Here is a 72,089-nt window from a genome sequence, read left to right on the forward strand (position 1 = left end):
ATTTCACATTCTTAAAATAAAGTGGTGATCCTAACTGACCTAAGACAGGGAGATATTTCTAGAATTAAATGTCACGAATTGTGGAAAAACTGAGTTAAATGTATTTGGCTAAGGTGTATGTAAACTTCCGACTTTAACTGTAGCTTCATTTGTTACATTGAGCCGATTTCATATTTTGCACATGCAAAATATTGTGGATATTGCTTCGGGTAAACTGTGCACATTTGGCCGCGTCTACTTAATTTGGCACTCGCATCCCTTGAACTGAATAAAGCTAGCTAGCTAGCTAAAACAACCTGACAAATGGACACAATTGCGCCAACAACAAAAAAACTCCAACACCTCAAACACCAAACTAATAGGCGGCGGAGACTACCAAATAAAAGTGCAGGATCGTGACGGATTCGGAAAAGCTTTGTCTAACTTAAGGAGGGTGAAGATGCCTCCCTCCCAGGGTTTCGCCGTAGGGACATATACAGTATAAGCGTGTCACAGTCTGACACAACATCAATAAGCTGTCATGTTAAAGCTGAAATAATTTCCAAGTTCCAATATACAAGCTGAAGTATTGAGTAGGCCCTGGGCTTCTGTGATCAATGAGTCATCCTGAGAGACACCTCCACGAATGGGCCCTGATTTCCTGAATCTAGACAAATCTGCTGTTGTTTTACAGTATACTGCAGTTCTGACTTTGTAGTATCCCTTATAAGCAAATCCCCTTTAATTTATGCAATTGTTATGGTGCAGTGCTGATGCAATAGTTTGGCAAATACTAATACATTTCAAACGTGCCTGAATGAAATATTTGGCACTGTCAGGAAGAATGAAGAATAGTGACTAATACCAATTACACCCTGCCTTCATTGGTGTGTCATCAACAGGATAATTTAAGAGCATTTTGGCCGTTTTACATAATCTCTTATGTGTCCAAGGAAGCTTAAATTACAAGTGCTTTCCCAAGTAAGGGGTGAAATTGGTTTGTGCATGCGTGCAAGTGTGCGAGTGTATATATTGGTAACAAGGGAGCAAGTGGACAGGGAGTATGGCCAGGCAGTCCTTTCACTGCTGCCCCGGCTAGTGAGACAGAGCATGAGGGGCGGGAAATTGAGGTGCATTGATCTGTCATATGCCGTTTCTCACCGAGCTCGTAAAATCATTAACCCTGCTGACATGGACACAGGAAGCAACAACAGAGTATCTTTCAGAGGTTAATTAAAAAATAAAACCACGAGGGGGTAGAGCAGGGACATCGCACACCAGGGACGAGCACACAGACTTCCAAATGAGCGCCAGCATTGGCCCATGCAGAGAGTTGCGTGCCTGTGGTTAGCATAGCACTACTCTTACCAAGAGGAGGATGCAACATAGGAGAGATGGAGGTGTCTACCAGATACCTTCATCCTCTGGTCAATTTAGGATGTTAACTAAGCCATAATACCAAAATGTTAATCCTGTTAATGTCTTCTTCCGCAAATGTGGAAGAAAAGTTAATTGAGTTATTCATACAAAGGTGATTTTCTGCTACTTCTAGGCTTAAAAATGTATTATTAACTATAGAAGATGAAGATATAGGATTTACAGCACATCTCTCTGTCATTTTATACCTAACCAATGCTTTGGATGTGGTCTATATTACACTATGACATAAACTCAGGAGAGTTTTTTTACGCAGTCAAAACGTCAATGTCAGTCTTTACGATTTAGATTCATGAGCCATCATCTGAATGATATCTAAAAGTCATCAAGCAATAAGAACAAATGTAATTTGCTCTGTGATGTAAAGGGATGAATCAAAGCGAATGGAACCTCCTGTAACCTTATCATTGGAGCTCTTTGCCATACCTCTTTGACGCATACATTTTTTATACATCCGTTATTGAAAATACTGATTGCGTCCTCTGAAAGACATTTAAAACCCCAACGTTTCTTAATAAGCAGTAATGTGTGCGACCGAGACATCATTTACGAAGGCACAGATTCGATTGCTTCAACTCACTAGCGTGAGTCATTTTATTAGTTTGCTACTGTTTGTACGGTGTAAACCGGTTACATGTTTGCAGTACTCTGAAAATGTGACATGGCTCTCCTTTATTGTCCTCTATTGAGTAGCTTTATTACTTTCTCTGGTCCTGCGTTACAGGGGAAATTATGCTCCCCTGTCAGCTTTCTGCAGTGCTGCACAGCCATCAACTAGCAGGCCTCACTGTAATTACCACTAGTCTGCTGACTCAGGCCACCCACACAGATACTCACACGAACGTGCATGCTCTTCCTCACACACAAACACACATCACACACATATGCACACGCAAACCCATACACACACACACACACACACATATACAGTAGGGTCCAAAATTATTGAAACCCTTGATAAAGATGAGCAAAAATTACTGTATAAAATAAATAATTTAAATAATGAGCTATATGTGACCGACCAGCTCAATTCGGTCTTATATAGCAAAATATGAAATTGTGTTTTTTACATTGGATAAAAGTACAGACTCAGACCTAGAAAATGGTATATCATACACTGCATTTAACTTGTAACCCCACTTTTGAGAATTTTGCCCTTGAATGTTTTGATACACCTACTGGAGAGCTCTTCTTCGTCTACACCCATTCAGCATTGTTCACACCCTCATAAGCCTTATCCCACCCATTTCTTTAAGGATTCACGTGAGGCCATGTGGTAAACACACGCTATACCAAATAAAATCTATGTTTATTTGTCACATGCACTGGATACAGAAGGTGTAAACAGTACAGTGAAGTGGTTACAATCTTAAAAACAGAAAGTGTTCAGATAAAAATGGTTTGTAAATGTTTTATCATTATTAGATGATGCTTACCCAACACTCTTGTCTAAATTGATGGGTCGTGTGAAGGAAATGCAGTAACCACCCTCCAGTCACATCTAGCTAAGTGGATAGGTCACTATTGTCTGGACATGTACACATATTCATGAAATACAATAGATGGCAGCCATCACCCCCAGACACACCTGGCTAATTTGAAGGGTCATGTAATAATCCAGGTGAAGTGGACTCTTAAGTAGATATGTAGCTAGCTAGCTAGGTAGCTAGCTAGCTAGCTAAACAATGAACCAGAATAATCCCAACTCATACTACTACCAATAGAAACACTTATAACTATCAATGCAAATGTATTTCTGATTCTAATAATATTACTACACAGATCATAAACACAAAGTTAGCTAGCGAGCCAGCAAGCTAACGTTCGCTAGCTAACTGACAGTAAGCTTTAACTTGCAATAAAAATGACTTTCTGACAAAATGTTTAAATTAGACTAAGATTCTAACTTGTAGCTAGACTCTTACCTGTATACATGGATGAACACTTCACGGCAGACTGGAATCATTTAACTTTGTTTTGTTTATATCTACATCTTGTTTGGCCAGCGTTGTGTCAAGTCACTCCGGTTCACACTGACCGGAGAATGTGCAGGTTTCACTTTTTCCAACTGATCTGTCGATAGCACCTGCTAAATTCAGGGCATCAATGTTGTTAAAAAAGTAGCAAAACTGTTGTAGTTCTCGATAGCTAATGTTATATCTTTCAAAAACGGCATGGTAAAAATACTGGCAACACATACTGAACAGCTCACGTTACAGACAGAAACAAAGTACATGACAGACCAACCCAAACTCATCTCCTGGCATGTCCAGCCCACCCATTATCTCAGCCAATCATGGTTAGCGGGAAGGTTCCTGGCTTTTTCCGTGGCTAAACCAACTAGGCTCGTAATTAACCATTTTATTCGTATTTATGGATGGAATACAAGTTTGTTATTAAGGCACATGAAAGTTCACATGCTCCAGGAGGCATTTTTGCCCCACCCCGAAAAAAACAACTTTTGACAAATACAGCTCCTGTGAGTTGTGCTACATATGCCTAGTTTCCTGAAATTAGTCACATATTGTATGTTAAAAAAAGAATGGGGGTCAAACATAATTTTATACTAATACAATTGCTCAGAGAAAGATTTTGTTAAGCAAGTAATATTGTTTTTCTCTCTAAAAGGTAAGGGTCAAAATGATTGACACCCCTGTTTTCAATACCTCGCCTTGCGAGGATAACGGCACTGAGTGTAACGGCTGTCGTGGGAAGAAGGTGAGGACCAAAGCGCAGCGTGGTAAGTGTTCATCTTATTTAATGAAAAAACTGAACACTGAATAACAAACAACAAAGTGCAGACACACAGACTGAAAATAACCACCCACAAAACACAATGGAAAACGGGCTACCTAAATATGGTTCTCAATCAGGGACAACGATTGACAGCTGCCTCTGATTGAGAACCATATCAGGCCAAACATAGAAATAGAAAATCATAGGCAAACTAACATAGACAACCCACCCAACTCACGCCCTGACCATACTAAAACAAAAGACAAAACAAAGGAACTAAGGACAGAACGTGACACTGAGACGTTTCTAAATAGTTTTGTGACAAAGGAGATCACATTGGGGAAGGATCTTAGATCATTCCTCCGTACAGAACCTTTTCAGATCCTTGATATCCTACGTCTTCACTAATGGTGAGCTCTATTTTCGTGTCAAATGACCATAGCACCGGTTGTAAGTGCCAATGCCGTTTATGAAACTCCAGGCGGTGCTACAGTCAGATGACATGAAAATAGAGCTCTTTGGTCATGCACACCAGTGGTGGGTTTGGTGTTGAAAAACAGAAGCATATGCAGAAAAGTATTCTATAGCAATAAGAGCAATGTCATTTGTTCTGTTATTTAAAGGGATGAATCAAAGCGAATGGAACTTTCTGGAACCTTATCATTGGGGCTCTTTGCCATACCATTTTTTTATACCTCTGTTACTGAAAATACTGATTACGTCCTCTTAGACATTTAAAACCACAAAGTTGTACCTCATACCTACTGTGAATATGGTAGTGCATGTTTGATGTTATGGGGATATTTTGCTTCCACTGGTCCTGTGGCCCTTGTTAAGGTTAACAGCATCATGAAATTTACAAAGTACCAGGACATTTTAGCCAAAAACCTGGTTGCCTCTGCCAGGAGGCTGAGACAAAGGCCATAAGTAGATCTTCCAGCAAGACAATAACCCCAAGCACACATTAAAACCCATAAAGAAATAGTTAGTTGACCACAAAATCAACATTTTGCAATGGCCATCTGTCTCCGGACCCCATTGAAAACCTGTGGTTTGAATTGAATAAGGCAGTTCATAAGTTCAGACGAAGGATATCAAGGATCTGGAGAGATTCTGTATGAATGAATGGTCTAAGATCCCTCCCAATGTGTTCTTCAATATCATAAAAGATTTTAGAAAAGGGCTCAGTGTCATTATCCTCGCAAGGATAGGGCGCTGGAGTACTGAAAACAGGGGTGTCAATCATTTTTACCCCATATTTTAAAGATTTTTTTTTTCAAACTTGTTCAACTAAATCTCTCTGAGCAATTGTATTAGTATAAAATGTCATATTTTTCCAATTATTTTAGCATGCAATTTATCTCAGTATTTGTATTATTTATTTTTTGCTCATCTTTATCAAGGGTGCCAATAATTCTGCACCCCATTGTATATACACAAATACAACCACACACACAAATCTCTGGTTAAACCCTTTGGATAATCTGTCCTCCAATACTTACACAGGAACAGAAATAATCCTACTAATTAGTTGTTTTAAGAAATGTAACTCCTGTAATATCCAAAGAATATATAAATCTCATACTGTATTGGTCGGTTAGATACCAGGTCAAATATAAGAGCTAAATGACTACTTTACTATAAGGTTTCACTCTGATGATCCCCCTAGGCTGAGTGCCTTGAGGAAATTGCCTTGTGCAAAGAGGAAAAACAAATCATTTGAATACATCCTCCGCTGCCCTAATGCCCATCTCAGAGTTGTCACTTAGGGCAGGGATAGATGGGGCGCATTGTGGCTCTGACAGGGCTGGCTTTTGTAGGTGATGAATGGGACCGTCAGACGCGTTGACAGCTCTGTGTTCAATACATGTGGATACAATACTGGCTGCATCCCTTGACAAGCTGATGGGCTTTTGTCCTGATAATCTACATTGCGTGTATTCTCTCAGCCTCCTTATGGTGAGTGTGGTCACTGACGGGTATATCACAGCCCTTGAGTACAGAGTGTCAAGATTTGGAAGTAAAAACGGGCTGTGCTGTGACAGTTTGTGATTTCTGTCCAGAACTCTAAATACTGTCTGACTTAGAAAAATAGGACAACACTGCCACAATGTTTTCACCTACCTTTACTTTTACAAGACAAACCCGATTGTATATAAATTGTTTGCAATTAAAAGTTGTTCTGCCTGCAGACTTGGATGCTGCTTTGGTTTCATTGGCACCCTGCATAACAAGTAAAAATCGAGTGGAAACAACTAGGCTTGGCTGCAGACCCAATCAAGGATAAGGACCCTTTTACACTGTCATGTTTGTAAAAAATGTGTTTCCTTATTTCAACTCAGGAGAATGAAACATTTAGGAAAAGACATATGCACAACTTATGTTGACTAGTGATGAGTTGGCTGGACGCTCACTAGTAATACTAGTTATGAGTGAGGATGAAAGATAATTTAGTATGACACAAGCTGAAAGAAACAAGGAGAATCATATACATGTTTGGCAGAGTAAGGATTCTAAATAAAGATTCCAGAGTTGCAAACTAAATAAACATCCATCTTTAAAACATTCAGGTAAAGTAATAATGTCAGTCTTGTGGTAAAAGTGTAGCCACTACACTTGTAGGTAGTCTATCTAGTGTACATTGGGGAGAAATCCATGACTAGTAATATTAATAAATATTCATATATTGTATAAATGCTACAAAAAACGTAAATACACAATAATCACGCTCCAAATAATCACATTTCCAAATACCACAATCCAGTCTAGCGGTTCATCATTAGCCATAGCTTTTACTGTGATCCCAAATATTTGAACAAGTATCCTCCTCATTGTTGATTGCTTAACTGCATGGGAATTTACAATTCTCTTGTGCACTGTCGTCTTTTTATATTTATCTTTTCTCTCCTCCAAAATAACTTACAGTGTCCAGGAAATTTGAACAAAACAGCGCAAGGAGAAAATACCACTGGGTTAGGGAGGGCTGTCAGCAAAACTAATTAGAAACCTAGACTTTCCACTAGAACATATTTCTATGTTTGTTACCTGGAACAGGGCAAAGCTTGGACTGAAGGCTATTTTGGGCCCAAGGACCGGTCTCTCGCCCGTGGGAAGACATGCACAGCGTCCTCTGGGGAATCGTTTCTTATGATTTGGACTGAGTGTGAGCTTATTTCTAATATTTATGATCCCCGGCAACAGAGTAAGTTATGAGGAGCTTGGGCCAAGACCTTCCTCAGTATTTTCACTCCCTTATTATTTATGTTGCCCAACATCTCTTTTCCCATCTCTTTCTTTCCTGGTCTTCCTTTCCATTTTAGATGGAGCAGGAGTAGAAGAAAAGACAAAAGGGGAGTTTGTTCATGTTCAAAAATGAGAAGCAAACATTGATGTGAAAGCCAGTTAGTCTTGGCTGTGATATACAGTGTAAGTAGGTTTATGCGGTGGCATTGTTAACATAACCTCATACACATGCCTTTTATTTTGAAAACTGGAATTATCAATCGGGCATTTTTACAGAATCCAAAACTATTCTACCTTGTGCTCCTGTTCTGGGGTTAAACCAGCGTTGTTATTAATAGGTCATTTCCAGTAATGAATTTGCACACATGGAGAAAACACCCCCATTGACTTCCCAGTGGCTCATAGCGCATTATCTCTTAGCTTTAAATGATGTTTAAAGGCTCTAGCAGGTTGTTTTTCACTTATGTTGATGCATCACTCTAGGTGGCATATTAGCCCTCTGGTGTCCTGTGTTACATTACGCCTGGCCAGGTAGGCTGCAGAGTAACCCTTTGTTTTGGATGAAGACACTTAGTAGGGCTCAGTCACATAAGGTAAAATGAAAGATGTTTCACTGTCCACGGAAGATGACTTCCCAGCATTGAATGTGTTTTTTTGTCATTCTTTCGGAGAGCTAGCCTTAAGCATCTCTCTCCACGGAAGATGACTTACTTCCCAGCTAGCCTAAACCGAAAGCCAGGAGGTATTACAGTTTTTCCTCACTCAAATTGCATTGGATGGGATACTTTGAGCAGCTGGACTAATGTCTTACATTGACCTTTGACCTCTTTCAGCATTGTCATCTTTAATGACTGATCTCATATGATCCATATGTTTATCAAGAGGAGTTTATTGACATCATTTCAAAGTCACAGTCTTGCTATAACAGGTTATAAATGGCACTGTATGCGTATGTGATAATAATGCTGGAGGAAGAGTATACCGTGCTTAATATTTGGACCACATCAGTGTGCGTGCACGTTCACATATGTACAAGTCTATGAGATAAGTCTTGGGAAAGTTCAAGTATCAACGCTGGATATGTACTTATCCTAAATATTGTTTGACCTTCCCAGCGCCTGGCCATTACTCTCCTCCGAGTCATTCTCGCAGATGGATTTTTCGTTGCATTAATCCCCCAGATCAGGTGGGTTTTGTCAAAGTGTTAAACTTAAATACTTTGGGTCATTTATCTTTACGGCCAAACCCGGGGTCTGTCAGCGGCCAGACGAGCTATTTCCTCATTTGGTTTGGGAGCAAAGTGGCGCAGGAGAAAGCCGGGAGACGGCAGGGGCTGCTCACGGCTTAATGAAATCCTGATGTGAGGAGGGGGGAGAGCTGCTTTAGGTCGTGGCGCCACACCATCTCAAGAAACTCTACCTCTCTGGAGAGGTGGCTTCAGTTATTCATTTTTTTCTCTCTCCCTTTTCGAGAACTACGACACTCTGCTCATAAAACATTGCACCGATGCGCCCTCATTACCTCAAAACGTGCATTGGGACCTGCTAGGTGTCCAAGTGGCCGTGGATAGAATTGCAAGTGATTCATTTGTTGACGACTCCCATGGTACTGTGTAGCCTACTCACGAAAGCATTCATCTTCATTCACAAAGATATGAACTGCGCCACTGATTATGAGTCCTAGTTCAGTCCAAATTCATTCTCATCGAACAAAAATAACAGATGTCACTGAAATGTACACACATTGTTGTTTGGTTTTGTCTAGTTAGTGTGTGTTAGTATAGTCATGGAACTACGGAAGATTTTCATGTGAGCTTTCATTCAAATGTTCGTATTGAGTGACTTTCTGGATTATTGTTTTAAGAGTGACTTTCTGGCTGTTTATTTGTATTCATAGTTCCATGGGTCATAAATCTCTAAGTAGTAATACTACACAGCATAAATCATTATCACAACTGGCTTCAACGTTTCCCTGTCCTTCTAGTTTTCTTTTCACATTTTTTTTTTTACATAATGACTTCTAACAGCTATGAATTTATATATATATATATATATATATATATATATATATAGTATGTGATGTTATTCTTTGTTCAATATTCCTTTGTCATGAATATTTGAGTCAGCCTAACCTTATCCTTTAACAACTTTGGGTTTTGGGCTCATAACCCAAACTTTAATCCTAACCATAAACCTTGAAATTCTTGAAAATGTAGATTTTTGCCAAAACAGTAAAACCTCAATATGTGGCTTTTTTTTTACTAAACATCATTATGTGACCCTTTGTCCATGAGCTCTGGTAGTCTTTATTTTAGCATGGGGTCAATTGACCAATCTGAACTCTTTGAGTTATGAGTCTGCTCCTGTGCTGAGGTTGTGAGCATTGCTCAGTGTATTCATAAAGCTTTCTAGTGTGAAATAGGCACATAACACACTACACAGTGGCACATCTGCTTCATCTTTAATATGTTTCCATTTTACATTTAAGTCCCTCTTATCCAGAGCAACTGACAATCAGGGCAGTCAACATGGGGTTAATAACATCCAATTTGTGAATGACATTGATACACAGCTTTAATCGCCAGTGAATATAATAACTAATGATGAACTCCAAAGATCCCTCTGTTATAAGAGTTTTTTCATTGAACCTAGTTCAGTATATCAATGTTTTTATTTATTGGCCAATTGGAAATGATCATTACGGACAACATGCAGAATTAGTTGTGTACATTATCCATACAGCATATACACCGTTGATATTGCTTTCCAAGAGCAATATTGTACATGAGAAAGCAAAACCTTGAAAATGGAATCAGACTATGGTTGTTCACCCCACATTTAACCAATAATAAAGGGGCTTTGGCTCAACCGCCGCATATTTTCTCATCAGTCGGCATCCGTTTGGGAGGGGGCGACAGTGTGGTTCCTCCCTTTGATCTGTCCCACTTCTCTTTGTCTGTATGGGTCTACTGATGCCATGTTCACAGGCAAACATCCATCGTGTGTGTGTCTGTATGTCTGTAATTGAAAAACAAAGTAATCTGTAATTGTGAGGACCATATGTTACAGTGTATAGTGAATAATGAAATGGGGTCAATGTCCATACTCCACATTAGATTTCAGTGATTCCACGTGTAGTTAATCGATACATAAATAAATTTAAAAAAATACTATTCGCAGGTGTCCGAAAACCAGGAAGGAAAGAACAACCATAGTATAAGCTATGGATGTATTCAACATAAAAAAATATTTAAAAAACATGTAATGTATTTACAATATAATTGTATAATAATAATAATAATAATAATAATAATAATAATAGACTAGGCCTATACTCAACTACTTACAAAATAATGGTTAATTCATTTAAAAGTGTTAGGGGTTAGTACATTTAGCTCACTCTTCTCTATCAGTCGTGTTTGACATTACAGTTCGTTTAAAAGGTGCTTACATTGTTTCTGATAATTACAGGCTAATGAAGCCTATTATTGCCCACGATGCAGAAACATGTGCTAGTGCGCTGTAATCCTCGTTTAGCCCTTCTGACCGGGCACTTGGCCGCCTCCGTCCCTCTTTATGATCTTAAAATGGACCCCAATGGAGCATTAGATGTCGAACAACACCGCTCCCGGGGGGGTTTCAAGCTCTGACCTGCAAGAGAAAATGAACTGTGCAGAGGTGACAGAGTGCGAAGCCGTTTGGCCCTGCGCGTTTGGGGCTCCGCGGTACCCTGTTGGGAATCTAAACATTTGTCAACCCAGTGGCGGACGGGAGAAAAAAAAAAACAGGTACTAAACACGGTGGAATATTACACTGTCTAATGCAATGCGGGATGTAAAAGCCTTAGCACTTTAAGGCCGACGTGTAGGCTAGGCTACGATTGCTGTTATGTTAGTGATGCTTGCGAGAGGGGATTGAACCCGGCGTTACTGGTCTTCTCTCCATCCCTATATGCCTCAAACCCACTCACTCAAACACGCTTACAGTGAGAATAGACGAAGAATGTCTTATCTCCAAGATTGCGCATGCACATAACCTGTCATGTACGCGCGCGCGCACAAGCCCCTTTCTCACTCCCAGTTTTCACAAACACGCACACCGCAGGGGATTATTTAAGTGCTCACTCACTTTCTCTCCTATTCAGAGGTGATGAAGTACGATTATGATGCGTTGTGTACTAGGCTTACCCTTGATTATTGTTAGAACACACGAGCAACTCAAAGCTTAGGCTACATTTACCCAGACGATTGACTGCATTGTTTTCTTGAAAAGGCAGTGGTGCTTGAAATGATCGCTTCGTTCAATAAAGCTTGTGTAACCTATTTCTGGCAGTGGAGAGAAAATAGGGGAAGTCAATAATGATAGATTACATTGCGTACTACCATTTTGAGGGAAATCGGCTACAGTTATGCAATTTCCTCTCTTCTCAGGTTTGTCAAGGAATGTCGTAATCGTGATTCCAGTAGTGACCGAACGTTGTGAATGACTGAACTATTAGTAGTAGGCCTACCATTATTTTTCATGTTGACAATAGTACATTAATATTATTTATTTACAGTTTACAATATTGGTAATTTATTGTTATGCTTATAAAATAATGATTGGATGGGGAGATGAAATCCCACAATATCCTGACCATTACAGGCAGTTAACCCACTGTTCCTAGGCCGTCATTGAAAATAAGAATTTGTTCTTAACCGACTTGCCTAGTTAAATAAATATTTCGTCTTTATTATTGCTTCATTGTTTTCTGATGCCAACTCAGCAAGCCATCTCTCTTTCCCTGTAAGCATGTATCACTCATACGTGTAACCTTCTATATTGCGCCCACGTTAAGTGTGTGTTCCTGTATCATGTTATATTTACGTTGTTAGTACAGCTGTTTTGTTTTGCAACAGGATTCAGTAAAGAACATGGAAAGAGTGACGAATAAATATAATACGCCTAGCTACCTGAATGACATCCAAATTTGTCACTCAACAGTTGTATTGCATTGGGCGACCCAAGTTTCACTATATTGTAAAGCCAAATGATATTGGTGATGAGATATACATCTCAAATAGTTTGTTTGAAAGCATGGACAGAGACTAACAGAGAGAAAAATGTAAATGGACAAATCAATTCACCTGCATAATTTATGCTTATTTTACGATTTGTTGGAACAAGGCCCGTGTTTCTCCAGTTTAAGTTTATTGAAGTACCAGGTCAGGGTACTTTATTTTCTCGAACATCTGCAAAGCATCACAAAAAAAAACTACAGTGGAGCCTAACGAATCAGAAAATCAACATTCAAAACCAACTGTTTATGTCCGCAGTTATTCCAAAGACCAGTTGGCGATGATATTTTGATAGTCTGAATACGGCTTTCCAATAGCCAGCCCCAACAAATCTTCACTGTAGGCCCTACAAGGAAAATTGAGTGGCCATGAGCAGCAATATGTGACGTATAGGGGACCGGCTCCGGGGAAGGGGAGTGACGAGATCGAGCTATGCCTAATATAAAACGCAACTCCCCTAAGATTCGATGATTTATGATGTCAGGTGTTCTGTTTCTAATTAACGGTTAAATTAAGTCAAAGAAAACCTTTCGAATTAGCACTGCTCCGGTAAAGACCGTAAAGACCATCGGAAACAAGTTTGGAAAAGAGATATCGGTGGACTTCTCTTTAGAACTATTAAAGCTTGCTGCATTTGAGGGAAATATAACACCCCATTCTTTCCGTCCTTCCATGGCTCGTTGGCCCTCCGCTGTGTTCTTGCTGGGCATAGAGTGCAACTATCTCTTTTTGAAAGAAGCCTGATATTAACACAGCAACGTTACATTATGTATTTTTCCTGCATAGGCGTACACCCTGAATTGTCTGTTAGTACAAAATTAACTATTTAAAATCGAGACGACATAGCCTAATAGTTGACACATCGGTAAGCATGGTTGGGTTGGTTCGTCTCCATTTCCAAGTTATCCTGTAAATGTAAGCATATCTAAGGTTATACTGCAATTGTAAAAAAAAAAAAATGTTTTAAAGATTTTCCACTTCGACATAAAATATCATAGCATGTGAAGACGAACTCGATATCGCTGCAACCAAATAGAAACGTTTAAAAATGTTAAATTGTTGATCAGTGACAAGATATTGCTTTATAGTTATCAGGCTGTAATTGTTTTGTTATTAAAGAAATTCGATGGGTGGCCTAAGCCTAGGTCTATGTAGGCTTAACTGAGAATGATTTGAGCTCGGCTATATCCTTCAAATAAGGAGATGAAGCAACACATTGTTAGTGTGATAGGCCTACTGATTATGTGTTTTTGAACGAGGAAAATTAACGAAGGCCTAAATTAACGCAGGTGGGGGGGGTGACTCTCTACCTCATGATATTTGCAGCTAAAACCACTCTGTAATTGTATAATGTTGGTTGGATTCAATTGAGCTCTTCAAGTGAAGTATCCCTTGTTTAACAAGAACACATCCCTAACAATATTGCTGAATGACACGCAAGACGGCGGGTTTCCACCTAAGCTAATAGAATCTCGTGCAGTTGTATAACTCGAATGTTATTTGGCCTGGTTTCGTCCCCACACGAATGTCACCATATGGTGATAGCACGAACAGTACGATGTTTCTGCAAAGGCTCGATTCACTGTTAATGGTTCATGTAAGAAATGCATTTACCATTTCAATCGATTATTTATAAAACTACTAAATAACAGCGACATTGGCTATTATCAATATACTTCGGGTTTGAAATAGATATTAATTGATTTTGTTGACACGCGCCGTGAGGGATGTGGGAATAAGTTCAGAATTGCCACCTCTGGTTTGTAAATCTGTCTATCACGCTGCAGAGAGCACGGTGTTAATGTGCTGAATAAAATACCATAACAATAAAAATAATTCTCCAACAGTTTGTAAACATGCCAGTGGAATTTATTTTTATTAGAAAAAATAATTGGGAAAAGCAATGTATATGTATGGGGATGTATATATGGGGATATTGTCCTTTCATGCAAAATGTGTCCCTTTTTGGAATTAATAGGCTAAAATGCTACATTTTTGGATAGTCTGTGTGCGCCATAAATAATGAAAGTTTACATAAAAATATAATACACATTTTCTCAATATATTTTAATAAAGGAAAATACAAATAACATTTCGCTATAGGCCTAAGCATAAAGACACAATTCCTGTTAAACACATTACTTATTTGTAATTGCAATAGGCTATTATTGAAACCATTAGCATACAACATCATACTTCAGATGAATAGTATAGGCTATAGGCTGCATAAAACAATTTTCGAAGATTATCGTTAAACCTATGAAAAATATTTAACGAACTATTAACGCATGCATATTCTAGGTCTGCCATACTTGTTAGTGTAAAATTCTGAAGTCATTCTGCTCAATGGATAAACAACACACAACCTACCTGCTCCTCGTTGCTGTCGAACTTACCCCTTTTCATTCTATGATCTACCCTCTTACATGGTATAGTCCTTGCATCATCAGAATTTTTATTCACATCATTAACGAAGGAGAGAGAATGAGAGCGTGACAACTCTTGTGTCCCGTCTCTTTACCTGCGAGCTCAACAGATCAAAGTATTGTCACGCGTCATATTTATCAGCATGGTATTCTATGACATTTTATGGCGCATTATAGTGTAATTCGACACTGTCCTAAAATTCACTATTTATCTCCTAATCATCCACAGGTTGTCTCATTAGACTCCTATACGGCTAGAATAGATAATAGTATAACTACTTAAACATAATAATCACCGATAACTGATGGGCAAAAAAAGGTTAAAGGTTAAGGTTTTTCTTGAAGCCGTTCCTCTCCCAAAAGATCCAAAACGTATAAAGCCTATAACCTCACGACAGGAAGGATAACACGTCTATGCTTTGTGCTTGAAACTTAATGAGCATGCTAACATGGAATGTTAATTATGCTGCTTACTTTTGTACAATTCTAGATAACAGTTTGTTAATCAGACAATGCACTCAAAACATAATAATAACACATTAGTAGCCGAATAATAATGCACATTTGTCACATCACAAAATGGCATATTATTTGGGTTAGGCCTACCTACTATATTGCTTGATTTTCTGCAGGGGGGTCTAAATTAGGCTAATTATGCAGTGAGCAGAGTTTAATGTACCCTGGTCAATCTTGTGGTTACTTGCACTTATACACCTAACCCTTTTGTCTCCGGATCATAAGTGCTTTCAAATCTCGTATAATTTTTTATGATTAAGCTACAAATGGTTGCAATACTTAAACTTTTTTTAAATGGTCAATTAGACGTGCTGTGTACTATAAAAATAAACTATTATTCACAAGAATGCTTGTGGCATTGTTTAATGAGCATCAACTCCCATCCCAGAGAAATACACTGGGAACATGTTGCCTGTGGGAAGGGGGAGGGGGAGCGGCAGATGCATAAACATTTCAAGCCATCACCCTCTCCTCAAACATCCCCAACGCTGGGGCGACACTCCTCCTATTCCCGCGTCCAATTAGTTATTTTGGTCTGGCCCTTTAAGACGCAGCAGCGGGTCAGCAAGTAGTGTAGTGTTTCTCTAATTGAACTTCGCCCAATCAACAATAACTAGTTAGCAGTTGCTTTCTTTTTCTTGTTCCTTGAGACAGCTTATTCCTCGCAGGAATCGCCCCCAGCCACTACCCGTTATACTTTCTAAAGATCTTAATGGAACTTCGCAGAGGAACTTTCTCTCTCTGGAAGGGAATACAATTCGGTTGCCTGTGAAACTGCAGCCTACGCCCGAAGCATGGTTATTTTGGAGAAAACATTTCAGACAAGTGAAGTTGCAAGATTCGACTGAAAGTGATTAAAAAAAAGTGGGTTGTGAAGAAGCTTCGAATCGAAGGAAACACTCGTGGACGTTTAAACTAGCATTTGAATGAAATAACCAGCCTTTGTCAGCAGTAATTCCATTGGACTGCCGATGACCTCCAGTAAAGACATGAAGGCAGGCTCCGTGTTGCAGTCCAGCAGCGAGGAGAGGAGACGGGGTCCTTTGGACCAGCTTCCACCCCCGGCCAACTCCAACAAGCCACTGACGCCGTTCAGTATCGAGGATATTCTAAACAAACCCTCGGTGAAGAAATCAGTTGCTAATCTCTGTCCACCGAGAGTTATTGAAAAAGTGTCCGGCTCAAACGCAGCAAGGAACGGTATTACCACTCCTTCTTCGCCGTTATGCGCTCTGGAGGAACTAGCCAGCAAAACATTTAAAGGTCTGGAAGTCAGCGTTATACAAGCAGCTGAAGGTAAGGATTTCAATAGACATGACGTTTTAATATTTACATGTACAGATTAAGTTAGTGATTTTATTAATCAAATATGCATAATCTCTAATAGCTATTGTTGATAGCCTATTGGTTGTGTGAACTGTTGTCAAACTTGCGTTTTTTAAAAGGCATTGCAATAGACTGTCTCAAGCCATTGCTAAGCCTAAATTCCCCAAACAATCATGCCTGTGCGATGTAATCTATCCTTGGCTATTATTTCACCATTTGAGTTTATTTGTTAGATACTAAACACCAGTATAAGGAAACCTGCGATTTATTTGGGTGGCAAAGCAGGCCTCTAAACCGACATTTGCTATTGTGCTTCCTGGTGTATCATTAAATTAAGTTGCAACATTTTATAGGCTGTTTGATTTAGTATAATTATTTTTTATTTAGATCCTGATATTGACAGCCATGTTAATCCTAATGATGCATGGGCAATGTAAAACATAAATGTCATTAATTTCATATGGCTCTATGGAATGCTGCCCACAAGTTATTACCAAACCATACCCATCACCACAATTGGCCATTCACAAAAATAGTTTGCATCTGTAACCCTTTAAAAAAAAGCCTCAATAACAAAGCTGCTAATCATGGCACACTTGAGGACGTTTGTAGACATGTTGTTCTGATATTGTTTTGGAGAGTGACTGTATTTTGGTTCCCTAAAGGTCGTGAGCATGTGAACGCCTTTGGACAGAGGCAGACCTCAAAAAAGAGGAGAAAGTCCCGGACAGCTTTCACCAACCATCAGATATATGAACTCGAGAAGCGCTTTTTGTACCAGAAATACCTGTCCCCGGCCGACCGAGACCAGATAGCTCAGCAACTGGGGCTAACCAACGCTCAGGTCATCACCTGGTTTCAGAACAGACGGGCCAAGCTCAAGAGAGACTTGGAAGAGATGAAAGCGGACGTGGAGTCGCTCAAGAAAATACCACCACAAACCCTGCAAAAGCTAGTCACCATGGAAGAAGACATTGACGACCAGCAAGGAAGCATCTCCCCGTCGTCACAAGGACACCGAGCATTTCCACAGTCCCCCTCTTCATCCAGAGATCAAACCACGGACGAATTCTCAGAGGAGGACGAAGAGATTGAGGTGGACGATTGACAGTAGGCCCATGTTTTAAGAAAGGGCATTTTTAACTTTTGCACGGATATTGACGGCGGGAGAAGTGAAACTAAAAAAAAGGAAAGTTTACTTTCTCCTCTTCTCCATTTTAATTTATTAATAGGACTGTAAAGTCTTCTGTTTCAATTTCACCAAATTATTTGAGGAATAGCCTACATCTTTATTTTAATTGGATATGAAAAATACTCAGTGTTTTGGTACAGGATCATGACTGCAAAATGTGTATGTACATTTAACGCTGGGGGTGGGGGGGGGGGGGGGGCAATTATTTAACTTTTCATCCACATTCAGCTGCTAAAGGACATATCAACCAAAAACTCGAATGTGCCCAAGGTTAGGCCCACGTCTTCTACAAAATGCCCAGAACTGGAAAAAAAAACTAAATGGGCTAGATTAAAATGGGTGTCTAGGATATGTATCGATCTTGATGTAGGCTATATTTCATTTAAAAAATAAATGCCAATAGCAGTCATGTAAAAATCCATTATCATTATCCAGTTGCAGACATATCGCCAAATTTTTTACATGCATAAATTAGGCTGTATATAAATTCAATAACTAAACATCATATGCCTAATTTTATTGTACCATTCTATTTAACCAGCATTATGTAAATAAAGGGTATGGTATTTCATGTTATCTGTGTCTCGATGTGGATCGGTTTAACCTACAATTTGTGATATAATACAATAAGGCAACAGTATCATGAACATTTATCTAGAACGCAATATTGTTTTACTTCTGGTAATATCAAAGTATTGGTTAGGCCTAGTACACCGGATTTGGATCTATGAATATCTTTCTGTTGACAGAAGGCCTACTCTACTGGTCGTTGGGCGTGAAGTGGCTCAATTAGCGGCAGTTAAACAAGTTCTTCATTTTTACTCCCTTAGCAGTTGTCACAAGATGGTAAGGACCAGGGGCTGCGTAAAAAAAGGTTGCGAGCACTCCACTGCCATATGGTTTCTGAATCGTCTAACACAAACTAGTCAACATGATTGATTAGGTTAACCCGTCTCACCGTACATAAAGTTTTCACTGAGCCGGCAGCAATAATGGGACGCATCTGCGCCTCTGAATAGCAATTTAGAAAAACGTCCATGAATAGCAATTGATTAGCATGGGGGTCCTAATGAATACATCTCAATAGGAGGCAGTGGAAATAGGAGGGTTGTTGTCTTTCTCCCCTGCATCCTTGTTGTTCCAACTGCAGTCTGCTTGAATAACTTTCGGTCCATATGTAACACTTGTAACCAGATGAAGGGGGCTTCTTCAGACAGGGAGAAGACGGAACGCCAGTGCGCACAATTGGTGTAATCGCTTGGAATCATTGGGGTTAAAGTCAACTCGATTTTTATAGGTGCATTGTGGAGCGGCTCTGCCAGAACTGGACAGATAGGCCAATAGTTTTTTTCTCGGCTTGGGTAAAGAAGTGTGACCCACAACGATGTAAGGCATCTGATCCACTGCTTGCCTCAAATGTTTACTCTTTTTTTGAAGGGAAAAGTATTTTGCGGTCTACATAAAAAATGTTGGATAAGCTTTAATACAAATCCATAAGTTTACATACGTGTGTATGTGGCCAATAAAACCAAGTATTCGTTTAGAAAATTATGAATATAGAGCATGTTATCACAACATTAGATTTGTCTACCCACGTTAAAAATCAACGACTTTCATTTGACGTTTTTCATACACAAAAATAGTACCACGAGCGGGCCGCTGGGAATTCTGCAATGCAATATTCTCTCAAACGAAATGGTATAAGGTTATGCAGTGTTTCTTGAGATAAAATATGTTACAAATGCTCAGGTGTGATATTTCATTAATCCTTTTATTTAATCAAACCTGTGTCTGTATCAAGCTTTTCAATAATACTAATATTAAATAACCATAGCAATACTTATTACTAGTATCGATGAACAGGCTATTTTGTGCTCAACTGGTCAAGGGCACTTTACATTGTGCCTCTAATACCTATGTATTAACATAGTTGTTACATTGGGAGGTACACTGTTAAAGTACTTAAGCTTACAACTGTTTTACCTGGTTGTGGCATGCACAATTTCAAGGATTTGCAAATAAACACTAATGGAGAGTAACAAATGAGTGATCTAAAATTGTAATTAAACAGAGGTGGTTTAGCCACATGAGTTTTTTTAGGCTTTAAAATCCAATGCAAGTAAGGGAGATTACCATCCCACGGCCCATGATGACTTTGGCACCAACACCACTGCGCTTGATGGTTAAAATTGATTCACAGATGCACAATTTATGTAGTAGGCTATGTATTTGTTGATATTGGTAGAGGTGGTGCTTTGTTATTTACGTGGAGATTGCTAACACTATATTTTTTACTTAAATTACTTTTAACTTTAAGAATTCGACACAAGTGGTAACTGTGATACCAAATACCAAATGCTTTGGTGAATCCAAAAAACAAACATTGTATCATTAGCATTTTCCCCCCATAATTTAAGTAAATAACTGGTCATTTCTTTAGCATACTGTACTAGTGGATATGTATTTCTTGACATGCAGTCTTAGTTATTACATGAAAATATGCCCTTTGTTATAATGCAGATACCCATCAGTTGGTTTAAAGCCCAAATATACTGTGCTACAAAAGATGACATGGAATATGGTGTCAACACAGGGCATGACTGAATAACATTGAGACTCTCAATGGCACATATCTCCCTGTATGATTGTTGAGTCAGACGGCAAAAGGTAAATCATTCAAAATTATTCTGTAGTCAAGCAACACCATAGCTCCACTAATAATGTCCCTCAAAGATTGCCTGTCAACCTAAAAGTAATGAATGAATCAAGTCTGCCACCTAGTGTTGCTTAGTGGGATGATATCACTTGCAATAGAGCACAACAGCTTGTCCTAAAAACTGGAAAGGAGTTACCTCTGGTTTGTTCAGCCATTCCTATGGGGGAAATTAAATGGGGAAATAATGGGGTTTTGGGATAAACGCCAAAAATAAGGTCTGAGGTTAACGCAGGCTTAGGAGATCTTGTGTTTTGTTCCATGAGATATCAGTCAGTTAAACATGACCTTTATGAATTATGAAGCCTTTTGTCTTTTAGCTTGTTTTGAGTACATAAATGTTTGAAAATTTCAAATTGACTTTAGATGAAGATTCTCAGAGCAAAACAAGATCTAAGCTTGTGTTTACTACAGACCACATTTTCACTGTTCACCCCCCCCAAAAAAAAAAACAATGTCCCCATAGGCTTTGACCAACGAGCCAGGCCGGTCAAAGGCCGGTTAGTGCCTACAAAAAGACACCATTACTATTGCTCTCTATGAAGGAAGAACATCAGGCATAAAAGTCTCACTGACAATCATTAAAACAAAAAGCTATCTAATAGGAGATTTGGTTATAGCTTTGAGTACAGTGCATTACTGATTTAACTCAGATGGGCTGAGTTAGGACTGATACCCAATGCTGGCATGGCTATTACAGATTTTGTTCATTAACTGTTCCTATCCAAACAAAACTTGTCAGCAAAAACTGTGAAGGGCCTAAAAAAAATAGCATCAAGAGGTATGTACAGCTAGGCCATCAAAGTATCACACTGCATGAAGGAGTACGGTATAGGTGCTTCCAAGAACACGATTTACAAGAATTTAGAGTTCTTCAGTGTTAGTTTTGCAATACACCCATTTGATCATTCCAGACTTGGCCCACTGAACTCAATTAAACTTACAGTTGAAGTCGGAAGTTTACACAAACTTAGGTTGGAGTCATTAAGAGTTGTTATTCAACCACTTCACAAATTTCTTGTTAAACTATAGTTTAGGCAAGTCGGTTAGGACATCTACTTTATGCATGACAAGTAAATTTTGCAACAATTGTTTAGAGATTATTTCACTTATAATTCACTGTATCACAATTCCAGTGGGTCAGAAGTTTACATACACTAAGTTCACTGTGCCTTTAAACAGCTTGGAAAACTCCAGAAAATTATGTCATGGCTTTAGAAGCTTATGACAGGCTAATTGACATAATTTGAGTCAATCGGAGGTGTACCTGTGGATGTATTTCAAGACCTACCTTCAAACTCAATGCCTCTTTGCTTGACATCATGGGGAAATCAAAAGAAATCAGCCAAGTCCTCAGAAAAACAATCGTAGACGTCCAAGTCTGGTTCATCCTTGGGAGCAATTTCCAAAGGCCTGAAGGTACCACGTTCATCTGTACAAACAATAGTACGCAAATCAATCCCAGAACAACAGCAAAGGACCTTGTGAAGATGCTGGAGGATAAAGGTAAAAAAGTATCTATATCCACAGTAAAGCAAGTCCTGTATCGACATAACCCGAAAGGCCCCTCAGCAAGGAAGACGCCACTGCTCATAAACCGCCATTAAAAAAAGCCAGACTACGGTTTGCAAATGCACATGGGGAAAAAGATCGTACTATTTAGAGAAATGTCCTCTGGTCTGATGAAACAAAAATAGAACTATTTGGCCATAATGACCATCGTTATGTTTGGAGGAAAAAGGGGGAGACATGCAATGCGAAAAATCACCATCCCAACCGTGAAGCACGGGGGTGGAGCATCATGTTGTGGGGGTGCTTTGCAGCAGGGGGGACTGGTGCACTTCACAATATAGATGACATCATGAGGGAGGAAAATGATGTGGATATATTGAAGCAACATCTCAAGACATCAGTCAGGAAGTTAGTTTCTTCGCAAATGGGTCTTCCAAATGGACAATGACCCCAAGCATACTTCCAAAGTTGTGGCAAAATGGCTTAAGGAGAACAAAATCAAGGTATTGGAGTGACCATCACAAAGCCCTGACCTCAATCCTATAGAAAATGTGTGGGCAGAACTGAAAAAGCATGTGCGAGCAAGGAGGCCTACAAACCTGACTCAGTTACACCAGCTCTGTCAGGTGGAATGGGCCAAAATTCACCCAACTTATTGTGGTAAGCTTGTGGAAGGCTACCCGAAACGTTTGACCCAGGTAAAACAATTTAAAGGCAATGCTACCGAATACTAATTGAGTGTTCTGACCCACTGGGAATGTGATGAAATAAATAAAAGCTGAAATAAATCCTTCTCTACTATTATTTCACATTCTTAAAATAAAGTGGTGATCCTAACTGACCTAAGACAGGGAATTTTTACTCGGATTAAATGTCAGGAATTGTGAAACTGAGTTTAAATGTATTTGGCTTAGGTGTATGTTAACTTCAACAGTATTTGTTATCAACTTATACAGTGCATTCGGGAAGTATTCAAAACCCTTGACTTTTTCCACATTTTGTTACGTTAACGGCTTATTCTAATTGCTTAAAATCACCCTCACACAACAATACCACATAATGACAAAGCAAAAACAGGTTTTTAGAAATATTTCCAAATTGAAATACATTTCCTGAATACTAATTTAAATACATTAGTATTCAGACTCTTTACTTAGCACTTTGAAGCACCTTTGGCAGCGATTACAGCCTCAAGTTTTCCTGGGTATGACACTACAAGCTTGGCACACCTGTATTTGTGGAGTTTCTCCCATTCTTCTCTGCAGATCCTCTCAAGCTCTGTCAGGTTGGAAGGGGAGCGTCGCTGCACAACTATTTCCAGGTCTGTAAGTCTGGCTCTGACTGGGCTACTCAAGGACATTCAGAAACTTGTTCCGAAACCACTCGTGCATTGTCTTGGCTGTGTGCTTGGGTTGTTGTCCTGTTGGAAGGTGAACCTTCGCCCCAGTCTGAGGTCCTGAGCAAGTTTTCATCAAGGATCCCTCTGTACTTGGCTCCGTTCATCTTTACCTCCATCCTGACTAGTCACCCAGTCCCTGCCGCTGAAAAACATCCCCACAGCATGATGCTGCCACAACCATACTTCATCATAGGGATGGTGCCAGGTTTCCTCCAGACGTGACGCTTCAACTTCAGGCCAGAGTTGGTTTCATCAGACCAGAGAATCTTGTTTGTCATGGTCTGAGAGTCTTTTAGTTACCTTTTTGGCAAGCTTCAAGTGGGCTATCATGTACCTTTTACTGAAGAGTGGTTTCTATGCCTTGCCACTCTACCATAAAGGCCTTATTGGTGGAGTGCTAGAGATAGGAGAACCTTCTAGAAGGACAACTATCTCCACAGAGGAACTCTAGAGCTCTGTCAGAGTGACCATCAGGTTCTTGGTCGCCTCCCTGACCAAGGCCCTTCTCAGCTGATTGCTCAGCTCTAGGAAGAGTCTTGGTGGTTCCAAACTTCCAATGAAGAATGATGGAGGCCACTGTGTTCTTGGGGACCTTGAATGCTGCAGACATGTTTTGGTACCCTTCCCCAGATCTGTGCCTCGACGCAATCCTGTCTCGGAGCTCCTCAGACAATTCCTTCGACCTCATGGCTTGGTTTTTGCACTGACATGCACTGTCAACTGTTGGGCCTTATATAGAGAGGTGTGTGCCTTTCCAAGTCATGTCCAATCAATTGAATTTACCACAAGTGGAGTCCAAGTTGTAGAAACATATCAAGGATGATCAATGGAAACAGGATGCACCGGAACTCAATTGTGTCTCAAAGCAACATGTCTGAATAGTTATGTAAATAAAGGTTATTTTGAATATATTTGCAAAAATGTCTAAACCTGTTTTTGCTTTGTCATTATGGGGTTGTGTGTAGATTGATGAGGGGGAAAAAAATATTGAATACATTTTAGAATAAGGCTGTAATGTAACAGTATGTGGAAAAAGTCAAGGGGCCTGAATACTTTCCAAATGCACTGTAGATTACAATTTTTGTACAGTTAATCTTCTGGCCTATAAAGCACTGTGTACATACTTCTGCTCCTCAAATTATATTCATTACTAAAGCATCAATGCTATTATGCTATGTTTTATCTTACATAACTACCAAGATTAGTAGCTTTTCAAAATGAATTGAGATATTACTGCTTGGTTCATTGATGGTTGCATCCATTCTTTCATTCCATTTTGATGTTGGCTTGATGGTTTCCCATAATTGAATACAGCTTCTGTTGTAAGTGCAGTGCAAATATCCAGAAATTATCATAAAGAACTCTGCACATTTGTCCACTATTTTCCACTATTTATTTTTAAGAAAATACAAAGAGGAAAATACACATATGTACACAAACACTATTAAAATATACTATATATTAAACAAAATATATACAGCTGCTGAGGTCATTAGAAAGGGGGGGGAAAAATCCTATCTTGTCCTTTTGTCCTTGATCGTGTAGTGAAGGACCAACGGCTGAGCCTGGAATAAAAATACCCAATTAATTACGACTAAATTGATCGCACATAAACATTAAATCAAACTAACACAATTCTGAAGAAACTCCCAAATCAATTATAACCCGATGACAAGATTTGAGGGATTTAAAAAAAAAGTTATTGCGTTAAGCATATTTGGATTTACTACGGAAAGCGTAGTGAGAAATGAATCAAGTGTCAGCATGATAATTTAAATATGCACTCTTGTATGTTTGTCATTATTACGTGAGATTATTTGTTCTCTTATCCCGCAAACACAAACTACTTGATTGAATAGGGCCTACAGTTTGCTAAGTAACAAAATAACTTATTGTGCTAGAGAATGTTTGAGTAAAATTGCCATAGATATTGCATAATTTGAAGTCACTACAGAAAATTGATATGGAATATTATTTCATTAAATCTGAGACAATCCTGTTCCTCCCACAGTAGGTTTTTTCTAAACGACTGTCCAAATGGGAAAAGCTGGTTCAAGTGTAAAGGAATTCAGTATGAAAATTGTTGGCTAAACTTGAGAGCACTGTACCTTGCCAAACCAGTGAGAGAGCCACAGCCGTTTCATGGTCATGTGATCTGGAAGGAACTCATTATTGAAAAACATCTGGACCTGTGGAGCAATGGAGACCACACATAGAGGACAAAACATAACTGGTCCTGGGTGAACTGTACAATGGCACTCAATTCTCTGAAACATTCACAAGCTGACACAAAATGTGCTAAACTTGTGTATAATATTCAAAGCACTCAGAAAATCTAATGTTGCAACTTTGTTCAGTTCTCTAACAGGCTAAAATATATATATTTTTTGGAATCATAGGATGTGGTTCCTGTGTTTGAGTGTTTACAAAAAGTGCACACTGCACATGGGGCTGAAATGGCTCACTTAAATGTGCTTAAAATGTAGTCTTGCTAGAGGGTAGACTGACCTGGTGCTTCTCCACATTCAGTCGATGACACAGCACTTTACGCAGGTGTCTCACCTCGGCTCGGACCGAGCAGCGCACAAACTTCTGCTGCAGAGACGAGGCAGAGAAACATTTCCACAACATTACTACAACTCTGATTCTGCTCTTCAACACACGTAAGAATCCAAATTATTACATAAATAAAGAGAAATACCAAAACATTTGAGGGCAATTCTAGTAAGGACTGACAGACACACTCAAATTAAACATAATTGCATCCGCAATTGACACTTAACAGAAGTATTGTTTATGGAGACCTCTGTTTTTCATCTCAATCCAAACAGAACACTACACATTAAACCAACAGAGACCTCTGGTGGTAGGGTGCAGGTCCATTACCCACCTGAAGAGTCAGTTTTGTCTTATCTTTTTTTCCAGACAGAGATAAACTGCAGGGATGAGAGAATACATGATTAAGCATAACACACACAGGGATTTTAAGGGGCATTTTGTAATAGAAACCCATCTGAATGCAACCAATGTGTAAGCTAAGGATTTTCTTTTAGGAGTGCCCACTGTCAATATGGAAGTGACAATGATTATTGAGCTATGCAAGGAGGAAGTATAATAGTCTACAAAGTGAACATTGGATCCTTGCGCAATGTCTCCCTCTGCTGCTCATCATTTTTTTAAATTAAACCTGTGCTACATTGGTCCGCTAATACAAGACTAGTAAAGGCCCTGAGAACTACTTTTGTGAGAGAAAAAATACAAACAAAAAACTCATTTTTCAGGGGGTGCACCCAAAATCCCATGGCTATGCTTGTCAATATGCTCGGTTTAAGTGTCACTTCATTTTCCCACTTGTTTGTGCCTCCATCCTTGCTACAGTAGCCAACCAGCTAGCGTGATTTGCACTAGTTTAACATTTAGCTGGCTACTTGACCAGACATTAGATTAGAGGAAGCAAGATTACTTTATCTAAATACTCCTCCTTGGTGGACTGTACATTTCTGTAAATTATTTTTATTTTATTAGGGAGATTTTAGGGAGATAAATCTAGCAAAATGTCATAAAATATATGAATACTTCTCCCCCTGTCATGGACAGGCCAGTACCAGTTCATGCAATGTTGCAAGTTTGTGTGTGTGAGCAGAGTGAGAGACAGACCGGCAGAAGAGAAGGGCAGAGTAAAGAGATGCAATTGAAAGACAACCTGAACCAATTTTCATGCAGAGCAAATGTGATTTTTAGAGGATATTTATTTTTCATTAGGATATATTCTTGGTTACCAATGTTTTTAAATTGTTGGCTTTTATGTATTTTTAAAATGGACAAAATATGTCAATTGCCAGCTAGAGGAAACACTGATTGGGGATATAGAACCAAAAGACTGAACTTCGACACTTATGTCTAACAGTGATAATCCACCACTTGAAATATAATTTGTTTACAGTCCAGTGGTCTGCGAATAGTTTTGTCAAGGCATGACACGAAAGCTTACCTTTGCCTCTCTAGACAAAGCGAGACCTGCTCGTCGTATCTGTAAAAGTGGGCCTTGGAATGGTCAAAGGTGGTGAAAGGTAATCCTGTAGCATCTGGTATGGAGTCTAGGGGTGACACACACAGATACCATTTCAAACTAATAACATATCATGACATTGGGGGAAAAGCTGTACATTCACAAAACGTGGAATTAGGTTGTTTTCTTTTCCCTGTAAAGGCTTACCTTCTCCAGAGGGTTGGACAACTCTCTCAAGCCCACGCGACTGATAGAATTCTTTAATTCGCTTGTCCTCACCTGTTTACAAAGAACAGAAAATAAAGGACGTTCACATACAAAAACCAACCCATGCTAAATGGCTAACAATGCAATGCTGCTTCCTCCTGAAGTTTAACTAACGCTGTTCCAATTAGGAGTTGAGAGCTATTTTCTCTCCAAAGTACACAGGATAAATAGCGACTGTTCTTTATTCGACTTGTGTAACAACAAAACCAATACTAAAGTACTATGTAACAAAAATGAGAACAAGTATTAGCCTACTTACTTTCTTGAAGTCCTGGAACCAGTTTGTAGACAATGTCTTGCATTACTCTATCCAATTTCAGGTTCAATAAAGGCTGTGTTTCGTGGATCTTTATGTTGCACATTGGACAATACTTGCTGGTTTGGAGGTATTTCACAATGCAACTTTTACAGACTGAAATAGAAGCAGAAGAGACATTAGCCATTAATGTTATTTAATAATAACATTAAAATGTACTATACAACTATGCATTCACAGGCAATAAGTAGGCTAGGACCAATGAGAGATATATATATATATATATACTTATACTAGATGACTGACATTGGGCGCTGTTATGAAGCCACTGCACCTCCATCTTGGCACTCCCTCACCATTGTAAAAAAAATATTTTGGATTCTATAGAAATGCAATTGTTAATGTTTACATTTATTATATTACAGACACCTTAATTAATCCATACTTACGTGAGCCATCCTTAAAGTATACTTTTTGTAAAGTTCTAATGTTACTGTCCCAACTACAACAAATAATACTTCACAGGATAGTTTGGGATTGGATACCATTTGTATGTCTCAGGGTCCAGTATGAACGATGTTAGAAGTAGTTGCGGTAACGGCTGGAAGTCTATGGGTATCTTTAGCGCAATGGCTGAGGCTAGGTAGCATTGGCATGCAAAAATACCTCCAACTTCCTTCATACTGGACACAGAGACATCAAAATGGTATCCACAAGTTCATTGGACTCTGGGGAAGTAAATAACATCCAGAAGTATCCCTTTAAATAAATGTAATCTTGTCCTTGAAACAATTAATGTAAATACTGTAGAATTCCATTCATTCCTATGCAGGACAACTTCTTCTGGAGAGTGCCAACAAGGCATCAGCAATCCAGGGTTTATACACATGTCTATAACAGTTTGCCCATTTCTCAGAGGGCAAGAAGCCAAAACATTGAAAACACAGGCTGGGCCCACTTACATGTATGCAGACACTCTGTAATAGTTGTGGCATCGATGAAGTATCCAGCACAGAGATAGCACACTATGTGCTCGTTCAGGTCTTTGATCTTCAACTTGACTTCCTCCTTCAACAATAATAACGTTGCTATTGAAATCTCGAGTAGAAAGTATACCTTCATTTTCTTGAATTATTTTCTGAGCAGCAACAATGTATTACATTAATGTCAAAAACGAGCTAGAATGTTTACATTCTAGAGAAGACAGGCTGATGAGTTCATTCGAATAACAATATGATGATTGCTCTTTTCCACAAGGTTGATATTTCTCACTTTGGGGATTTGTTTGTTTTGTTTCGCACTGTTAGTTCTTACTGAACTGTTGGAGCGAGAAACATAAGCATTTCGCTGGACCTGCGATAACATCTGCAAAATTTGTGTAGTATGTAACCAATACACACACACACACACAGGCAGGTTGGCGTGTCAGGTGGCTGCAACACTGTAGCAGAGTATCTATTATGCTAACGTAAGCTAACACAATGTCAATAATAACAGTGTAGAATCTATACATCTTTATTTGTAAGTTATCGCTAGCAACCCAGTACGCTACACATGGAATTGCAAATAAAGGACACAGGTAAGACAAATATGAGTCATTTTACAAGCAAGGTTCGATAAGTCCGTCACCAGAAGCTAGCTAGCCTAGTAAACACAATTAGCTAGCTACCTATAAACGAATTTCCATTTATCCAAAACGCAAATGCGTCTTTTAACTAATAATGTAGACAGTTACAGGTGTAAAACCGGGGAGTTAACGGTACACATTTGCACGAAGGACCTTGCAGTAACTGCCCAGAAAACACGGGTAGACTCTTCCACACACGCCTGCGCACACGTAGGCAGCTCTCTCTCCATCACTTTGGTGACAGGAGGAAGCGCTCGCATTGCTGCTTTTCCTCGTCGTAGTTATGTAGCTAGATTCAGCTCTATTTAACTTCAACCATTCTTACTGGTCTTGTCGCGTCTATAGAGTCCGAAACTAATTGCTACCTACCTCATTTCGTAAAGGGTCGAGCTTATATACGGACTGGAGTTGATTTCTTAGCCGCATAGCTATCGCCATTGGCCCTTGCTCCGCCATCTTTAAAAATGCTGCTTATTTCCGGGTGGAAGAGCATCAAAGATGGTGGATTAATGAAGATGTCCCACTCAGGCCGTTTACCACTGGGCGGCTTCCATTATGCTGAGCTGCAGAGCACCGGTCTATGGCCCATGACGAGAAAGGGCAAAAGCGGTGAGGGAGAAGCGCCCTTCTAAAATCGAACAGTAATCTGCTCCGCTCGGGCATATTGTCAATCAGGAAGCATGGTGGATAGTCCAGAAACAACATACATATCTTTTCATTGGAAATGCAAATAAAACGTTTTTTGCTTGGGAAAACACAGAATCCTTCTCATTACACAAGTGCTTAATTACGTCCAGGGACAGACTGGGACAAAGATTCAGCCCGGGGCATTAACATAGATAGTACACTATAGTGCAGTGTTCCTCAACTTTTACTCTACCTAATGATTGGCTAAACATGATTTTTAACAGCTCTTTTTAACCAGCTCATGTTTAAGACAAATACATGTAAAAACTCTGTTTCCTCCCTGTTGTGCTATTTATCTCTGCTGTCGCTCTGTCTCTGCTTCTCCTTGTTCTCCTTTGTTGTCACTCTGTCTGTGAGCGAAACTTCTAACTCCAATGCCGTCAGACTAACTCATGGATACCATTTGCATGTCTCTGTGTGTAGCTTGGAGACAGTTGAAATCTGCATATTGTTAGCTTAGCACAATTACTGGAAGTCTCCTGGGAACAGTAGCCAGCTCATCTCAAAGCAGAGAAATAGACATTCTAACTAACCCAAGGGTGTCAAACTCCTTCCATGGACAAGGCGCTAGTGTCTGCTGGTTTTGTTTTGTCTTTTCAATTAAGACCTAGACAACCTTGTGAGGGGGTTCCTTACTAATCAGTGACCTCAATTCATCAATCAAGTATCGACGGGTTGGTTGTTTAGCAACAAAAACCGACATGTGTGCCACAGGAGATTGGTGGCACTTTAATTGGGGTGGATGGCCTCGTGGTAATGGCTGGAGCGGAATTTGTGGAATGGGATCAAATACATCCAACACATGTTTTCCATGTGTTTGATGCCATTCCATTTGCGCCGTTCCAGACATTATTATGAGCTGTCCGCCCCTCAGCAGCCTCCACTGGTGTGCGCAACTATGGGGCAAAACAGACAGGGTTGGCTTCGATTGTTGATAACATGTAAACTATATTTAGTCTCCAATAGTTATTCAAAAGCATAAATACATTTGCACATTGAGCACTTATGGTCTCTCAAATACATCGTTACAGTTGTTGGTTAGCTAGCTAACTAATTTTAGCCATATTAGCATAGACGTGAGATCAGTCAAACACCTCAAAACAAGACATGGTATCAATAACAAGATAAAACTAGCTGAAACGAGCCACCAACGATTCCCCACATGGCAGCCTCTTGTCATTGTTGCTAGCTATCTGGCCATCAAGAACATAGAGCTGGAAAGAGGCCTCATCATCTGTTACAGCATGGGAAGCGCCATTGAGGCTATCTCCATTTTAAAATTTTCAATTTTCTTCTTCACGATTGGCTGATCCCTCCTGATGACCAAGTTGGACATGGTTCCAACAGGGTCACCAGGAAGGATCAGCCAATAAGTTTGTGATACAGCCTTATGGCCACTAGAGGCCTCTATCGTTCTCTCTGATCCTGAATCATAACAGCACACGGACGTCACGCCCCCATTGAACCATGCTCATCGTTTTTGTAAAGTTGTCAGCTAACCAGTCTATAAGGGAGGAGCGAAAACCTGCAGTCACTCGGCCCTCCATGGAATGAGTTTGTCTGACTCTAGGTAAGTAGAGAAACAACCAAAATCTTGAAATCTCACAGTATCCGCACTGCTTCAACTCCCGTACGGGCTCGGGAGAGACGAATGTCGAGAGTCATGCGTCCTCCGAAACACAACCCAACCAAGCCGCGGACGCTAGGCCAATTGTGCATTGCCCCATGGAGCTCCCGGGCGCGGCCGGCTGCAACCTTGGTTGGGTTGTGTTTCGGAGGACGCATGACTCTCGACCTTCGTCTCTCCCGAGCCCATACGGGAGTTGAAGCAGTGCGGCTTGGTTGGGTTGTGTTTCGGGGGACGCATGAATCTCGACCTTCGTCTCTCCCGAGCCCGTACGGGAGTTGTAGCGATGAGAAAAGATAGTAACTACTAAAAACAATTGGATACTATGAAATTGGGGTGAAAAAAGGGGTAAAATTCACACAAAAAAATAAAAAAATAACAAACTTCTTTGGGATTGGTGTCCCTTCCACGGGACGGTTGAGCTCATGCGATTAGCATGAGGTTGCAGTATCAAGAACATTTCCCAGGCCATAGACATATCAGATATTGGCAGAAAGCTTAAATTCTTGTTAATCTAACTGCACTATCTAATTTACAGTAGCTATTACAGTGAAATAATACCATGATATTGTTTGAGGAGAGTGCACAATTTTGAACAAGTTATTACTAAACAATTTAGGCACATTTGGGCAGTCTTGATACAAAATGTTGAACGGAAATGCAATGGTTCATTGGATCAGTCTAAACCGTTGCACATACACTGCTGCCATCTATTGGCCAAAATCTAAATTGCACCTGGGCTGGAATAATACATTATGGCCTTTCCCTTGCATTTCAAAGATGATGGTACAAAAAAATACAAAGGAATGATTTTTTTTTTCTTTGTATTATCTTTTACCAGATCTATTGTGTTATATTCTTCTACATTCCTTTCACATTTCCACAAACTTCAAAGTGTTTCCTTTCAAATGGTACCAAGAATATGCATATCCTTGCTTCAGGGCCTGAGCTCGGATCCCGAGCCTTGCATTTTTTTAAATATATATTTTTTATTTCACCTTTATTTAACCAGGTAGGCTAGTTGAGAACAAGTTCTCATTTGCAACTGCGACCTGGCCAAGATAAAGCATAGCAGTGTGAACAGACAACACAGAGTTACACATGGAGTAAACAATTAACAAGTCAATAACACAGTAGAAAAAAAAGAGAGTCTATATACATTGTGTGCAAAAGGCATGAGGAGGTGGGCATGGGTATGATAAAGGTATGTTTGGTGCAGTGGGATTGAGATTTTTTAATAGGGTGGAAGCAGGCGCTTTGGCTGATCCATGGGTGGTTTCAGGTTGGGTTGTGCTGTTGAGTCGGTGAAGGAAACCTGAAGTGGACTTGTGATGTGCGTTTGTGTTTCTTCAGATCAGAAGAAGCAGGCGCTCCGTGCGATCCAACTTGGGGAAGACCTGTGTCTTCCTTTGGCTTAGGTACAGGGCAGGTGTCACGTTTATGGGCATGCCATGCCAGTGGGTGGTAGCATTCAAATAAAACCCCATGAAGTCTTAAAAGTATTTGTGCATCATCTCATAGGAAAAGACACTGGTGGCTTTGCCATCTGTTGTGATGACAGAAGTCTGACTGACAACTTTACCAGGACGAAGACTTGCCGATGTCATGCTCTTTCCAAAAGCCTAAATCCTGATGAAGCATGCTAAATTACACCTTGTTTGCTTAGCAAGCTAGCTACATGCCAAATGGATAACTACCCTTACGTATATATGAAAATACATGATCAATTGATGTTTACTGATCATAAAAAACATGCAGTTACTTGCTGTATAACTCTGATGATAGAGATACATATGGAATCATCAGAAATGTGTAGTTCTGACTATGCTTTTCAAGAGGTGATGATATTGAAAATGGCACGCAGTTGTCAATGGTTTTAGCGGCGCCAAGTCGAACGCTCTGCACCATATTGTTTTTTATTGATAGGGAGAAATCCAAACCAGTCTAATTGGAATGACTTTTATAGAGGTGGAACCCCAAAATATATGTGTTGAAGTGGTAAAAACAAATGTATCTTATTGTGCTACACATTTATAGATCAAAGGATAAGTAGTGTATTGGTTAGAAATGTGTGTTATATAGTGTTATGGGGGGGGGGGTTAGTCTTATCATACAGTTAGTCAACACGCTCTACCAGGATACACTTCCACATTCCATCCCTCAGGTGGCAGCAACAACCATATCCAAATGCTGTGATGCCAGGAAGCCTTGATAAGCACATCAGGTGCAGCCAATTAAGGTGATAGTTAGTGAGTGTCCCAGCTGGAAAAGCTGTCAGGCCCAATGGAGAAACTCAGAAATTCAGTACCACAATATGAGTCATAAAACATGGAAATGGTTCCAATCTTTTTCCAAGGTAACTTTTATCAATAATTAGCATTGCGAATTTTAGAGAGTAAATTGAGGCAATTACATTGATAAAACTCACCTTGTCCGAGAGAGAATTACACCTCTATCAAAATGTCACGCCAAAGTAAACCTACACCAAACACACACTTTCTTACATTTTTTTGTTGAAAAATTCACAATGTGAAAAAGGAATGTTGGAAAATCCATTGGAACAATTTCCGTGTTTTTATGGGTATTAATTGTGTCCGCTATGGCAGACTATAGCCTTGAATGGTAGGCTCTGTGCTACCCGTCTCTTGTCAGTAGATGGCACTGGAAGCATACAATTCAATATTCTTAGACGACGCCAACATTTTAAGTAAAAATTGTCCACATAAATCGTTTTTCACATCACCACTATGGTTATAGAGCATAGGCTACTCATCCACAAGGGTTGGCTACACTGTGTGCTATATTCAGAAGAGATTGTTTCTTCTACTTGTTGCATAATTATGAATTGCATAATTATCAACCTATGACTATTGTGTCCTTTAGTATTTAACCCATTTTCGCTTAGGTGAATGTTTAGACATCACAACCCCATATTGTCTTTCATGTCGTGTGTGCCATATTTACCAGTATGTTTACCAGTGGGTCGTGAATTATGTTGTATGATTGCTTTGAGCATAAGTTTGCTGTGAGACGTTTCAGAGGAGCAACATCTATAAAGTATATCTTTATTCATGTTTTACTTTTGAGTCACTCCTGATGGAAAGTGCTCAGGGCACTCTTCAAAGTTTATTTAGAATTCGTAGGGGAATCCCCCCCAGTGCATTTCTATCTGTGGACCACCCAAATGTTGACTTAAACAAAAGCACATCCTAGTCTCACCCTTTTGTAATTTCTCAATGTCGCACACTAGCACACATTCACCAATGGAAATATGCATTCAGTGTCTCTTGCACCCCATTGGCATTATGGTTAGAGTAAGCCTGTCTACTGAAATGTAACTTGTTTTTGGTGCAAGATCAAAAACTGTAGGCCTAATTCAATCTATGTTGGGAATAAGTACATGATTTACACCAACATTTTAAGTTACAGCTCCTCACATAAACTGGGTTCTGTACCCTGAAAATTGGAGGGATTTTGAAGGCAGATGCTTAAAGAGAGACAAGTATCCACCAGATCCAGATTTGATCCAGTCATTTTAAATTGGGACAAGCGATACTTCATTCTTGGCAGCCCTATGTGATTGAAGAGCCGTCGTGATCAGCCTCGCTTCACTGAGCCTTTGTAGTCGGCCTTGTGTCCCCACTGTCTGCCGTTTCCTCTTGCTGTGTAATGTCTTATCTATGAGGCCTGCTAGGTCAGTGCTTATCTGATTGACAGAGCTTTGACTCCATGCCATATCCAAATAACCTGAGGGCCCGGAGACACAGGAGATCGCAGTATGGCAAAACACGTCAGCAAGGAGAGAGAGCGAGAGACGTCAGAAAGGGAGAGAAAAGCCTTTCATTTTTTATCATTACCTCACATAGGAAATGGACAATGGGACCCTTTTTTTCTTGGACAGTCTGTAAATCCGCTTCACTTCTCTGCACTTTTATTTGAAATGATGGGTTTATCTAATGATGATGTCCAAAGATTTGAAATGATGGGTTTATCTAATGAAGATGTCCAAAGATGAAACACCATATACTTTATACATATACTGTATACTTAGTCTGTGCCTATATTTAGGGCCGAGAATCCACTCTCACATAGGTACGTTGTTGCAAAGGGCATCAGTGTCTTAATTAACAGCGCGATTTGTCAAGGCAGAATACTCTGAGCGCAGCCCAATCCAGAAATCTGGCAGTGACTTCTGATTAAATATAATTTTCACAGAACCACTTGTTGCAATTTCGATGAGGCTCTCTTGTTCAGATATCGGTAAGTGGACTGGAGGCAGGGCATGAAAGGGATAACGAATCCAATTGTTTGTGTCATCGGGAAGTACCTGCATAATTGTGCACCCAACTCACTCAGGTGCTTCACTATATTACATTTGACATTATCTGTAAGCTTGAGTTTGCACACAAAAAACAAACAATGATGGAGTCCCTGTAATCCTAGATTCAGATCATTCAGGCGAGAAAAAAATCACCCGGATAGGCCAGTTGTGTGATAAACTCGTCATCGTGCAAGCGGTCAGACAAGTGAAAATTATGATCAGTAAAGAAAACTTTAAGCTCAACTCTCAATTTAAAAAAAAATTGTCAATACTTTGCCCCTTAAAAACCAGCGCACTTCTGTATGTTGTAAAAGCGCTACATGGTCGGTGCCCATATAATTTCATAGTGCAGAAAATAAACAAGTGTTCAAGGGCCTTGCTTTGAGAAAGTTAACCATTTTCACAGCAGTGTCCAAAACGTCTTTCAAGCTGTCAGGCATTCCCTTGGCAGCAAGAGCCTCTTGGTGGATGCTGCAGTGTACCCAAGTGGCGTCAGGAGCAAATGCTTGCACACGCGTTAGCAGGTAGCATAGTATTTAGAGTGTTGGACTAGTAACTGAAAGGTTGCAAGATCAAATCCCCAAGCTGACAAGGTAAACATCTGCCGTTCTACCCCTGAACAAGACAGTTAACCCACTGTTCCTAGACCGTCATTGAAAATACAAATGTGTTCTTAACTGACTTGCCTAGATAAATAAAGGTAAAATAAAAAAATAAACCCCCCATAAATGTAACGGACATATACCAGGAGCTGTGCCAGGCCCGCCATGTCTGTTGACTCATCCAGCTATAATGCATAGAATTCACTGGCTTGTATGCGAAGCAGTAATTGTTTCAAAACATCTCCTGCCAGGTCACTGATGTGTCGTAAAACAGTGTTGTTTGATGAAGACATTGTCTGTATAGTTTTTTGGGCCTTTCCCACAGCATTGTCCCAGCCATATACGCAGCAGCATGAAGAATTTTGTCCTCCACAATAGTATGGGGCATGCCTGTCCTAGCCACTCGGTAACTCTTCTAGCCTCTTCTTACTAATGGTATCTGTTGCTTTTATGCATGTTTTACTACTCGAAAGTCGTCTTAATTCTCGCTCAAAAAACTCCTGTGGCTTAGAGCTGGAAATGTGTCTCTATGGACGCGGGCCTTACTAAATTGACTGTTTGAAAATGTGAAGAATTGTTTTATATAAAAATTGTATTTAAAAAAAATTGATTCACATTTCTATTTGGCGTACCCCCGACTGCATTGGTTGTACCCCTGGTGGTATGCGTACCCAAGTTTGGGAATACATGGTAAAGCATTGGACCAGAAAGAGAAAACATGTTGAAATAGCACTAGAACATAGCCTGCTGCACGTCTTTGAGTGTGGTCTCATCTCCCGATTTGATATTTGATTTCAATTTGAATCTGTGGAATGTCAACGTCTTCATCAAAACAGCAAAGAAGCCTCCAACATTGCACACTAAATCAATTGACTGGCATTCACAGAACTGATAAATACCCAGTCCTGGATGGCCTGCGCCAAATACAACCAAACATTCTGCAGGGGAATCTACGCTCCGCCATGCCAAACCGAGGCCTCATCCCGTCCCAGTCAGGGCACACAGATTTTTAGCCCTGGCCCTCTTGGAGCAATCAGAGCATGCAGGGATGGGCAGTGGCTTTTGTCTCTGCTGCTCCCTGCAGTTGGCCGCCAAGTGGCAAGCTAATGGCGAAAGCCCCCGGGCAGTGCTCCAAGGGCTGTTTTTGAAGTGCAGAATGGATGATGTGGTGCAATGCCCTTTAGGCCTCCCCAGCAGGAAACCCCCAGCACATTGCCTACTACATTCTCTTAAAACATACATAGGCCTACTTGCATCATGCTCTCTTGGTGGGTACAGCCTATTAGCTCATTTGTCAACCAAGCTGGACTGAGTGGTCATATTTGATTATAATCCAAGCCCTGTCTCTGTAAAGTTTAAGGTAGGTGTGTGTGTGTGTGTGTGTGTGTGTGTGTGTGTGTGTGTAAGAGCGTGAATGAGTGTAAGTAACTTTCTGCCACTGAGTCCTTAGAAACCAGTGAACTTGTAATGAGAAATCAAAACCTCCAACAATCCTATTGGCTGTGTTGGTGTGTATTGGTTTACTCTGTAGTGGAGGACCTAGTGCAGCAACACTTTGCCATTGTTTTCTGATTTCTCTGGCTCGTGTGTAATTTGTCAAACCCCAGAACTCTCACGGTCTCCTTTTCCCTCTTCCTCATCTTTACCTTCTGCTGGGCCTCTCTTACCTCCCTTACATGGAGGGAGTAGGTTGTCTCTGACATAATCAGGTCTTGATAAGTTGATTTATTACATGTACCCAGAGTTCACCAACAATTCCTCATTGAACAGAATAATTACTAGGCAGGGCAAACATATTTTCACAATTTTATGAATCAAAATCAGTTCATGTTTTTGAGCTCATTCAGTAGTTTTTACCTGATTAAGTGGAATCCTGTTATAAATGGTACATTTGAATAGTTAAAAATAGCATTTATATTCCTAAAACATGAGTTGAAAATTATACTGCTGCTGCTTGTCATGGATTTTAGTTTTTTTTTTGCCCAGTGTCTAAACACCCGTTTTTAATTGTCCAAATTCATAATCAATATGCTGAAATAAGTTGTGATATTTTGAAGACCCAAACATAAGAATTACACTCTACATATGACTACATCTGTCAAACTTGTGTTCAGAATACTTGTATTTTTCTTTTTTAGTACCTTAAACTGCACACGCACCAGTATTTACCAAGTGGCCACTAAACTGGAATTGATTAGCTTGTTCTACTGTAATCAATGGCACGGCAAATTAATCACTTGATATTATTCTGAAATAAATGGAACTGGGAAAATAACCATGCCAACAAATTCTGTTCAAACTCGAAGAGACAAACCTTAAAGAACTTGGGTGTACAACATACGTACATGTATATCTGTCAATAGGTGTGAACTTGTAGTAGCCATCTATCTACACTACCATTCAAAAGTTTGGGGTCACTTAGAAAGAAAAGTCCTTGTTTTTTAAAGAAAATAACTTTCTGTCCATTAAAAAAACATCAAATTGATCAGAATACAGTGTAGACCTGGTTAATGTTGTAAATGACTATTGTAGCTGGAAACAGCTGATTTTCAATGGAATATCTACAGAGGCCCATTATCAATGTTACGTTGGCATGAAGGATCGGGAGACTGACGCAGGAATGCGTAATAAGGTTTTTTATTAAGTCCAAATTACGGCGTGCCGTGTAAAGGCACGGGGACGAAAACCAAACAAACACATAACAAAACACAGGGTAGAAACCCAAAAGAAAAGAGCGAGGAATACCTCGAATAAATAACACACAATGATTAACCCACGGGATGAGACCATTATCATCTGTACAATGGCACGAAAGCCAAAACACACAGCACAGGTACTCACACACACCAATGGACATTGTAACAATAATCAACAGCCCACTGGAAACCAAAGGGCACACTTATACAAGTACTAATCAGTGGGAACAGGGGACAGGTGTGCGTAATGAAAGTTCCGGAGGGATCCATGACAATCAGCAACCATCACTCCTGTGTTCCAATGGCACGTTGTGTTAGCTAATCCAAGTTTGTCATTTTAAAAGGCTAATTGATCATTAGAAAACCCTATTGTGGTTATGTTAGCACAGCTGAAAACTGTTGTTCTGATTAAAGAAGCAATAAAACTGGCCTTCTTTAGACTAGTTGAGTATCTGGAGCACCAGCATTTGTGGGTTTGATTACAGGCTCAAAATGACAAAGCACTTTCTTCCAAAACTCATCAGTCTATTCTTGTTCTGAGAAATGAAGCTGCCAAGAAACTGAATATCTTGTGTACTACTCCCTTCACAGAAGAGCGCCAGCTGTGGGAGTTGGAGGCCCCAGTGCACAACTGAGCAAGAGGACAAGCACATTAGAGTGTCTAGTTTGAGAAATGGGCGCCTTACAAGTCCTCAACTGGCAGCTCCTTTAAATGGTACCCGCAAAACACCAGTCTCAACGTCAACAGTGTAGAGGCGACCCCGGGATGCTGGCCTTCTAGGCAGAGTTCCTATGTCCAGTGTCCGTGTTCTTTTGCCAATCTTAATATTTTCCTTTTATTGGACAGTCTGAGATATGTATTTTTCTTTGCAACTCTGCCTAGAAGGCCAGCATCCCGGAATCGCCTCTACACTGTTGACGTTGAGACTGGTGTTTTGCGAATACTTTCTAATGAAGCTGCCAGTTGAGTACTTGTGAGGCGTCTATTTCTCAAACTAGACACTCTAATGTACTTGTCCTCTTGCTAACACAACGTGCCATTGGACCACAGGAGTGATGGTTGCTGATAATGGGCCTCTGTACGACTATGTAGATATTCCATTAAAAATCAGCCGTTTCCAGCTACAGTAGTCATTTACAACACTAACAATGTCTACCCTGTATTTCTGATCAATTTGATGTTATTTTAATGGACAGAAAATGTGCATTTTTAACAAAAACAAGTGACCCCAAACTTTTGAATGGGAATATATATCTCTGTAAGACTATTTATGTCAGACAGCCAACACGACATCGATTTCTAAATAGCAACGAGTTGGCTCACATTTGAGTGATACTTTGACCCTGAAATCGGTGTATAATATTGAGGCCAAAGACGTTTGTAGGAAGAACCCCCACATTTTGTCTTGCCACCGTGGTCTGAAAATGAGAGCTGCATTCATGCCATTTCGCAACTAGGGAACTCAGACATTTCTGGTTTTTATTTTTTTATTTTACCCCTTTTTCTCCCCAATTTCATGGTATCCAATTGTTTTTAGTAGCTACTATATTGTCTCATCGCTACAACTCCCGTACGGGCTCGGGAGAGACAAAGGTTGAAAGTCATGCATCCTCCGATACACAACCCAACCAAGCCGCACTGCTTCTTAACACAGCGCCATCCAACCCGGAAGCCAGCCGCACCAATGTGTCGGAGGAAACACTGTGCACCTGGCAACCTTGGTTAGCGCGCACTGCGCCCGGCCTGCCACAGGAGTCACTGGTGCGCGATGAGACAAGGATTTCCCTACCGGCCAAACCCTCCCTAACCCGGACGACGCTAGGCCAATTGTGCGTCGCCCCATGGACCTCCCGATCACGGCCGGTTACGACAGAGCCTGGGCGCAAACCCAGAGTCTCTGGTGGCACAGCTGGCGCTGCAGTACAGCGCCCTTAACCACTGCGTCACCCGGGAGGCCCACTCAGACATTTCTGACTTGGAAGCTCGTTGTAGAGAAATACCCGAGTTTCCCACTTGCCTGCACAAGCCTGCACTCAGACATTTCTGACTTGGAAGCTCGTTGTAGAGAAATACCAGAGTTTCCCACTTGGAAAGTAGCAGAATCAACCAATAGGAAGCTCTTCGCAAATAACTTGCGCCATTCCGAGTCACTTGCAAGGTTCCGAGTTTCCGACTTGTCATGAATGAAGCATAAGTCCCACTACAGACAGGTGCATATGCTAAAAACACTGGTACTAAACCCAAAATATTGATCTGTTTTATGTAATAGGTTTTTATGCCACTTTAAACTCACCAATCCGAGGTAAAAAATTATGTGTATTTCCTGTCATACTTATGTGGTAAAAATTGTTATTCTGTGTAATGTAGTAACTGTCCACCAAAAGTTCTGTCCACCAAAAGGAAAACAGTGTAATATATAATACTTAAATACAGATGCTAGTAAGTTAAGCAGACTTACAGATTTTTACAACAATGACATCTATTTTCTTACTATTTTAAACATGGAGAGAGTTAAAACATGCTCCGAAACACGATTAAACTGGGCACTCTAGACTAGAGCTTCCATGGTGACTTGCAGCAAGCTGAACATTCGACGCCCCTAGAATTATACCCCTGAGCTACAAATTTCTCAATCCCATTCCTTCAAGAGATTGGTTATCTGGGATCATTGTGCTTGTAGTCATTTAAACAACTGTTATGCTACAATAACCATGTCATGGTGAAAGTTTGGTATCTACATTAAATATCACTTCAATGACATTGTGTCCAGCGTGCACTAGACAAGGCCACTACTACATATGCCTCCACAGAAAACTCCTAACATTTCCTTGCCGACTCACCTCTCTTTGAAACACAAAACCCCAAAAGGAACAGGCACCACACTTCTCATCTACTGTGTCTGCACTCCACATGGAGAGCTGCCCTTCTCAATTATCCCACACCCCATCTTATCTTCACGGACATTTAAAAGGATGGGGGCCAAGGGAAAACATGCTCGGCACAGAACCTGAGGGCGCAGCAGCCAAATCCCAGGCAGCATGCAGGTTGAGCAAACTGAACGCCGCCGGCACTGGGCTGTCCTCACAGAACACGGTGGCTCACCTAGCCCAATAACGTCCCGCCGACGTATCCAGGTAATCGGCACATCAAAGCCGAGATGCCCCAAAAGGTTTTGAGCTCGGCTAAGAGATGAAGGCAACTCTTTGATGCTGCACGAGCCAGTAGCCGTAGCCTAGCACATTATTTTCCTTTTGGCCTCCCGTAAAGAACTTTGATGGGGTTTTAAAAAAAGCGCCCTTATTGCCTGCACTGTGTCAATAATGGAATTGTTTTGGAGACATGTATTCTTTCTGTCTCATCTTCTCCCTTGTCCCTGCATGCAGGCGGTCTTTCATCTTGGTTCAGTATCTCCTTCCGTAGCATGCAACTGGCAACTGACAGCCATTGCCGGCCCTGGCTTATGGAACTCCTTAAGGAGAAAAAACTTTTCCACCAGTCTCATTGTTTACTCACATTCACTCTAGGATCGATATTGACAATGCAATTAAGCAACCTTAGTTTCATAAACTCAGCAAAAAGAAACATCCCTTTTTCAGGACCCTGTCTTTCAAAGATAATTTATAAAAATCCAAATAACTTCACAGATCTTCATTGTAAAGGGTTAAACACTGTTTCCCATGCTTGTTCAATGAACCATAAACAATTAATGAACATGCACCCATAAAATGGTCGTTAAGACACTAACAGCTTACAGACGGTAGGCAATTAAGGTCACAGTTATGAAAAGTTAGGACACTAAAGAGGCCTTTCAACTGACTCTGAAAAACACCAAAAGAAAGATGCCCAGGGTCCCTGCTCATCTGCGTGAATGTGCATGCTTCAAGGAGGCATGAGGACTGCAGATGTGGCCAGGGCAATAAATTGCAATGACCGTACTGTGAGATGCCTAAGACAGCACTACAGGGAGACAGGACGGACAGCTGATCGTCCTCGCAGTGGCAGACACCGTGTAACAACACCTGCACAGGATCGGTACATCCGAATATCACACCTGCGGGACAGGTACAGGATGGCAACAACAACTGCCCGAATTACACCAGGAATGCACAATCCCTCCAGCAGTGCTCAGACTGTGCGCAATAGGCTGAGAGAGGCTGGACTGAGGGCTTGTAGGCCTGTTGCAAGGCAGGTCCTCACCAGACATCACTGGCAACAACGTCGCCTATGGGCACAAACCCACCGTCGCTGGACCAGACAGGACTGACAAAAAGTGCTCTTCACTGACGAGTCGCGATTTTGTCTCAACAGGGGTGATGTTCGGATTCGCGTTTATCATCGAAGGAATGAGCATTACACTTGATGCCTGTACTCTGGAGAGGGATCGATTTGGAGGTGGAGGGTCAAATCAAATCAAATCAAATGTTATTGGTCACATACACATGGTTAGCAGATGTTAATGCGAGTGTAGCGAAATGCTTGTGCTTCTAGTTCCGACCGCGCAGTAATATCTAACAAGTCTAACAACGACCTTATACACACAAGTGTAAAGGAATTAATACAAATATGTACATATAAATATATGGATGAGCGATGTCCGTGCGGCATAGACAAGATGCAGTAGATGGTATAGAGTACAGTTTATACATATGAGATGAGTAATGTAGGGTATGTAAACATTATATGAAGTGCCATTGTTTAAAGTGACTAGTGATACATTTATTGCATCCAATTTTTCATTATTAAATTGGCTAGAGATTTGAGTCAATATGTTGGCAGCAAATCAAATCAAAGTTTATTTGTCACGTGCGCCGAATACAACCTTACAGTGAAATGCTTACTTACAGGCTCTAACCAATAGTGCAAAAAAAGGTATTAGGTGAACAATAGGTAAGTAAAAAAATGAAAAACAGTAAAAAGACAGTGAAAAATAAGTTGCGAGGTTATATACAGTAAGTAGCGAGGCTATAACAGTAGCGAGGCTATATACAGTAGCGAGGCTATAACAGTAGCGAGGCTATAACAGTAGCGATGCTATAACAGTAGCGAGGCTATATACAGTAGCGAGGCTATAACAGTAGCGAGGCTACATACAGGCACCGGTTAGTTTGGCTGACTGAGGAAGTACATACATGTAGATATGGTTAAAGTGACTATGCATATATGATAAACAAAGAGTAGAAACAGCGTAAAAGAGGGGTTGGGGGGGGCACACAATGCAAATAGTCCGGGTAGCCATTTGATTACCTGTTCAGGAGTCTTATGGCTTGGGGGTAAAAACTGTTGAGAATACTTTTTGTCCTAGACTTGGCACTCCGGTACCGCTTGCCATCCGGTAGTAGAGAGAACAGTCTGTGACTGGGGTGGCTGGGGTCTTTGACAATTTTTAGGGCCTTCCTCTGACACCTCCTGGTGTAGAGGTCCTGGATGGCAGGTCATCCTGCAGTCATTTAGGCAGGTTGCCTTCGTGTTCTTGGGCACAGGGACTATGGTGGTCTGCTTGAAACAGTTTGGTATTACAGACTCAATCAGGGACATGTTGAAAATGTCAGTGAAGACACCTGCCAGTTGGTCAGCACAGCAGCCACTCAATGTTAGTGATGGCTGTTTAACAGTCTGATGGCCTTGAGATAGAAGCTGTTTTTCAGTCTCTAGGTCCTCGCCTTCTGGATGATAGCGGGGTGAACAGGCATTGGCTCAGGTGGATGTTGTCCTTGAGGATCTTTTTGGCCTTCCTGTGACATCGGGTGGTGTAGGTGTCCTGGAGGGCAGGTAGTTTGCCCCCGGTGATGCGTTGTGCAGACCTCACTACCCTCTGGAGAGCCTAGCGGTAGTGTGCGGAGCATTTGCCGTACCAGGCGGCGATGCAGCCCTACAGGATGCTCTCGATTGTGCATCTGTAAAAGTTTGTGAATGTTTTCTGTGACAAGCCAAATTTCTTCAGCCTCCTGAGGTTGAAGAGGCGCTGTTGTGCCTTCTTCACCACGCTGTCTGTGTGGGTGGACCATTTCAGTTTGTCTGTGATGTGTATGCAGAGGAACTTACAACTTTCCACCTTCTCCACTACTGTCCTGTCGATGTGGATAGGGGGGTGCTCCCTCTGCTGTTTCCTGAAGTCCACGATCATCTCCTTAGTTTTGTTGATGTTGAGTGTGAGGTTATTTTCCTGACACCACACTCTGAGGGCCCTCACCTCCTCCCTGTAGGCCGTCTCGTCGTTGTTTGTAATCAAGCCTACCACTGTTGTGTCGTCTGCAAACTTGATGATTGAGTTGGAGGCGTGCATGGCCACGCAGTCATGGGTGAACAGGGAGTACAGGAGAGGGCTGAGAACGTACCCTTGTGGGGCCCCAGTGTTGAGGATCAGCGGGGTGGAGATGTTGTTTCCTACCCTCACCACCTGGGGGCGGCCCGTCAGAAAGTCCAGGACCCAGTTGACAATTTTGGAGGGTACTATGGTGTTAAATGCTGAGCTGTAATTATGAACGAAGTATGGTAGTAGGTGCCAGGGGCCCCGGTTTGTGTCAAGACCTGCTTACGCTGCTGGGTTTTTCACGCTCAACTGTTTGTGTATGTGTGTATCAAAAATGGTCCATCACCCAAAGGACATCCAGCCAACATGACACAACTGTGGGAAGCATTGGCGTTAACGTGGGCCAGCATCCCTGTGGAACGCTTTCGACACCTTGTAGAGTCCATTCCCCGACAAATTGAGGCTGTTCTGAGTGCAAAAGGGAGGAGGGGGAGTTGTGCAACTCAATATTAGGGAGGTGTTCTTAATGTTTTGTACACCAGTGTATTTCGGCTGCAGAGAGCCAGAGAGCATGAGAAGATTTGTTTTGATCAGTCATGGAAATGAATGTGCTGAAAACATGTTGTCTCACTATTTAAAAAAAAATGGAGAACAAGCTACAGGATGGAGTTTTGGTGCAGATACAGCTGACAATTATTATTATTATTTTTTATTTTTTTTACAAATCAACACTTGGAGGCAAAGTATCATATACATGTTTTTCCTCTGTCACTACTGCTCATGTGCACCACACCACAGATAAGGTCTCTTTGCCACCCGCCAATGCAAAATTAAGAAATCGTTAGTCATTGATCATTTTTCTGGCACAAAAAGCCACCTCTTTTAATAATTACAGGGAATCAAAGGCTAAGTGGTGGGAGATCAAAGACAGGCATTCTTGGGTAATCCAGAAGTGTTGCAAATCTTGGGTAATCTGGCCGCCTTGTCCCCACTGTTTGACATGTATTTACTGTATGAAAGGGAATGGTGCCATCAATTATGGACCCTCAGTACTATTGTTTACTTGTACCCAGGCCTGAGTGTGGGGCCTGCTTTGGTGAAATATAGATCCCCCTGTTTGCTCTTCGCAGGCAGAGGTGTGTGCCTCTGCGTGCTCTGCTCGCCCTTGGCTTTATTTAGGGAGTGGGTTTACAAGGGGATGGGGGGCTTCCTGTGGTATCGGAAGCAGGGAGATTAGGGCTAGAGATTCAGCTAGCGAATCAGACTGTTTGTTCTGTGTTGAAATGTGGAAACGAAGGGCTTTGCAAACCTAAAACCCACACACCTTGCAGTTTGGGTGTCTGGTGTTATTATAGTGGGATCTCTGACAACTAAACATACATTTTATATAACAATTGACAATGTGTATATTTTTTAGACAATATTCACAAGTCTACCATTAATCTATCTATACGATTTCAATAGAGACAATCAGATAGAAGGCATGGGAATGAGGCATGATTAAAAAAAAAACGTTTCAACAGATTCAATGAGACAATTCCCTATTGTTCAAAGCCTATTAGATCCAAAGAAGAAAGCAGGAATTTGTACTTTGCGGGCTGGATCTTTGTTCTCTGTGTACATGTGCAGCGTGGCTTGGCACAGAGCTAGAATGGTGGAACACTGGAAAGGACAACCTGTGCACAACTATGGCCAAATTTACGAGCTAATGGAGAACTTGAGTCAAGAGCCTTTAATTTCCTGATAGGTGGGTGGATCAAAGTTATGATCTGATTAAAGGGACCGGGACAAAAGGAGGCTGTTCCGCGGTAAATAGTTGGACAGGGGAATCTTTCAGAAGCTTGCCTTGTTATCTGGTTAGTTTTCTGGGGGGGAGACAGGAGCTTTAATGCCAAGTATTATGATGGGGCAAGAAATATGATAAAAATGCTTCGTGGTGCAGATGCTAGAGCCTTGTGCTTCATGGCATTTTCAGACATTCTCTCCAAAGTCAGCCCATTCAGTATGAAATGTTATTTGAAACTGCAGTTTGTTCTTTACTACTACTGCTATGAAGAGGCAAGATAAAGATGATTATTCCAAGGTTGCATCATAGGCCCGCTGTGACCACCGGGTGTTATTGGTGGTCAGAGTATCATATACGGTCGGTGGTTAGTCAAAACATCACATGCCTTCTGCCCATTTGAACAAATGTATGTTGGGGTATTAAATATATGAGAGCCTTCAGACAGGTTTAAACAAGTTTCCCCAGCCAATCGGGTGCACGCGTTCTTCCCCAGCAGGTGTGCGTGGACAAAAGAGTTTGCTTCTTCTGCAGCCTTCGCTGTAAAATATAACGCGTTGTGGGTGCATCGCCCTCACCCATACCTCCCAGACTCTCATCCTCAGATTTTTTCTAATGATCACCTCCCTTGAGCCTGTCCAAGTTCCCCCCCAAAACATACACACTCTTCCCACATTTGTGCAGCTCCTGGCCCGAGAAGAAGCATCGGAGCAGCCTAGGGGCTCTCTGCTCTCTCTGCCCCAACCACAGAGATGATGAGGTAATCCTAATTTCCCCTCAAATTGCACCTCTGATCAGTGCAGTATTTCCTGCCACAATTAGACTGACCCCAAGTCCTCATTAGAAAAGACTGAGGAGAATACCAAACAGCGACCATTTAGTTCATAGAGAAGAGAGTTTAGTCCAGAGTGGCTTTCTTAGAAGTTATCTCCCATCTAGTCTTGGGCCTCTCCTTTTGACGTCACCTTTTCTGGTCTGATTGCAGGAAGACTGAGGTCCAGCTCCATGTGGTGGAGATTTGAAGATGCGTGTGGTTGATCTGGAGGGTGTATGACCTTCCATTGCTGGGTCACTGCTTGTATTCTTTTCCTTTTGTCTGAGATTCATGGGAAACCCTCTCTCTAACATAGCATTATCAAAACAGTCTTACTGTAAACTACAGACATGGTCAAATCCTACATTTGCAAGGTACCTAGGCTAGAATGACATCAAAGATGACACCAGAGATGGACTTGTGCTAGCAAAATTTGTCCAATCAATGAAAAAGACTGAAAAATGTGATTGCGATATAGCATAAGGAGACTGCTTACAGGCAATCATGTTCTTAAATTAACTGTATGATAACAAATAAAAACTGTAAAATGATCCCAATATTTGAATGGGGATCAAATGCAGAAGCCTTGTTCTTTGCATTGAACCTTCCACAGGCTGTGGACCAGATTGACGAAGACTGGGCTTTGATCAAACACAGACTGGCGAAATGTTCACATAGTTTCTGGACCAGTAAAAGTCCATTTTAATACTTTTATTAGTTAATGGCTGTAATGACAGGATGTCTCTCCAACAGTTGAATATTTCTGCAGTTTATTGAGTCCAACCCTCAGCATCTGCAAGTAGGGAACAAATCATCACTAAGACATTGAGCTTTGTGATTTCTGTCTAAACGAAAAGTGCTACACAAATAAAATGTATTATTAAGGGTTACAAATGTTAAATTACCACCACATAGTATACATGGAAGTAAACTTGAAACATTACATTTTATCTAGACTTCTGTTCTTTTCATTCACAAAAATGTGCTGTAAATAGTCCAAATATCTCAGTGTGATAAGCTGCGGTCAGTTGTCTGATATGTGCCTTTGCGAATGCATTGATTTTCACATTTAGCGGATGAGCAACTCAATCAGTCATAGCTATGTGTGAAGAGCACAGCGCCAGTGGAGATAGGGGTCTCTATATCAAAAGACTTTGGGGAGAGAGATTTGTGGTGATGTGAGGAACTGGTGGTGTTTAACCAATTAGAGCCAAAGATATAGAAGAGGGCTTTGAGGAGATAACAGTGTCTGAGGCAGTGCATGTTGAAACAGCCCTGTGAGCTCCATATCTCATACTGTTGCTGGGGGGGTAATATGACTTATGACCCCTAGAGTTAGATAAGACCTTCACATATCACCCAGCCTATGAGGAAACCTCAATAGTAATAAGTCAAACGAGTGTATCTGTAATGTTTACTCGGAGCAATTTTAATGAGTTTGGTTTTCTTTTAGCATGCATTTTCTCTGCACAGCGGTAATGTTATTTTTGCACAATGCTGTGCAGTGTTCAATTTAATTCCATCCCCCTGACGATTCAGCTGAAAGACACTTGTGGCAATGTTTACTGGATGAAAAAGCAGCTGTGCCGCTCCCCATACAGATGTGAACAACAGACTGACATTTTAGAAAATGTTTTCAAATTACAAGAGCTGAACAGAAACACATGAACACACGCACACGCAAGCACTCTTTCATGCATGCGCACACACGCACACGCACACACTCCGAGGACACCATGCACCTGCTCCTATACTTTGCCTAGGGTGCAGGACAGACACAGTGCAGGTATCAGCTACATTGGTATGCTGATTATGCAGAGACACTCCTCCGTGTGGGACCCCGCGTAGGATACTAAGCGCATTCATCACCCACACACAGAGCCCTCACACTGTAAGTTGAACTCTGTCATATTTCATTTGCGCAGCGCTCTAGGCCAAACAGCTCCCACTTGAGTCAGTTTGATATACGAGTGACCATGTGTTCCAGACACATGTAGGCTTATACCCAGAGCTAATTGGAGATATAATGGTTGGAGTTTTAAATTAGTGGGTATTTTTCTAGTGCTGCACCTGATAAGGAGACAGGGAAGAAGAAACACCTTTTTAAGATAAGTGTAACGTCAGGGTTTTTAATGTTGTCTGGTGGTGGTGGTGATGATGACAGTAACATTTTAGTTATGAATAGTCTCATGTTCTCTGAAAATCTTGAAGAAATCGGTGTTGTCTTTTTAATGCTTTATGAACAAGTTGAGACATGTACATAACTTGATTCTAGATAATCCCATAGATTTTCAGTTGAACGCAGTGGAAGATACCCCTGTCATTCTCTTAGGAGGAGAAAATCTTGTGCTGTAGATGTTAGTATTGTCATAATGGACGCAACACATGGAATGGCTCTGGGCTTTCTCAACAGCATTTCTGTAGTGATATGGAATTGGTTCACTCTTCACCAGCAGGTGGCAATGCAAAGTAATAGCTTGCAGTAGATGCTTGCAGCATATCTATCAGAATGTATTTGCCTGCCAAATCTAAAATGAGATTTTCATGAATCCCTCTCCAATACCAACGTTTAGGATTTGGGACGGCTCATATCATCGTAGATCTTTGAACTGAAACACAGAACGTGGATCTAGAAATGTGTCCGTGTACTTGTATTATCAGTTCGGTAATTACTTGTATCTTTACATGCTCAGCATGTCACGAGGACAAAACAACAACCGCAACAACATGCATGACTAGATATTATATAGTGCCGTCGCGATGAAAACGAGAATCATTTAGGGTCCTCAGTTAGCATTCATTTAGAAAGCTGCTGACTCCAGATACATGAACAGCCAGATCCATACATGTTGTTTTTGTTTTCAAAGCAACTTTGAGATTATTGTTTGTAATGAAAAGCGCCATATAAAATACATGTATTGTTACTAGATTAAAACCGTGCGTGAAGATTGCGTAACAGCACTCTTTGTGTCTATGTTTCACCTAGCCCAAGCGGGAATGTCCATGATAGAATTTGTGAACAACTTTGCATTCCTTACCTTGTGGATTGATTACAACTGATAAGACACATGGAATACGGTTGACATTCCGAGAGGAGTATTTATGACTGTTTGTGCTGATAGAAATTGTAGTAGCCTATTCGCAGAAAGCCTGATTGGTGAGTAGACCACCTCAAACCGTTTGTGGATGTGAAATATATTCATGTCTTTGGTAATGTCTTCGGTATGTTACTCGCTGGCTGCTGAGCAGTTTTAAACTTAGTGTTCGCCATTTGTTATATTTGCAAATCTCTTTTGCCAGATCTCTCTCTCTCTCATACACACACACACACACACACACACACACACTAAAGTGTGTGAAGGAAAGCAAACCGTGTGACATTCCCACCACCACTCCTCATTTCGCTCCCACTCAGAGGCCCTGCACATGTATATTCACAACCTATCAGCTCGTCCGTCTCTGCAATGCATTAGTGGTAAGGGCAACCGAGGGAGCAGTCCTCTGGCCAACCCTTTGTCATTAGGATGACTCCTTTGCCTGAATTTCCCCCAAAAGGACAAGTCTGAGCCTCGTCGTCAGGGGCTGGCGGTGGGGAGAATAAGAACTCAAGCGCTTCGAAGGTCCCACAGAAACAAGGTGGAGAAAAGCAGAGAGAAAGGAAACGTCCACTTCGTTTGGGGGTGATTCTCAAGCTTAATACGCATTGACACAGCCTCCTAATACATGGTGAAGAGGCAGTCAGAGCCAAGGCGGAGAAAGGTTGGGAGTTGGAGAGATCTGGCAGGCCTTGAAAGATCATAAGAGCATTCAGTTGGCTAAAGAGTGAGAAGGCCTCGCCACAGAGTAGACAGTCATGTGAAGTCAGGACGTGTGATTTCACCATTGGAACTTGCACTTCCTGGCAAAAAAAAGGCTGTGTCGCAAACAAGGGAGCTGGGATCGCATGGAGAGATGACACCCTCGAATGGTTGAGAGAGAGGATTGAAAATAGTCAAATTATTCTATTTATGTAATTGTAGCAGGGGGGAACAGTGACAGGTCTGGCTCTGTAATATTTTCATTGAAAAACATTGAGTTGGCACCCATGCAAAAGCTATGACGCACGTTTGTTCTAATGGGGATCTGATTCAATCAAACCTTCCAGAGCAATGTTTATGTTGCTTGTATGATTTCACACATACTGCCACACACAGCTATTTGATTTGTGTCTGCATTGTCTCTGCCTGCTACTTGCATCCATTGATGCTCAATCCTGTTCTGCTCATTCCTTCCTATTATTGACCTATTCATATGACATGCGATGATTGATGGGAAGCTGTATCTGGAACCATAGGTGTGGTATTCATACCCCTTGACTTACTCCACATTGTTGTTACAGCCTGAATTCAAAATGGAGTAAATCTATTTTTTTCTTACCCATATACAGTTTACATACACTTAGGTTGGAGTCATTAAAACTCGATTTTCAAGCACTCCACACATTTCTTGTTAACAAACTATAGTTTTGGCAAGTCGGTTAGGACATCTACTTTGTGCATGACACAAGTCATTTTTCCAACAATTATTTGCAGAAAGATTATTTCACTTATAATTCACTGTATCACAATTCCAGTGGGTCAGAAGTTTACATACACTAAGTTGACTGTGCCTTTAAACAGCTTGGAAAATTCCAGAAAATTATGTCATTGCTTTAGAAGCTTTCTTATAGGGCAATTGACATCATGTGAGTCAATTGGAGGTGTACCTGTGGATGTATTCCAAGGCCTACCTTCAAAATCAGTGCCTCTTTTGCTTGACATCATGGGAAAATTAAAAGAAATAAGCCAAGACCTCAGAAAAAAATGGTGGACCTCCACAAGTCTGGTTCATCCTTGGGAGCAATTTCCAAAGGCCTGAAGGTACCACGTTCATCTGTACAAACAATAGTATGGAAGTATAAACACCATGGGACCATGCAGTCATCATTCTGCTCAGAAAGGAGACACGTTCTGTCTCCTAGAGATGAACGTACTTTGGTGGGAAAAGTGCAAATCAATCCCAGAACAACAGCAAAGGCCCTTGTGAAGACCCTTGAGGAATCAGGTACAAAAGTATCAATATCCACAGTAAAACGAGTCCTATATCGACATAACCTGAAGGGCCGCTCAGCAAGGAAGAAGCCACTGCTTCAAAACCGCCATAAAAAAAGCCAGACTATGGTTTGCAAATGCACATGGGGACAAATATCATACTTTTTGGAGAAATGTCCTCTGGTCTGATGAAACAAAAATAGAACTGTTTGGCCATAATGACCATCGTTATGTTTGGAGGAAAAAGAGGGAGGCTTGCAAGCCGAAGAACACCATCCCAACCGTGAAGCACAGGGGTGGCCACATCATGTTGTGGGGGTGCTTTGCTGCAGGAGGGACTGGTGTACTTCACAAAATAGATGGCATCATGAGGTAGGAAAATTACGTGGATATATTGAAGCAACATCTCAAGACATCAGTCAGGAAGTTAAAGCTTGGTCGCAAATGGGTCTTCCAAATGTACAATGACCCCAAGCATACTTCCAAAGTTGTGGCAAAATGGCTTAAGGAGAACAAAGTCAAGGTATTGGAGTGGCCATCACAAAACCCTGACCTCAATCCTATAGAAAATTTGTGGGCAGAACTGAAAAAGTGTGTGCGAGCAAAGAGGCCTACAAACCTGACTCAGTTTTAGCAGCTCCGTGAGGAGGAATGGGCCAAAATTCACCCAACTTATTGTGGAAAGATTGTGGAAGGCTACCCAAAATGTTTGACCCAGGTTATAACATTTTAATGGCAACGCTACCGAATACTAATTGAGTGTATGTAAACTTCTGACCCACTGGGAATGTGATGAAAGAAATAAAGCTGAAATAAATAATTCTCTACTATTATTCTGACATTTCACATTCTTAAAATTAAGTGGTGATCCTAACTGACAGAAGACAGATAATGTTTACTCTGATTAAATGTCAGGAATTGTAAAAAATGTATTTGGCTAAGGTGTGTGTAAACTTCCGACTTCAACTGTACACACAATACCCCATAATGACAAAGTGAAAATGTTTTTAGACATTTCTGGGTATGTCTATCAACTTTGCACAGCTGGATTTGGGGATATTCTCACATTCTTCCTTGCAGATTGTCTCAAGCTGTGTTAAGTTTATGGGGAGCAGCAGTGAACAGCAATCGTCAAGTCTTTCCACAGATTTCCAGTGGGATTAATGTCTGAACTCAGTGGGAATCATGTCTGATTCATGTCTGAACTCAAGGACTTTCACATTCTTGTTCTGAAGCGATTCCAGCATTGCTTTGGCTGTATGCTTTGGCTGTATAACTCCCTCATTACTCTCTCCTCCAATTTCCCCATTAACTCCTTCACAGTCTCTGCTTCGCTCACCTCTAACACCGGCTCTGGTCCTGGTCTCCTCCTTGGCTCCTCACTATAAACAGGGAGAGTTGGCTCAGGTCTGACTCCTGACTCTGCCACTCTCTCCCTGAGCCCCCTCCAATAAATTTTTGGGGCTGACTCTCTGTCTTCCGTCCGCGCCGCCATGCCTGCTTCGCCAACTCCATTCTCCGATAACCTGCTTCGCACTGCTCCAGCGAATCCCAGGCGGGCTCCGGCACTTTCTCTGGGTCGACAACCCACCTGTCTATTTCCTCCCAAGTAGTGTAGTCCCGATATTGTTGCTCCTGCTGCCGCTGTTGCTTCTCCTCATACCAGCGCCTCTCAGCTCTCGCCGCCTCCAGTTCTTTGGGGCGGCAATATTCTCCAGGCTGATCCCAGGGTCCTTCTCCGAACAATTCATCCTCCCATGTCCATTCCTCCCTTTGTTGCTTCTGCTGTCGCTGCCTGTCACCACGCTGCTTGGTCCAGTTGCGGTGGGTGATTCTGTTAGAGCTTTCTTCCGTCGAAGGAGAGTCGGACCAAAATGCAGCGTGGTTAGCTCGATACATATTTAATGAAATAAATACGAACAATACAAAAACAACAAACGGAAATGTGAAAACCTAATACAGCCTGTCTGGTGACAAGAAACACAGAGACAGGAACAATCACCCACAAACACACAGTGAAACCCAGGCTACCTAAATATGGTTCCCAATCAGAGACAACGAGAATCACCTGACTCTGATTGAGAACGCCTCAGGCAGCCATAGACTATGCTAGACACCCCTACTAGCCACAATACCAAAACCTACGAAAAAAACACCATACATAAACACAACACAAAATAAACCCATGTCACACCCTGGCCTGACCAAATAATTATATAAAACACAAAATACTAAGACCAGGGCGTGACAAAAAGTGCAGTATCATCTTTTGGAATGTAGTTAAGTAAACGTACAAGTTGTAAAAAATATGAATAGTAAAGTGCAAATACCCCCAATAAACTACTTAAATAATAACTACTACTTAATTGATACTTTAAAGTATTTTTACTTAAGTACTTTAAACCACTGCGTCAGTGGTCATTGGGTTCTTGATCATTTCCCTGACCGAGGTTCTTCTTGTCATGTATTGTCATATTATGTCTTGTTCCTGTTCTTTCTCTTCACTCCGTTTCCCTCTGCTGGTCGTATTAGGTTACCTTCTCTTCCTCTCCTTCCCCCAGCTGTTCCTCATCTTCTCTAACTACCTCGTTCACTCTTTTCCCACCTGTTCCCTTTTTCCCTCTGATTAGGTCTCTATTTCTCTCTCTGTTCCTGCTTCTTTCTTTGTCAGATTCTCGTTTGAGTTTCTCATGCCAGAACCAAACTATCGTCTTGTTTGCTTCACCCTTGTCCCATCCTGTCGGAATCTGCCTGTTCTTCTGATGCTACGTGTGATCAGGTACCTCTGTCCGCTACGACCCGCGCCTACCCAGAGAGACCAGCAGTCTGTCGCCGCAACCCAGCTATTCTCCTCTGCTGCTAAGAAGGGGACTCTTTTGTAAATATCAGAAGGACTTTCTGTTTCATTTGTCGCCCTCTCTGAGGGTTGTCTATTTTGCCATTTTTCTACATCTGAAGAGGATCTATGTCTTCCCTGTGTTTTTACATTAAAGGACTCTGTTTTTGTTAAACCGCTTTTGGGTCCTCACTCAAGTCATAACAGAAGAATCTGACCAAGAATGGACCCAGCGATTTCGGATCCTTTCCACTCAGCCGTCGAGATCCAGGGAGCGATGCTAGGCAGACACGAGCAGGAATTGTCTGTTGCTCGACATGCCGTTGAGACCCTGACCGCCCAAGTCTCCGACCTCACAAGACAGGTTCACCATCTCCGCCTCGATCCACCGGCCACTTCCAGGGCTTCGAATCTCCGGAGCCCAGAATCAATAACCCGCCGTGTTACTCTGGGGAGGCCACTGAATGCCGCTCGTTCCTCACCCAGTGTGATATTGTGTTTTCTCTCCAGCCCAACACTTACTCCAGGAGCACAGCTCGTATCGCCTACGTCATATCTCTCCTTACTGGACGGGCTCGTGAGTGGGGCACGGCTATCTGGGAGGCGAGGGCTGAGTGTACTAACCAGTATCAGGACTTTAAGGAGGAGATGATACGGGTTTTTGATCGTTCTGTTTTTGGGGAGGAAGCTTCCAGGCTCCTGGCTTCCCTATGTCAAGGTAATCGATCCATAACAGATTACTCTATTGAGTTTCGCACTCTTGCTGCCTCCAGTGACTGGAACGAGCCAGCTTTGCTCGCTCGTTTTCTGGAGGGTCTCCGCGCTGAGGTAAAGGATGAGATTCTCTCCCGGGAGGTTCCCTCCAGCGTGGATTCCTTGATTGAACTCGCTATTCGCATAGAGCGACGGGTTGATCTTCGTCACCGAGCTCGGGAAAGGAGCTCGCGTTCTCCGTTGCCCCCTCTCCGCATCACTACCATCTTCCTCCGCCGGCTCGGGTGCTGAGCCTATGCAGCTGGGGGTATCCGCATCTCGACTAAGGAGAGGGAACGGAGAATCACCAACCGCCTCTGTCTCTATTGCGGTTCCGCTGGTCATTTTGTCACTTCATGTCCAGTAAAAGCCAGAGCTCATCAGTAAGAGGAGGGCTACTGGTGAGCGCTACTACTCTGGTCTCTCCTTCAAGATCCTGCACTACCTTGTCGGCCCATCTACGCTGGACCGGTTCGTCAGCTTCCTGCAGCGCCTTGATAGACTCTGGGGCGGAGGGCTGCTTTATGGACGAGACCTGGGCTCGGGAACATGACATTCCTCTCAGACAGTTAAAGGAGCCCACGGCCTTGTTCGCCCTGGATGGGAGTCCTCTCCCTGGGATTCAGCGTGAAACGCTACCTTTAACCCTCACTGTCTCCGGTAATCATAGCGAAACCATTTCTTTTTTAATTTTTCGTTCACCTTTTACACCTGTTGTTTTGGGTCATCCCTGGCTAGTTTGTCATAATCCTTCTATTAATTGGTCTAGTAATTCTATCCTCTCCTGGAACGTCTCTTGTCATGTGAAATGTTTAATGTCTGCTATCCCTCCTGTTTCCTCTGTCTCTTCTTCACAGGAGGAGCCTGGTGATTTGACGAGGGTGCCGGAGGAATATCACGATCTGCGCACGGTGTTCAGTCGGTCCAGGGCCACCTCTCTTCCTCCGCACCGGTCGTATGATTGTAGTATTGATCTCCTTCCAGGAACCACCCCCCCCGGGGTAGACTATACTCTCTGTCGGCTCCCGAACGTAAGGCTCTCGAAGATTATTTGTCTGTAGCTCTCGACGCCGGTACCATAGTCCCCTCCTCCTCTCCCGCCGGAGCGGGGGTTTTTTTTGTTAAGAAGAAGGACGGGTCCCTGCGCCCCTGCATAGATTATCGAGGGCTGAATGACATAACAGTTAAGAATCGTTATCCGCTTCCTCTTATGTCTTCAGCCTTCGAGATCCTGCAGGGAGCCAGGTTTTTCACTAAGTTGGACCTTCGTAACGCTTACCATCTCGTGCGCGTCAGTGAGGGGGACGAGTGGAAAACGGCGTTTAACACTCCGTTAGGGCACTTTGACTACCGGGTTCTTCCTTTCGGCCTCGCAAACGCTCCAGCTGTCTTTCAGGCATTAGTAAATGACGTCCTGAGAGACATGCTGAACATCTTTATTTTCGTCTACCTTGACGATATCCTGATTTTTTCACCGTCACTCCAGATTCATGTTCAGCACGTTCGACGTGTCCTCCAGCGCCTTTTAGAGAATTGTCTTTATGTGAAGGCTGAGAAGTGCACTTTTCATGCCTCCTCCGTCACATTTCTCGGTTCTGTTATTTCCGCTGAAGGCATTAAGATGGATCCCGCTAAGGTCCAAGCTGTCATTGATTGGCCGGTTCCTAAGTCACGCGTCGAGCTGCAGCGCTTTCTCGGCTTCGCGAATTTCTATCGTCGTTTCATCCGTAATTTCGGTCAGGTGGCAGCTCCCCTCACAGCCCTTACTTCTGTCAAGACGTGCTTTAAGTGGTCCGATTCCGCCCAGGGAGCTTTTGATCTTCTCAAGAATCGCTTTACATCCGCACCTATCCTTGTTACACCTGACGTCTCTAGACAGTTCGTTGTCGAGGTTGACGCGTCAGAGGTGGGCGTGGGAGCCATTCTTTCTCAGCGCTCCCTCTCTGACGACAAGGTCCACCCTTGCGCGTATTTTTCTCATCGCCTGTCGCCGTCGGAACGTAACTATGATGTGGGAAACCGCAAACTGCTCGCCATCCGCTTAGCCCTAGGCGAATGGCGACAGTGGTTGGAGGGGGCGACCGTTCCTTTTGTCGTTTGGACTGACCATAGGAACCTTGAGTACATCCGTTCTGCCAAACGACTTATTGCGCGTCAGGCTCGTTGGGCGCTGTTTTTCGCTCGTTTCGAGTTCGTAATTTCTTATCGTCCGGGCTCTAAGAACACCAAGCCTGATGCTTTATCTCGTCTCTTCAGTTCTTCAGTAGTCTCCACCGACCCCGAGGGGATTCTCCCTGAGGGGCGTGTTGTCGGGTTGACTGTCTGGGGAATTGACAGGCAGGTAAAGCAAGCACTCACTCACACTCCGTCGCCGCGCGCTTGTCCTAGGAACCTTCTTTTCGTTCCCGTTCCTACTCGTCTGGCCGTTCTTCAGTGGGCTCACTCTGCCAAGTTAGCCGGCCACCCCGGCGTTCGGGGTACGCTTGCTTCCATTCGCCAGCGGTTTTGGTGGCCCACTCGGGAGCTTGACACGCGTCGTTTTGTGGCTGCTTGTTCGGTCTGCGCGCAGACTAAGTCCGGTAACTCCTCCTGCCGGCCGTCTCAGACCGCTTCCCATTCCCTCTTGACCGTGGTCTCACATCGCCTTAGATTTTATCACCGGACTGCCTTCGTCAGCGGGGAAGACTGTTATTCTTACGGTTGTCGATAGGTTCTCTAAGGCGGCTCATTTTATTCCCCTCGCTAAGCTCCCTTCTGCTAAAGAAACGGCACAAATCATCATCGAGAATGTTTTCAGAATTCATGGCCTTCCGTCAGACGTCATTTCGGACAGGGGTCCGCAATTCACGTCTCAATTTTGGAGGGAGTTTTGCCGTTTGATTGGAGCTTCCGTCAGTCTCTCTTCCGGCTTTCACCCTCAGTCTAACGGTCAAGCAGAACGGGCCAATCAGACTATTGGTCGCATCTTACGCAGTCTTTCTTTTCGTAACCCTGCGTCTTGGTCAGAACAGCTCCCCTGGGCAGAATACGCCCACAACTCGCTTCCTTCGTCTGCGACCGGTCTATCTCCTTTTCAGAGTAGCCTCGGGTACCAGCCTCCGCTGTTCTCGTCTCAGCTCGCCGAGTCCTGCGTCCCCTCCGCTCAGGCTTTTGTCCAACGTTGTGAGCGCACCTGGAAGAGGGTCAGGTCTGCACTTTGCCGTTATAGGGCGCAGACTGTGAGAGCCGCTAATAAGCGTAGAACTAAGAGTCCTAGATATTGTCGCGGTCAGAGAGTATGGCTCTCCACTCAAAACCTTCCCCTTAAGACAGCTTCTCGCAAGTTGACCCCGTGGTTCATTGGTCCGTTCCGTATTTCTCAGATCATTAATCCTGTCGCAGTGCGACTTCTTCTCCCGCGATATCTTCGTCGCGTCCACCCGGTCTTCCATGTCTCCTGTGTTAAGCCCGTTCTTCGCGCCCCCGCTCGTCTTCCCCCCCCCCATCCTTGTCGAGGGCGCACCTATCTACAGGGTCCGTAAGATTTTGGACATGCGTCCTCGGGGCCGTGGTCATCAGTACCTAGTAGATTGGGAGGGGTACGGTCCTGAGGAAAGGAGTTGGGTTCCCTCTCGGGACGTGCTGGACCGTTCGCTGATCGATGATTTCCTCCGTTGCCGCCAGGTTTCCTCCTCGAGTGCGCCAGGAGGCGCTCGGTGAGTGGGGGGGTACTGTCATGTATTGTCATATTATGTCTTGTTCCTGTTCTTTCTCTTCACTCCGTTTCCCTCTGCTGGTCGTATTAGGTTACCTTCTCTTCCTCTCCTTCCCCCAGCTGTTCCTCATCTTCTCTAACTACCTCGTTCACTCTTTTCCCACCTGTTCCCTTTTTCCCTCTCTATTTCTCTCTCTGTTCCTGCTTCTTTCTTTGTCAGATTCTTGTTTGAGTTTCTCATGCCAGAACCAAACTATCGTCTTGTTTGCTTCACCCTTGTCCCATCCTGTCGGAATCTGCCTGTTCTTCTGATGCTACGTGTGATCAGGTACCTCTGTCCGCTACTACCCGCGCCTACCCAGAGAGACCAGCAGTCTGTCGCCGCAACCCAGCTATTCTCCTCTGCTGCTAAGAAGGGGTCTCTTTTGTAAATATCAGAAGGACTTTCTGTTTCATTTGTCGCCCTCTCTGAGGGTTGTCTATTTTGCCATTTTTCTACATCTGAAGAGGATCTATGTCTTCCCTGTGTTTTTACATTAAAGGACTCTGTTTTTGTTAAACCGCTTTTGGGTCCTCACTCAAGTCATAACACTTCTTGCCCGGTTGCTCAGTTTGGTCGAACTGCTAGCTCAAGGCAGAGTGGGTAGTTCCATATTTTTTCAATTTCCCAATGATGAAGACCAATGTGCTCTTGGGAAATTTCATCAATCTAGAAATTATTTTATACCCTTCCTCAGATTTATTTCCAGTTCCTTGGACTTCATGGTATAGTATCTGCTCTGACACTGTCAAATGAGGGACTTTATATAGACAGGTGTGTTTCTTTCTAAATTATGTCCAAACAATTGAATTGGCCACAGGTGGACTCCAATCAAGTTGTAGTGACATATTTTATTTATTTATTTTTTATTTCACCTTTATTTAACCAGGTAGGTCAGTTGAGAACAAGTTCTCATTTACAACTGCGACCTGGCCAGGATAAAGCAAAGCAGTGCGACACAAACAACACAGTTTTACACACGGGATAAACAAATGTACAGTCAATAACACAATAGAAAAATCTATATACAGTGTGTGCAAATGTAGTAAGATTAGGAAGGTAAGGCAATATATAGGCCATAGTGGTGAAATAACTTTAGCAATTAAACTCTGGAGTGATAGATGTGCAGAAGATGAATATGCAGGTAGAGATACTGGGGTGTATATTTCACTGGTCAAATTTCAAAGGAGCAAAAAAACAAAAACAATATGGGGATGAGGTAGTTGGGTGGGCTATTTACACATGGACTTTGTACAGGTGCAATGATCAGTAAGCTCTGACAGCTGATGCTTAAAGTTAGTGAGGGAGATATAAGACTCCAGCTTCAGTGATTTTTGCAATTCGTTCTAGTCATTGGCAGCAGAGCACTGGAAGGAAAGGTGGCCAAAGGAGGAGTTGATTTTGGGGATGACCAGTGAAATATACAGTGCCTTGCGAAAGTATTCGGCCCCCTTGAACTTTGCGACCTTTTGCCACATTTCAGGCTACAAACATAAAGATATAAAACTGTATTTTTTTGTGAAGAATCAACAACAAGTGGGACACAATCATGAAGTGGAACGACATTTATTGGATATTTCAAACTTTTTTAACAAATCAAAAACTGAAAAATTGGGCGTGCAAAATTATTCAGCCCCCTTAAATTAATACTTTGTAGCGCCACCTTTTGCTGCGATTACAGCTGTAAGTCGCTTGGGGTATGTCTCTATCAGTTTTGCACATCGAGAGACTGACATTTTTTCCCATTCCTCCTTGCAAAACAGCTCGAGCTCAGTGAGATTGGATGGAGAGCATTTGTGAACAGCAGTTTTCAGTTCTTTCCACAGATTCTCAATTGGATTCAGGTCTGGACTTTGACTTGGCCATTCTAACACCTGGATATGTTTATTTTTGAACCATTCCATTGTAGATTTTGCTTTATGTTTTGGATCATTGTCTTGTTGGAAGACAAATCTCTGTCCCAGTCTCAGGTCTTTTGCAGACTCCATCAGGTTTTCTTCCAGAATGGTCCTGTATTTGGCTCCATCCATCTTCCCATCAATTTTAACCATCTTCCCTGTCTCTGCTGAAGAAAAGCAGGCCCAAACCATGATGCTGCCACCCCCATGTTTGACAGTGGGGATGGTGTGTTCAGGGTGATGAGCTGTGTTGCTTTTACGCCAAACATAACGTTTTGCATTGTTGCCAAAAAGTTCAATTTTGGTTTCATCTGACCAGAGCACCTTCTTCCACATGTTTGGTGTGTCTCTCAGGTGGCTTGTGGCAAACTTTAAACAACACTTTTTATGGATATCTTTAAGATGGCTTTCTTCTTGCCACTCTTCCATAAAGGCCAGAGTTGTGCAATATACGACTGATTGTTGTCCTATGGACAGAGTCTCCCACCTCAGCTGTAGATCTCTGCAGTTCATCCAGAGTGATCATGGGCCTCTTGGCTGCATCTCTGATCAGTCTTCTCCTTGTATGAGCTGAAAGTTTAGAGGGACGGCCAGGTCTTGGTAGATTTGCAGTGGTCTGATACTCCTTCCATTTCAATATTATCGCTTGCACAGTGCTCCTTGGGATGTTTAAAGCTTGGGAAATCTTTTTGTATCCAAATCCGGCTTTAAACTTCTTCACAACAGTATCTCAGACCTGCCTGGTGTGTTCCTTGTTCTTCATGATGCTCTCTGCGCTTTTAACGGACCTCTGAGACTATCACAGTGCAGGTGCATTTATACGGAGACTTGATTACACACAGGTGGATTGTATTTATCATCATTAGTCATTTAGGTCAACATTGGATCATTCAGAGATCCTCAATGAACTTCTGGAGAGAGTTTGCTGCACTGAAAGTAAAGGGGCTGAATAATTTTGCACGCCCAATTTTTCAGTTTTTGATTTGTTAAAAAAAATTGAAATATCCAATAAATGTCGTTCCACTTCATGATTGTGTCCCACTTGTTGTTGATTCTTCACAAAAAAATATAAAACTGTGTCTTTATGTTTGAAGCCTGAAATGGGCAAAAGGTCGCAAAGTTCAAGGGGGCCGAATACTTTCGCAAGGCACTGTACCTGCTGGAGCGCGTGCTACAGGTGGGTGCTGCTATGGTGATCAGTGAGCTGAGATAAGGTGGGGATTTACCTAGCAAAGACTTGTAGATGACCTGGAGCCAGTGGGTTTGGCAACGAGAGCATACAGGTCGCAGTGGTGAGTAGTATATGGGGCTTTGGTGACGAAACCGATGGCACTGTAATAGACTACATCCAATTTGCCAAGTAGAGTGTTGGAGGCTATTTTGTAAATGACATCGCCGAAGTCAAGGATCAGTTGGATAAGTCAGTTTTACTAGGGTATGTTTGGCAGCATGAGTGAAGGATGCTTTGTTGCAAAATAGGAAGCTGAATCTAGATTTAATTTTGGATTGGAGATGCTTAATGTGAGTCTGGAAGGATAGTTTACAGTCTAAGCAGACACCTAGGTATTTGTAGTTGTCCACATATTCTAAGTCAGAACCGTCCAGAGTAGTGATGCTCGACGGGCGGTCGGGTGCGGTCAGCGATTGGTTGAAGAGCATGCATTTAGTTCTACTTGCATTTAAGAGCAGTTGGAGGCCATGGAAGTCCATGGAGAACATGACATCAAGGATGATCAAAGGAAATTGGATGCACCAGAGCTCAATTTGGAGTGTCATAGCAAAGGGGTGTCAACACTTATGTAAATGAGATTTCTGCATTTTATTTTTAATACATTTGCAAAAATGTCTTAACATGTTTTTCACTTTGTCATTATTTGGTATTGTGTGTAGGTTGGTGAGAAAAAACAAACATATTAATCCATTTTGAATTCAGGCTGTGACACAACAAAATGGGTATGAATACCTTATGAAGGCACTGTAGGTCGAAGAGTAAGGAACTGTACTTTGAACTCTGAAAAATGAAATGGAATCATAGGAAATCCTTTGTGATAACTTTAGGTTCTGTTTGTGTGTACGTAATGGGAATCATTTGGGGGAGGAAACGCCTTAGATAACACTTGAAGACAGATGTCTATGCCGATAATATTTTTATGGTTACCTATAGAGAAAAGATAAGTGGTTTCAGCTGATAATTAGCTAAAACTCCTCTTTAAGAACTGCCTTCAAAAATCTTGCGTTATCTCAAGTCTTCTCCATGTTACCTGGCCGGCATGCTTTAGCTATCATATCAAAAAGTGGGTGGGAATTAAATAAATATTTCACCTTTGCAAAAGATAACATTAACATATTTGTCTAATGACCTAGCTTTGGCAGCAATCTTTAAAAAAGCTTTTAAAAAAATACTCTGGAAAACTTGCTCTCTCTCTGAGTATGTGGAGATGTCTAGTGTGTCAGAACAGTCTTTAATGTTTAAGCTCAAGGTTTATGTAACCTTGATGTCCTAAGGCAGGGCTTATACAGCCCTCACCTGTAGAAAGTGGGTAGTATCTGAATAACAAAATATACCTTTAGAGAAGGTGTAGCTACAATGTTCACAGGGGGGCACTTTGAGAGAACATGCTAGCACAGCTTTTTTTACAATGTTGATTAAGTCAGGTTTGAGAACTGTCCTTTTTGATTGATTGGATCAATGCTGAATCTGTGAGAACCAATGTAAACCAGTTCGACACACAATTGAAAATCTCACTGCATATTGGGCTAATTGAACACTTCAAATGTAACCACGTTTTATATTTAATGCTTGATATGACTTAATTATCGTTTGAGAGGCAAGTTTGACAGCTCTAGCCTAGCTATTTTGAGAATACTGTTTTCTAGTCCACACATTTCAAATATAATTGTAATCCCTCAGAAGCCTTCTCCTTACAGTTAGCACTCTGCCATCTCAAAAGCTAAGCATGTGGTCATTGTTATGCAATAAATTGAATTTGCTGAATATATGGCTTGTGGAAGTCTGGAATGTTCATGTACATGTATGTACTATGTTCTTTTCATCATGTTAACACTGAGTGTTACACATTAACTTGGTGTTATTACCCCAGTAACAATGTTGTTGTTACATAGCACTTCAGTAATTGCATAGTAATGGAGGTAAGTGATAATTAAATAATTGTCAGTGGCTGTACTCTTTCATGTGGTGATGATGAGTCTCTGCATGTTTCACTATAGACATGATTCACTTCCTAGTCTGATTTAAGGATTTCAATGTGGTTTTAATTTTCCGTAGTTCTAAATATCCGTATTGAATGTAAACCTCCACTACATCCTGCATTCTTGTACACATTCCACATTTGGTGACTAAAGAATTGCAATGGATATTTGTAATGGTTCAAACAGCGGTTTTAGCTTGGAGTTATCCTCCTCCTCACATGGTACAAACAGCTGTTTTAGCTTGGAGTTATCCTCCTCCTCACATAGTACAAACAGCTGTTTTAGCTTGGAGTTATCCTCCTCCTCACATAGTACAAACAGCTGTTTTAGCTTGGAGTTATCCTCCTCCTCACATGGTACAAACAGCTGTTTTAGCTTGGAGTTATCCTCCTCCTCACATGGTACAAACAGCTGTTTTAGCTTGGAGTTATCCTCCTCCTCACATGCTACAAACAGCTGTTTTAGCTTGGAGTTATCCTCCTCCTCACATGGTACAAACAGCTGTTTTAGCTTGGAGTTATCCTCCTCCTCACATGGTACAAACAGCTGTTTTAGCTTGGAGTTATCCTCCTCCTCACATGGTACAAACAGAGGATCATCACTGCAAATCCAGCTGCTCCAATTAGAGCATTTTTGAAGTTTCATTTGTTCAGCTTCCTGCAAAAGTATTGTACACCTGGCAGTGAAATTGTAATTGGTTGTAAGGGAACCACGTCGGGGATTTGTGACTGATTGGAAAATGGTGTTGGTTACAGAATCACACGTCTAAAAGATGACGGCTAATAGTTGACTGGTGTGTGGTTTGCTCATTGCGTTGGTTGCTATACTGAGAATACAACCAGTCAACTTGGCCCTTAACTTTGGCCCTGGGTGGTTGCCTATAGTTGCGCCACATTTGGTTGTAAAAACTAGATCCTGATCTTCCATTTGATACTCATCGCCTCATAACAGATTTCAAGGCGGAATCAAAATGTTGCAGATTTACTCTGTCGGGAGGCCTCGCTGCAAACACTCTATACAGTTACAGTCCAACCTTTGTGGTGCCATGCCTCGCAATCCCACTGCTTTCACAACCACTTCGTCTTGACAAAATGTCTGCCTATTCATCTTCCTATTCCATCCCCCAAAAGGTTGGCAAAGACTCAAGAGTGCACAATAGCCTGGGCATATCCTCACTGCTGTCTGACAGTTCTGAATAGTCTGCTAAATACACAGTATGGATGGCCAAATCTGCCTCAACATACTCCCCTGGCTCCACTTTTGTCTTACACTGATGATCTTGACCTGCGAGTCATCTCCCTCCCGCATGACAACTTGATTTCAGTTTTTTTTTGTTTCTGTAAACCGTTTGTCTGGGTGGCTAACATATCAATTGACTTGTGTGTTGATCGATTGCCTCCCGCATGCTTGTGCTTGTTACATGACTGACACCCGCATAGGCTGAGCTGCCAACTCAGACAGTTGTGTTGTCATCTGAGACGCCGAAATAAAAAATGTTACAAATAGTTTGCAAGCAGATATGTGCTGGCTCGCTCTTCCCTGGTTTCTGTAGCAGAAGTGAGCATTGGGTGCCAGAATCGCTTCTTGTACCATAGGAGCTGCAGCAGCTGTATCCAGTCGCTGTGTGAACAATGGGAGAGGAAAAGGACCCCACGCTCCAGAAAAGGCATTTAAAACACACACTTGCATAGTCTCTAACACTCACTCACACATACTTACAGACTAGCCCATTCAGTCAAGCTCCCTCTGGGCTCTAATTTGAACTGGCGTTAAGCCAGCGCAATTGTCAAAACGCACGCAATTGTTTAAGCCGGCACTCTGCTATTTTCCAACACTTGTCAAGATTGGTAATTTACCTGTCTTACAGTATATGAGCTTGCATGTGCTGAGGTGGGAGGGGTGGCAATATCTGAGGTGTCCTTAAAAACGTGTGCCAAAGTGGCAATTTTAGGCAGCGCTGGTGGGGATTTTTAAGATCAACCAAAAGCTGGTTTTAGCGGTAACATGGTTGGTTAAGGAATGGATTTTGACAGCGGAAGCGCAGACTATCCAGGTGTGATGCAGGGTGCCCATATGCACATGAACTAGAGACACCCGTCTCCCATGTGTGCAAAGGGTCTTGGACCGCTACATCAAGAGGAAATTCCCTTTTGGTCCAAAGGCACACAGTTGTTTTGTAGTTCACATGCGGGGCTACCTCATCACTTGACCATGAGCAACCATGCCCAACTCATGTCCACTACACCCGTAAACCTAGTATTTAGAAACAACGTTTTTTCAATTTCATTTGATTAAAAACCAAGTATAGCCTCCCTCGCAATGAAGGCAGTTTTTTTTGTCCTGCCCAATGCATTCGCCAGGTAGTCAATACTGTCGATAAAGAGTTTGGCTCATGAGACCCCTTTGAAGTAGATCTTAATCACCAAAGCTTTATTAAAATATAAAGTTTGGGAGCAACAAAAAAGTAAGTCTACATCCCCTTTTTATCTATTTATTGTACATTGTTTTAGCCAGCTCTTGGTATTATTTGGATGTGTGTAAAACCCCTTCTATGTAGGCTAATGTCCATATGCCCATCATGGAATGAGATATGAGATGATGCCGGAGACCCTTGTATTTAGAAACATTTAAGTTATTTTCCTTCAACAATGACTTGTTTTCCATTTCATTTGGTTAGAAAACAAGCTCTAAGTAGGCTACCCTTACCATACTATAACAAAAGCTGTCTCAACAGCAATGCGTCTAGTATCTTTTTTCAAAATCCTGGCCATGTATTAGCCAAGTAGCCTTGCTAAGTGGCCTGCTCATGAGGCTTTTGCTGTCATGCTTTTGCATCATTCACAATTCAGATAGGCCAACCTGCAGTGCATGCGGCTTGTAGCCCATCCACACCCATTTCCAAAGAGTGCCTGTTGTCCGGTTAAAGAGCAGCAGATAGCCTGTAGGTAGCTTAATGGTTAAGAGCATTGGGCCAGTAACCAAAATGTCACTGGTTCAAATCCCTTACCTGTCAAGGTGAAAAGATCTGCTGTTCTGTACTTCAGCAAGGCAGTTAACCCCCATCAACTGCTCCCCAGGCACTGATGATGTCAAGGCAGCCCCTGCATGGGTTAAATGCAGAAGACATGTTTTGGTCGAATGCATTCAGTTGTGCAACTGAGTAGCTCTCCCCTTTCCCAAAGCTGCACTCCCCCAAACATATTCAAATGATTCAGTCGTATAACACCATATGAACGGTAGGCTATATCTTGACTGTTGAGAGCGTGCCGAGATTATTTCTTGTAACAAACTTGCCTATCCAAAGATCTTAAACTTTTTCTCGACAAAATAGGTCAACTTCGCCACCAGAGGGATACATTTAAATCTCCAAGTTCAAGGTATACTTCTGTTCCCCTTCACTTGGTCTGTCAAGTGTAGAGTATCAGTATTGCATAATCTTCAGATCCTTTACTAGGATACTTACTAACTTTACGTTTTTGCATATATGACAAAATTCCACGTTTTTGCTTATCTGACCGTTTCACATACATCCAGCTTGCTTTTACGGAGAAAATTAAGAAATATATACAACATTTAAGTTTATAGTGTATTGTAAAATATAAATTGTCAAAGAACCTTTTGGGAAACTGTTACATTTGAATCATTTAGCAGACACTCTTCTCCAGAGCAACTTACATGAGCATCTTGGGTTAAGTACCTTGCTCAAGGACACATCGACAGATTTTTCACCTAGTTGGCTTGGAGATTCTTTCGGTTACTGGCCCAATCCTCTTAACGGCTAGGCTACCTGCCATCGTCATTGCTTGCCTGGTGGCACACAACGCGAAAGCGGTTCACTTGAAAAATGACAGTGCCCATTAACTATGGGTTTGCGCCCCCTCGGTTCAATCATTTTTGTTAAGGAAAACACTGTTCACTTCTGATCCAGTGGATGATTATAATGATGCATATAATGTTTTATATGTACTGTAAGTGTAGCCCTACACGTCTATGTAATATAGCCTATACTATAGTAGCAACAAATATTTACACTGAACAAAAATATAAACGCAACATGTAAAGTGCTGGTCCGTTGTTTCATGAGCTGAAATGAAATATCCTGGAAATCTTCCATATGGATAAAAAGCTTATTTCTCAAAAAATAATTGCACAAATGTGTTTACATCCCTGTTAGTGAGCATTTCTCATTTGCCACGATAATCCATCCACCTGACAGGTGTGGCATATCAAGAAGCTGAATAAACAGCATGATCATTACACAGCTGCACCTTGTGCTGGGGAAAATAAAAGGCCCCTCTAAAATGTGCAGTTTTGTCACACAACACAATGCCACAGAGCGTGCAATTGGAATGCTAACTGCAGGAATGTCCACCTAAGCTTTTTTCAGAGAATTGAATTCTTTAAATTAACTGCAATACTGCCATCAATCTGTAGGATGATAATGATGCTGCAATTTACAATCATCCTCGAGTAAAATAATGGACATGTGGCAAAGTAGTGTCACATCTGCTCCTGCAACGCCCTCTACTGCTCATCCTGTGTCTCCTTGACATGCCGCCACTCCCAGTACTCTCTCCCTCTCTGTATGTGTGTGATTGTGTGGGTGGAGACAGGTGTGCTGGAGTCAGAGCAGATCCCCACCAGCTACAACCTGTTCCATAATCAAGACCTCTACAAATACTCAGCCCTGCCACTTCCATGCTGCCAGATTGTAATCTTTGCTCAGTCAGTCTACCTTTCTAGCCGTTTGTTACTATTCAGAACCTGTTATCCTGGTACTCTATTTTCCTCTCCGCTACTGTTCTGCCCGCTCTGACTCTGGTCCCTGTCCCACGTCTCATCATCCTGCTACTCTGTCCTGGATTCCCCACTCTACTACTCCCTTGGATTCTCCTCCGGACCTGCTTACCCTGTCTCAACCCCTCTCGCTCCAGCCTCAGCCTCCACCCCTGGTTTCCAGCAACCCGCCCGAGCTTCCACTGACCTGCAGTCCATCTCCCCCTGTGTTTCAATAAATGCCTTGGTTACTTCATCCCAGTCTCCTCGTCTGAGTCTGCTCTTGGGTTCCCCTGTTTCACTCCGCATAACAGTACAATCTGGCCAAACAGATGAACCCAGCAGACTCTGCTACTCTCCACCAAACCCTCGTTGGCCAAGGCGCCCTGCTCAAGCAACATGACCAAGTCTTGATGAAGACCCTTCTGGAGCACATCAAGGAGTTTTCACAGAGCCTGTTTGACCTACAGGGCCTGTCTGTGCCCCAGTTCATTCCAGAACCTCCGGACCTGTCATCAGTTCCTCCCGAGTATCACGATCTAGCTCCTGTTTCAGCAAGCACCACGCCCTGTCGCCTCATCGGCCATACAACTGTGCCTTTGATCTCCAGCCTGAAGCTCCTCTCCCCAGTAGCTGGTTGTTTAACCTTTCTCGTCCTGAGCAAGAGGCTATGGAGAGGTACATCCAGGATTCTCTGGCTGCAGGACTTATCAAGCCATCTACCTCCCCGGTGGGTGCTGGGTTCTTCTTTGTGAAGAAGGATGGGTCACTGAGGCCGTGCATAGACTTCCGTGGACTGAATAATATCACTGTTAAGAACCCCTTGCCACTCATCAGCTCTGCTTTTTCCCCCCTCTTTTGTCCCCCTCTGCTTTTTCTCCCCTCCATTGCTGCCATGGAATGCCTACCACCTTAAAAGAGGGGGATGAGTGGAAGACTGCATTCAACACACCACTTGGTCACAGAGTATTTGGTCATGCCTTTTGGTCTTACTAATGCCCCTGCTGTTTTCCAGAACCTAGTCAATGATGTGCTGAGGGATGTGATTGGACGCTTTGTTTTAGCCTATTTAGATGACATCCTGATGTCAGATGGTTCACCAGCCACACGTTCTTCAATGGATGTTGTAGAATACATTTTTTTTGTTAAAGCTGAAAAATGTAAGTTCCATGCTGTAACAGTCTTTCCTGGGTTATATTATTGCACAGGAATAGTTACGTATGGACCACGCCAAGGTCATTACAGTCACAGAGTGGCCTGCGCCCTCCAACCTGAAGCAGCTACAGCGTTTCCTGGGGTTTGCAATTTTTTACAGATGTTTCATCCGCAACTACAGCC

The 72,089-nt window shown here is 42.0% G+C and overlaps 2 protein-coding genes and 1 long non-coding RNA gene across 5 annotated transcripts; 1 reads left to right on the forward strand and 2 right to left on the reverse strand.

Moving 5' to 3' along the window:
* Window positions 1–9,839: 9,839 nt before the first annotated feature.
* LOC112257095 lies at window positions 9,840–13,714 on the reverse strand. Its single transcript, XR_002954507.2, has 2 exons — window positions 10,846–13,714; window positions 9,840–10,412 (listed from the first exon to the last, which is right to left on the reverse strand). It is a non-coding gene; the product is annotated as an uncharacterized LOC112257095 (long non-coding RNA).
* Window positions 13,715–15,870: 2,156 nt separating this feature from the next.
* Window positions 15,871–18,084, forward strand: LOC112256308 (transcription factor LBX2-like). Its single transcript, XM_024429465.2, has 2 exons — window positions 15,871–16,689; window positions 17,385–18,084. The coding sequence occupies exons 1-2, from the start codon at window positions 16,365–16,367 to the stop codon at window positions 17,825–17,827; spliced, it is 768 nt and encodes a 255-aa protein (XP_024285233.1). The 5' UTR covers window positions 15,871–16,364; the 3' UTR covers window positions 17,828–18,084.
* A 6,843-nt stretch (window positions 18,085–24,927) lies between these two features.
* LOC112256307 (polycomb group RING finger protein 1) lies at window positions 24,928–30,295 on the reverse strand. 3 transcript variants are annotated; one of them, XM_042325648.1, is made up of 9 exons: window positions 30,064–30,295; window positions 29,030–29,138; window positions 28,071–28,223; window positions 27,752–27,823; window positions 27,527–27,632; window positions 26,426–26,471; window positions 26,044–26,127; window positions 25,644–25,724; window positions 24,928–25,100 (listed from the first exon to the last, which is right to left on the reverse strand). In XM_042325648.1, the coding sequence occupies exons 1-9, from the start codon at window positions 30,148–30,150 to the stop codon at window positions 25,050–25,052; spliced, it is 789 nt and encodes a 262-aa protein (XP_042181582.1). In that variant the 5' UTR covers window positions 30,151–30,295; the 3' UTR covers window positions 24,928–25,049. The 3 variants fall into 3 exon arrangements, with proteins under 3 accessions (XP_042181582.1, XP_042181581.1, XP_024285231.1); XM_042325647.1 differs by having other exon boundaries at window positions 24,929–25,100; window positions 26,044–26,130; window positions 30,064–30,289; XM_024429463.2 differs by having other exon boundaries at window positions 24,931–25,100; window positions 26,044–26,130; window positions 29,030–29,135; window positions 30,064–30,281.
* Window positions 30,296–72,089: the final 41,794 nt, after the last annotated feature.

This window comes from Oncorhynchus tshawytscha, linkage group LG08, assembly GCF_018296145.1.
Source record: "Oncorhynchus tshawytscha isolate Ot180627B linkage group LG08, Otsh_v2.0, whole genome shotgun sequence".
In the NCBI taxonomy this organism is placed as follows: domain Eukaryota; kingdom Metazoa; phylum Chordata; class Actinopteri; order Salmoniformes; family Salmonidae; genus Oncorhynchus; species Oncorhynchus tshawytscha.

What these genes read in the sequence shown, in the direction of transcription:
- LOC112256308 (XM_024429465.2), top strand. Translation starts at nt 16,365, where the DNA reads ATGACCTCCAGTAAAGACATGAAGGCAGGCTCCGTGTTGCAGTCCAGC. An exon ending in CGTTATACAAGCAGCTGAAG is followed by an intron (nt 16,690 to 17,384) that starts GTAAGGATTTCA and finishes GGTTCCCTAAAG; the next exon opens with GTCGTGAGCATGTGAACGCC.
- LOC112256307 (XM_042325647.1), bottom strand. Translation starts at nt 30,150, where the DNA reads ATGGCGGAGCAAGGGCCAATGGCGATAGCTATGCGGCTAAGAAATCAA. An exon ending in GGTTCCAGGACTTCAAGAAA is followed by an intron (nt 27,824 to 28,070) that starts GTAAGTAGGCTA and finishes CTTTGTAAACAG; the next exon opens with GTGAGGACAAGCGAATTAAA. An exon ending in TGTCCAACCCTCTGGAGAAG is followed by an intron (nt 27,633 to 27,751) that starts GTAAGCCTTTAC and finishes TGTCACCCCTAG; the next exon opens with ACTCCATACCAGATGCTACA.